This window comes from Leucopleurus acutus (genome assembly GCF_964270905.1).
Source record: "Leucopleurus acutus genome assembly, chromosome: 2".
Lineage (NCBI taxonomy): Eukaryota > Metazoa > Chordata > Mammalia > Artiodactyla > Delphinidae > Leucopleurus > Leucopleurus acutus.
The window spans coordinates 173,121,085-173,183,392 of NC_139143.1; the positions used below are offsets into that span (position 1 = coordinate 173,121,085).

General features: G+C 49.5%; 3 protein-coding genes across 4 annotated transcripts; 1 reads left to right on the forward strand and 2 right to left on the reverse strand.

The window, feature by feature from the left end:
* Positions 1–2,216: 2,216 nt before the first annotated feature.
* Positions 2,217–24,390, forward strand: UBXN11 (UBX domain protein 11; the record flags this gene model as incomplete). Its single annotated transcript, XM_082859860.1, has 15 exons — positions 2,217–2,266; positions 6,429–6,534; positions 7,279–7,307; positions 7,881–7,979; positions 10,397–10,497; positions 10,945–10,999; positions 11,466–11,542; positions 13,445–13,553; positions 20,742–20,956; positions 21,241–21,318; positions 22,278–22,395; positions 22,520–22,623; positions 23,865–23,938; positions 24,013–24,153; positions 24,234–24,390. The coding sequence occupies exons 2-15, from the start codon at positions 6,464–6,466 to the stop codon at positions 24,388–24,390; spliced, it is 1,428 nt and encodes a 475-aa protein (XP_082715986.1). The 5' UTR covers positions 2,217–2,266; positions 6,429–6,463.
* Positions 24,391–25,068: 678 nt separating this feature from the next.
* Positions 25,069–26,507, reverse strand: SH3BGRL3 (SH3 domain binding glutamate rich protein like 3). Its single transcript, XM_082834139.1, has 3 exons — positions 26,363–26,507; positions 25,617–25,784; positions 25,069–25,503 (listed from the first exon to the last, which is right to left on the reverse strand). Exons 1-3 carry the CDS (start codon positions 26,408–26,410, stop codon positions 25,438–25,440), a joined length of 282 nt encoding a protein of 93 aa, XP_082690265.1. The 5' UTR covers positions 26,411–26,507; the 3' UTR covers positions 25,069–25,437.
* Positions 26,508–29,306: 2,799 nt separating this feature from the next.
* On the reverse strand, positions 29,307–59,842 carry CEP85 (centrosomal protein 85; the record flags this gene model as incomplete). Of its 2 annotated transcripts, XM_082833453.1 has the most annotated exons (14): positions 59,747–59,842; positions 53,364–53,437; positions 49,616–49,768; positions 43,033–43,724; positions 42,074–42,207; positions 41,545–41,662; positions 40,282–40,467; positions 36,592–36,744; positions 36,214–36,368; positions 34,961–35,075; positions 33,980–34,030; positions 31,224–31,331; positions 29,858–30,083; positions 29,307–29,467 (listed from the first exon to the last, which is right to left on the reverse strand). In XM_082833453.1, the coding sequence occupies exons 2-14, from the start codon at positions 53,416–53,418 to the stop codon at positions 29,307–29,309; spliced, it is 2,307 nt and encodes a 768-aa protein (XP_082689579.1). In that variant the 5' UTR covers positions 53,419–53,437; positions 59,747–59,842. The 2 variants fall into 2 exon arrangements, with proteins under 2 accessions (XP_082689579.1, XP_082689580.1); XM_082833454.1 differs by lacking the exons at positions 40,282–40,467; positions 41,545–41,662; positions 42,074–42,207; ... (1 more) ...; positions 53,364–53,437; positions 59,747–59,842 and having other exon boundaries at positions 43,237–43,265.
* Between the last annotated feature and the right edge of the window lie 2,466 nt (positions 59,843–62,308).

The following is a 62,308-nucleotide window of genomic DNA, read 5'->3' on the forward strand; positions in this document are numbered from 1 at the left end:
GGGTAGGAGGGAGGTATGTTGTAAACTCTGATGCTTGGGTAAATGCCAGTTCACTCCCCAGTCTTGCTGAGGTGGGAGGCAGCGGGCACACCAGGACCCATGAGGCCAGAGCCCCCTGCCTCCCATTGCTGTTGGTCCTTGCTTATCTTTTTTTTACATTCGTTTTTTTTTTTTTAACATCTTTATTGGAGTATAATTGCTTTACAATGGTATGTTAGTTTCAGCTTCACAACAAAATGAATCAGTTATATATATACATATATTCCCATATCTCTTCCCGCTTGCGTCTCCCTCCCTCCCACCCTCCCTATCCCACCCCTCCAGGCGGTCACAAAGCACCGAGCTGATCTCCCTGTGCTATGTGGCTGCTTCCCACTAGCTATCTACCTTACGTTTGGTAGTGTATATATGTCCATGCCTCTTTATCGCTTTGTCACCGTTTACCCTTCCCCCTCCCCATAGCCTCAAGTCCATGCTTATCTTTAAGAGCAGAAGGAACATGAGCAAGGTGACAGTAAAAGGTTGCTAGTCCCCTGACTATGGCTCCAACCCCCCAAAACACTTGGCCCCAGCATGACCTCGAACTTTCTCATCTATCTCAAGCCTCTGAGAACTTTCTGGGAGCAGCTTAGTGGCAAGAGAGCTCTCCCACCTCCAACTTCCAGTCACACTTTCCACCTGAACCCTTCGCTTGGCCATAGACCTGTACCACCTGCACCTTGGCTTACCTTTGCTTGCCTGTTTTACTAAAGTGGGAGCTTCTGGAAAGAGCACAGATTCTGGAGGCAGACAGTTCTGGGTTTGAATCCACTTTTCTGCTTTCTACCTGCATAGTCTTGAGTAAGTCACTTTACTTCTCTGAGCTTCAGTTTTCTCATCTGTAAAGCTCATAATTTTGGCATCTGGCACTTGCAAGACACTCATTAATTGGTAGCTTCCTTCAGTCTTCAATTGGTGCGTAAAGAATGCCTCAAGGAGCCTGCCCTCCCCTAAATGCAGGGGAGAAGGTCAAATGGAAAATATTAGTAAGTGCAGTTTGAGACACGCAGAGAAAGTGCTTTGGTGGTTAAGCCAAGGCATAAGGAAGTGGGTGCCAGAAATCATAGACACCCAGATCACAGCTGGAAGACTGAGATAATGATAATGCTAGTTAAAAGCAGGAAATATTTTGAAAACTTATTCTGTATGGGTATTGTGACAGGTACTCTGTATGCATTATCTCATTTAATTCTCATGGCAACTCTGTGGGGGTGGGTATTATCCCCATTTTACAGAAGAAGAAATTAAGGTGAGGAACTTGCCCAAGGACGTACAAGTCAGGATCCACGACTTCAGAGGCCTAAGTCCATGCTCTTAACTAAACTATCTCTAGTTTTGTTTTGTTTTTTTTTTTGGTACGCGGGCCTCTCACTGTTGTGGCTTCTCCCGTTGCGGAGCAGAGGCTCGGAACGCACAGGCTCAGCGGCCATGGCTCACGGGCCCAGCCGTTCCTTGATATGTGGGATCTTCCCAGACCGGGGCATGAACCCGTGTCCCCTGCATCGGCAGGCGGACTCTCAACCACTGCGCCACCAGGGAAGCCCTCTCTAGTTGCTTTAATCCAACACCTTATTTTTTCATGTGAGGCTCAGGAGGGGAAATGTTTCACCCAAAATCACACAAAGTGTCTTATCCAAAGGCAGGGGGAGTCTCACCCAAATTTTCACACAAAGGAAATAGAATATGAGCGTCCTTTCAGGGCGCCGTTTGGTCAAGAAGTTAGCAGAGAAATTCAGATTTAAGAAACATTTATTAAGTACTTGCATCATTTCCATTCATGCTTAAAAGAACTGCCCCCTTAGTACTGTACTGATCAGATGAAAAAACAGGCTCAGAAGGATAAATGTAATTTCTCCCAAAATCATTGGGAGGATTGGCATTGTCGGGATTACACATTCAGGTCCAGAGGCTTCCAGCAGCTTCGTGAATCTTATCCCAGGTTCTCCGCTTTCTGTGCCTTGGGTTGACATGAACGGGCCCTCCATTTCTCCAGACCCCGAGTCCGCTCAGAGCGGTGGATTCTGGGACTTGCAGTATCCAGTGATGAATTGAGACTCTGTGGGCCAATAGAATTCGAGCACAGACGGCTGTACCCGCCTCCGCTGCCTGCTGGTTGCTCAGGTACACCCCTCGAATTAGCCAATGAGAAGCGCACGGGTCCTGGTCGCCTGGGAAACCGTGTAACAACAAGATGGCGGCGCCGCGGGCGGCTCTGCAACCCTGCGTGGTGAGTCACGGCCCTAGACCTTTCTGCCCATGGAGCCACACACACAGGCTGGGGCCCTCACCCCGAGAACCTCGAGGACATGCGAGACCCGCAGCCCGGCTCCCCCAGCAGACACCCCCGCGCCCTGGGAGCAGATTCGGGCACCCGCCTACCATGGCTACGCGTGGAGGCAGGGGGGCGGTGACGCGGCTCCTAGGGCGGGACTGGTGGTAGAAGTCACGTGGTGAGCGCTTCCAGCTGGGGATTTAGGGGTAGAAGGTGTACAGCCTGCTGGTCCTTGTCGGCGCTGGAGAGCACTGGGAACTGTGGGGGGATAAATCTGACTCCCAAAGATGTAGAGGCATAAGACAGAACTTTCCTCTCAAAACTTGAGTCTGAAGGGGCAGACAGCCTAACTTTTAGCCGCCTCCGGCTTGAGGCGGAAGACACAGTCCTCCCAGGAGGACCCCAAAGTGAAGGGAGTAGACGTGGCTTTGTCCTCAGGGTCCCCGGTCTGAGGGAGGAGACACAGCCCTGCGCTCAGGAGTCCCCAGGCTGATAGGAAGATACAATCGTCGTCCTCACGGACGACGATAATCCTATAATCCATGGGAAAATGGATCTGGAGACAGTGTGTTGGATTGGCCTGGAGTGAGACTGGAATGGGGAAGTCGGTTTGGGGCCATTGTGACAGCCCCAAAGAAGGGCAGTGAGAGTCCCACTAGGATGGCCAACAATGGTCATGGAGAGGAGGAGCTATGTGTGAGAGACTTGCAGAGTTTAACCTGCAGGATTTAGTAACTGATGGGATTAAGAGGGAAAGAAGGAGGGAAAATTTTTGTGTTTGGATGATGGGGTCCCATTAAGAAGGGGGAAGTGGGAGGAGCTTATTTTGAGGGAAGATGTTGGTTTTGGTTTGGAGACCAGGTCCTTTTCTTTCCTGTGATAGCTTTATTGAGATAAAATTCATATACTATATACTTCACCCCTTTAAAATGTAAATTTCAATTGTTTTTAGTATTCATAGAGTTGTGCAGCCCTCACCACAATCAGTTTTAGAATATTTTCATCAGCCCAAAAGGAAACGCTATACCCTTTAGCAGTCCACCCACACCCTCTCCGTCTCCCTTTAGCACCTCCTACCCTAGGCAACCACTAACCTACTTTGTCTCTATGGATTTGACCATTCTGGACATTTCATATAAATGGAATCATAACAATTGGTGGTCTTTTGTGACTGACTTCTTTCCCTTGGCATAATGTTTTCAAGGTCCATTCACATTGTAGTATGTATTTCATTCCTTTTTTGTTGCCAAATAATATTCCATTGTAAGGATATACCACATTCGTTTATCCATTCACTGGTTGATGAACACTTGGGTTGTTTACATTTTTTGGCTATTACAAGTAATGCTGCTTATGAACAGATATACAAACTTTTGTGTGGATGTAAGTTTTCATTTCTCTTGGGTATATAACTAGGCATGGAGGCCATAAGATAACTCTGTTTAACCTTTAGAGGTACTGCTAGACTGTTTTCTACAGCAGCTGCACCATTTTACATTCCAACAAAGGTTCCAGTTTCCCCTCATCCTTGCCAATGCTTATTAATTTCTGTCTTTTTGACCAGTTTCTTTTGAGGGGTCATTATGGTGATGAGAATTTGGAGAAAGGAGGGATAATCAGGTCTGGTGGGAGTTCATGCAGGGTAGTTTTCACTACTAAAGGCACAGTGCCTGGGGCTTTTTAGTGTGATGAAAATGTTCCAAAACTGATTGTGATGGTGGTTTCATAACTCTGAATTTATGAATATACTAAGAACCAGTGAATTGTATACTTTAAAAGAGTTAAGTGTGTGAATTATACTTCAATAAAGCTGTATTTTTTTTTAAAAAAGTTCACATGCTATTTGATTCCATTTATATAACATTCTTGAAGTAAGAAAATTATAGAGATGGGAAACAGAGTAGTGGTTGCCAGGGGTTAGGGACAGTGGTGAGGAAGAGGATGAGTGTGATGCTAAAGGAGTAGCACAAGGGAGATCTTTGTGGTGATGGAATAGTTCTGTACATATCGTTTTTTAATATAAATTTATTTATTTTTGGCTGCGTTGGGTCTTTGTTGCTGTGTGCGGGCTTTCTCTAGTTGCGGCGAGTGGGGGCTACTCTTTGTTGCGGCACGTGGGCTTCTCATTGCCGTGGCTTCTCTTTGTTGCGGAGCATGGGCTCTAGGCACGCAGGCTTCAGTAGTTGTGGCACGTGGGCTCAGTAGTTGTGGCTCACGGGCTCTAGAGCACAGGCTCAGTAGTTGTGGCGCATGGGCTTATTTGTTTCACAGCATGTGGGATCTTCCCGGACCAGGGCTTGAACCTGTGTCCCCTGTATTGGCAGGCAGATTCTTAACCACTGCACCACCAGGGAAGTCCTCTGTACATATATTGATTGCAGTGGTGGTTACACAGAGTCTGTACAGGGGATGAAATGGCATAGAATGACACACACAGATTATACAATGTCAATTTCCTGATTTTGATACTGTGTACAATAGTCATGTAAAATGTGACTATTGGGGAAAACTGTGAAGGATACACCAGACCTCTCTACTATTGTCCTAATTTCCTGTGAATCTATAATAATTTTAAAGTAAAAAGTTAAAATATAACTAAATAAAAGCAAAAAAAAAAAAAAAAGAAAAAGAAAAGGAGTTAGCCAGCCAAGGGAAGGGTGTGGGTAGGAGTAGGGAGACCATTTTGGGGGATCGGGTTCCAGGCCTGAGGAGCCATGTGTGCAAAGAAAGCCCTGGTGCATTTCAGGGCCGACAGTTCAGAGTGGCTCAAGTGGAGGGTGGGATGCGGGGGGACCGTGGGTGATGATGGGTGAGGTCCAGAGACACAGGCAGCGACCAGATCATCCATGATTTTTTTTTCTGTGGGTGAGAAGGAGCCACTGGGAGTATTGAGCAGGGAAGTGACATGTCAGCTTTGGGTTTAAGAAGATTCCTCTGGCAGTGTGTGGAGACTGGTGAAGGGAGCCACAGGGGCCGTCACACTTGGCCACACATACCCTGAGGATGCCCGGACAAGACGGCAGGAACCAGGCAGGCTGGGGGCAGGTTTGGGAGGCTGGATGCCGGATGATGGAGATCAGGAAACTCTGGACCTTGTCCTTGGAGGGCACCTCTGAGAAAGGGGCGGGGCATGAGTCCCAAACTCCAGAATTAAGACCAAGGGAGCTGCCTCCTGGTGATGCAGGTCCCCTTGCTGGGCAGATTCAGGGGCTGGTGGAGGCCAGTGCCACACATCTCCAAAGTGGAACGGAAGACTTGATTCAGGCCCTGATGGAGGTCATTTGATTCTTCGATTTCTAGACATTAGCCACGTGATATTTAATTCACTGAATAGTGACCGTTAATTGCATCCCTGATGTTCATTCATCTTTCCAGAAGGAAGAGGAAAGGAAGGGAAATAAGCATTTATGAGGGCCTTCCGTGTGCCAATAACAGCGGTAGCCACAATTCACATTTTTGAGTAATTCCTTCGAGCGTTTCACTGGGCTAGGTGCTTTACGTGTGTTACCCCTACCTGGCTGGTACTATTACCATCCCCACTTCACGCTAAAGGAAACTGAGGCACAGGCTATACTGGAATGGCAGAACCTATCCAGGGTCTGGGCTCTTGACCTCCCTGCCATGCAGGTGGTGTCTTGGTAGAATCCTGCCTTGGGGTTGCCCCTCTCTGGCTCTGAGAAGTTGGAGGTGGCCCCTGGTTCTGGTAGGAGGGGAGGGGACACCTGGGCATGATGACCAGCTCCTTGGTAGATAGACAGAAGCCCCAGGCCTGCTGGGTAGTCTTGTGCCAGGCTTGAAGTCTGGGGAAGTCCCAGGCTTCCGGCCCACCTCTGCACCCCATCCTACCCCCATCGCCCTTTCCCAAGCACTGCTAGGCCAGAGACCTCCAAGAGCAGAGCAGAGAGCTGGATATCCAGCGGAGCAGGTGGACATCAAGCATAGGGATCCTGAGGCCAGGCCGCCTCCAGAAACTTCTGCAGAGGCAGTAGGAAGAAGTGAGGGGTGCCACTCCCTGGACAGTGCTCCCTCCTGGGAAAAGTAGCCAGGGCAGAGGAAGTTTCAGGCCGCTCCCTGGTCCTGAGTGACTGTCCCCAAGGGCTGACTTCTTTCTTCTCAGGAAGTTCCTGACAGCTAGAGACTAGAAGTAGAATTATGAGCTCACCTTTGGCGTCCCTTGGCAAGACCCGGCGAGTGCCTCTGCATTCGGAGCCTGTGAATCCGGGGTAAGGAGCTGACCTCGTGGGATCTTTGTTTCCATGCCCCTACCTCCTCCCGCTCCTCCCGTGGACTAGGAGATTGACTCCTAGTGTCCTGAGGAAAACGGTAAGAAGTTATGTATCTCTCTCTGATCACCTTATCTTTCTCGAACCTTCGTCTGGGAGGCTCTCCATGTGTCTAAGCACACACTGGGCTGTGCCATTTAGCGAGGTGGCGGCATCCGTCTGTTTATTCACTGGTCATGAATTAGTTCTTCAAACACTGCTGGCCCACCTGTTCCAGGCTCGGCCACATGCTGGGCTCTCAGTGAAGAGAATCCTGTTTGTTCATCTATCAGTTTCATCTTTTCAAAGCATTTTTTTACCTCTCTCCTTGCTCTTCTGAAGCCCACTTTGAGTCATTTGCATCATGGCCAAGGAAGTCCAGAGAGGTTAAGTGACAGGCCTGGGGTCCTGCAGCCATTTCAGAGCAGAGCTGGGGCTGGGCTCCTGGGCTTGGGGACTCTTGTAATCTTCTCTCCAAGGCTCTGCCCTTCAGCTCTTCACCATCCTTCTTTGTTGGGAGGAGTCGGACACCCTGAAGCCTGCCCCTTGGCTCACCCCTGGGCCGGGATGGGATTTGGGGGTGGATGTCCTCAGGAGACACCTTCTTTAGGATTGATGGGGGACCTGGTGCCAGAGCCTCCCCCGAGGGCAATCCAGGGGGTCCTAACTTGTCTGTCTTCCTTCTCCTTCCTGCCCCATTCCCAGGAGGCGAGATATAAAAATGTACGGAAATGGTAAGTGTGGGCTCTGCCCTCGTGTCCTCCTCATGTCCTTGCAGTTGGGTAGATGGAGAGAAAGAGCGTGATGAGCTCCCGTCAGCCAGAGTAGCTGGCCAACTGCAGTGCTATCTGCAGCTCTCGGATTTGGACACCCCACACCCTTAGTGGAGATGTCATCACTAACATTTGAACCCCTCCCCTCACCGTGGGGTGGGCCATGAGGGGAGCAGACCCCAGCCCTCCTTCTCCGACAGCCACCTGCAGCCCATTACAGCCTTTTCTCCCTGAAGTCCAGTCCTCACGTTGCTGCCCTGCCTCCCGCAGGCTCAGACCTTTGCATCCCAGCCCTCCTTTAGCCCCCACCGTGGTGCTGGCATTGGCCACCCAGGTCCCCCCAGGGAGCCGGGTTGGGAGAACTCCAAGAAGAGGCCTGTTCTGGTTGGATCCTTGCTCTCCAGCGTCCCAAGTTTTCTATCCTCATATGCTGGGGGACAGAGAACAGGCTGCTTCATCTTGACCAGGGCCCAGGGCCCCCATTTCGCCTGGGCTTCAGCCCCAGAGCAGTGACCTGGGCATCCCTGTCTGCAGAAGATGAGGTGGACGTGCTGAATGACGCGCACGGCTCAGAAGAAAGGATCTCTGTTCCTTCCTGCTATGGTGGCATAGGTGCCCCTGTGAGTAGGCAAGGTGAGTGCAGAGGCCCGAAGGGGGTCTGTGTCCCTGGCAGCAGGAGAGGCCCCGGGGAAAGGGAGGCCCTGAGAGGCATGGCACCTTCTCCCACCTGCTGGGTCAGAGGAGCTGCTTCTACTCCTGGCTGACTGTGGCCCTGGGCCTGCACCCCAGACCTGTGCAGAGCCTGGCTTGGCGTGAAGCCACACGCAGGTCCGGCCGTTAGCTCAGGAGGTCTGGCAAAGCCCCAGGGCGGGCTGTGGCTGGCATCTCTGGAGTACACCTGGCTGGAATCCCCATCAAGAGTGATGTCAGTGGCTCTAGGATTCAGGGTCCAAGAGGAATGAAGGGCCTGAGGGGGAAGCTCAGCCTCCGGGCATCTGCTTCCTCCTTCCGCAGGGCTCTGGACAAGGCCCAAGTCCCCTAGACAGTCCCCCTAGCCTGACGCACACCATCCGCCAAGGGCTGTGGCAACACTGCAATCGTGGAGGTGCGCAAAGTAGGATGGGGCTCACTGGGGCGGCTTCCCAGAGGAGGTAGGACTGAGCAGTCCTGCGCACAGGGGACTCATGGGCTGGCAGGGTGAGCTGTGTGGTGCACTGGGCAGGGGCAGGGTCTGAGCTGGGAGTCTGGGGGAGCTGGGGATGAGGTGAGAGTTTTCCACTAGCTGTGATATCTTGGGTAAGCAGCTTCCTGTCTCTCTGTCTCCGTTTCTGTCTCTGATCCTCCACCGAATGCCCCCTCCCCTGTACAGGTAGGGAGGGGTTGAGGTGGAAAAGGAGACCGGAAGAGCCCGGCCCCACAGCCATTCGGTCACAAAGCCAGGATCTCCATCACCCCAGGGGGGATGCTTTCAACAGCAACCACAGAAACTGGCTGTTTCCCAGGTCTCTCTGCCTCTCCCCCGCCACCACCCCTCAGCCCGCTCTCAGCCAGGGGTTGCCCCTGCCAAGCTCACAGTCAAGGGCTTGCCTGTCCTGTCTCACTTCTCTGCAGGGAAACATTCCACACAGTTCCCTGATCCCTCTTCTCAGGACACCCCGGGCTCTTGGCCTCCATAACACGGCCTCCCTGCCATCCTCCTGCCTCCTAGGCTCTTCCCTCTCGGCTCCCTGCCAGCTCCAGCTTTTCCATGTGATGTTCCTCCTGCCTGGGATCTCCTCTCTCTCTCCACTCTGCCTCAAACATGTGCCGTCATCCGTGTGCTGACAGTTCCCAAATGTCTATATATCAGTTAAGAAGCTTTTGACTAAAGTCAACGAAAACCCTGATTCAACCAAGGAACATCAGGGGGCTTTATTATCCCACATACTAAGAAGTCCTAGGGAGACAACAGCTCAAAGACATTGTCAGAAGTTCAGGTTTCTCCAGCTTTGCACTGAACCATCCTTGGGCCTGTCAGCTCCACATGGTCACGTGGTTACAGCTACACTTCCGGCTTCACACAGAGAGAGACAACATCCAGGGGAAGAAGGGGGCCTGTTTCTTCCCATGTGTCTCTCTTGTTTTCTTTCACAAATGTTTTAATTTGAAAATTTGTCAGCAAACAGAAAAGTTGAAATAATAGTACAGCAAACACCCATACGTCCTCAGCCTAGGTTCAACAGTTAGTGACATCTTGCCATATTTGCTTTCTATCCATGTACACATATGTTATGAACACAAGTGTATTTTTTGGATGAGCCATTTAGAAATCAGTTGCAGATATCATGACATTTCAGCTCTAAATACTTCCCTTTGCATCTTCTAGGAGTAAGGAAGTACATAACCACGATGCTGTGATCTCACCTAAGAATATGAACAATCCAGTAACCCTCTCTAACATCCCAGTGTTCCAAAATATCTCTCATAGCTTCCCCCCCCCGCCACGATTTAGGTTCTGATTGAGGGTCATGCACTGCATTTGATTGTTATACTTCTTTAGAGCAGAATCCCTGCCTCTTTAAAAAAATGACACTTTTTTGAAGCGTCTGGGCTACTTGTCCCGCAGGATGTCCCCCATAGTGATTTGTCCGGTGCTGTTTAACTTGCTCCTCTATCCACCGTATTTCCTGTGAATTAGGGGCGAGATTAGAGGAGTGATTCAACTGAGAGTGAACATTTTTTTTTTTAATATTTATTGGAGTATAGTTGCTCTAAGGGTGAACTTTTTGACAGCGTTTCAAGGTGATGTAACCCGTATGTTGTACCACTCCCTCGTATATACATCTTCGGTGCATTACAGAATCTCTGTGCCTCAGTTTCCCCAAACAGTTCATTTCCTCAGAAAAGCTGACATATGAAAAGTGTAGAACTGTCCCCATTATCTCGGTGGCAGCAGTTGTTACCACCCTTATTTCTGCTGCTGGGGAGCCCGCTACCTCTCCCCTCCCCTGGACCCCCATACCTCAGCCTCAGCTCAAGGCCCAGGCTCTAGGACTTTGTCTGGTTGGCAGTCCCTGTGTACCACGACTCGGAGTTGATGGCCACCATGGCAAGGAAAGTGCAGGATCTGGAGCGGCAGGTGAAGGCCCAGGCGGATGAGATGCTCTCCAAGGTGGGGCCCCAGGGGGGAGAGGGCCAGGGTCTGGTCTGAGGGGTGGAAGGGCCTGGGCTGGGGAGGCCAGTGAGGCTACTATTGCAATAGACCATGGTGGATGCGTTCTAGAACCATCTCCCTGAGCAAACCGCCCAACTCGAGGGCCAGGTCTGGCCCGGGACTGACCTGGGTCCCTGTGACCTGAGCAGAGAGGCTAGGGGTCTTCTCCACACCTGAGCAAGGCCCGTAGACCTCAGATTGGGTGGCAGCGGTGGCTGCTGAGTGCTGGGCACTTGGGGGTGCCCACCCCCTGCCCCCACCTCAGTGGGACCACAAGGGCCATCTGAGCACCGGAGCAGTGCCAGAGCGGGGCAGGGGCTTTAAGCCGGGTCTTCCCATCTGGAAGGGGCTCCCTTGGGCTCTGGGAACCACCAGGTCTGCTCCCCTCCTGTCTCGTTGCTGCAGGATCAGAAGATACGGGCCTTAGAGGAGCTGGTGGAGACCCTCCAGGAGCACCAGGGTAAGAGGCCCTCTGTGGGCTGGTCAGCCCCCCTTTGTACCCCCTGGGCCGGCGACCTCTGGGTATCAGGGCTTCGAGAGCATCAAGCTGAGTCCTGTGGTGGAGTCTGGGCAATGGAGCCCAGAGAGGAGCAGTGACACCCAGGGCAGTGCCCTTCTGTGTGGGACTGAGTCCCCCGAGCGCAGCCCTAGCCCAGCCCTGAGCACAGGGCCTGCCAGCCAAAGCCTGGAGGAAAGGCAGCCCCGTCAGGAGCCTTGCTCGGTGGGCTGGTGGCCTCCCGAGAGTCAGGGCCTCCCCTCTCAAGGTCAGGGCGAGAGGCCAAGAGGTGCTTCTCCGGGGATCCCTCGAGTTCTCGTGGAGCAGCTTCTCCAGATGACCCTCAGGCCAAAGCTCTTGTCATGACCAGAAGTGGCCTGGCAGCCTCCATGCGGGGGGCACAGGAACCCCTCCCCGTCTTTTCCTGAAGGCACGGTGACCCTGCAGCGGCAGGAGGAGCTGGAGACCACGTGCGCGCAGCTGCAGCGGCAGGTCGGGGAGATGGAGGTGAGGGAGGTGCCGGCCCAGGGCTGTCTGCCCCCAGGGACTGGGTCAGAGCCCACCTCTCTGGGGTCTCCTCTCCGCACATCCCACACAGGGGCCCGGGGCACCCCCCATCCCATTTCAGGCTTGGGCTAGCCCCTCCCCCTTCCTCAGTGTCGGCTTGAACTACTCTCCCCTCCAGCCACGGGGACCTGCCTCTGCTTCTTTGACCACGTCAAGCTCTTTCCCACCTCAGGACCTTGGTCCGTGTTGTTCCTTCCACCTGAAATTTCTTTTTCTACCTTCCCCTGGCGAGTTTTCACTGATCCTCAGTCTCAAGTCAAGGTGGGAGCCCTTTCCCAGGGGACCCCCTTCACCTGTGACCAGGGCAGGTGCTCCACTCTCTCTTCCTCTGGGGACCGTGGACCCCACGAGGGAGGGAGCACTTTTCTCCTGCTCGTTGCTGCGCGCCCAGGACCTGGCAGGGGCCTGGCTGTGCGTGTTTACTGCGTTGGTCATGGCCATTCCCTGCCTCTGGACGTGGCATCTCACTCACCCAGTGTCACCTTTGTTGCCATCGTTCACACAGCAAGGCTTGAGCTGGAGGGACCCCAGGCTCAAGGGAGGGTCCTAGGCATGCATACATCCTCAGGGCCCCCCACTGCCTCACCGGCCCCACCAGGGGTTCTAGCCTCCTGGGGTTCTAGCCTCTCCCTCTCCACACCGAGTTGCTTTCCAAAGCCCCAACCTAATTTAAGACCACAGACGCAAACCCCCAAGCAGCAGCTGCAGCTGAGGGCCCTTCCCACCCAGGCCTGTGCATACCCCAGGGCTGTGGGTAAACAGCTGCTCCCTGAGCGGCCTGCTAGGACTGCCGGCAGCCCGTGGGGCCTCTCTGAGCAGCTGCCACAGGAGTCAGGGCTGCCCCCTCAGGGCAGAGGGCATTGGGGCTCCCACGTTCACGTTGTTCACACGTTTATTGCTTCGTTAATTTAGCAAACTCAGACAAAGTACCTCCTGTGCGCCCGGCACCCTGCCAGACACTGGGATGCAGAGAGGGTCCCTGCCCTCATGGCACTGACAGTCTAGAGGGGACACACATAAACAAGTACACAGGAAGACACACAAGTACGGAATGTGGTGAAATATTTAAAAGGGTAACACATTAGAGACTAGCTGGGACGTGGGCCACTCCCCGCCTTGGGAGGTGGGAACAGGGAGGCATGACTGTTTGGGCCAAGTTCATTTTGAGGTGCCTGTTGGACATCTAAGTGTAGATGGCTAGAAATTTGAAACTGGAAAAGAACATATGTTGCAAGAGATGAAGGCAGAAGTGTGCCCGCTGGGTTAGGCAACAGGCAGGTTGCGGTGGCTGCTTGTTAGCCGTTGCAGTCAGTTGTGGAGATGGAAGCCGGGCTGGAGTGGGTTGAGGGAAGGAGTGGAGGTGAGGAAGCAGCAACAGGAAGCATAGACAACTCAGAAGTTTTCCTGTGGCAAAGGCGCTGGGCGGCCAGCCCTAGAGAGGCCACGTGTGGGACATGTGGGGGGACATGTCCTCTCAGACCTGCAGAGCAGGTGTCCCTTCCTCTCCTCCCACTCGGGCCAGACCCACATGGCTCCCCGCCGCCATAATGGCTGACTTACGCGAGTTCCTACTTGTGCCAGGCCCTGTGCTAAGGACATGACGTGAATTACCTTAGTGAGTCCTCACGAGCTTCATTTTACAAGGAGAAGCCTGAGGCTCTGGGAGGTGAGGTGGCTTCCCAAGGCCACAGCCAGGAAGTGGCCAAGACCCCCGGGCCCATCGCCCCATCCAGTGGGCTGGGAGCGGAGGCCTGAGGCTGGGGGCTGGGCTGATGCCGCCTTTTCCCCTGGTAGGGGCTGAGCTGACAGTGCCCCCGACATCTCCCTCTTCTCTCCCCACAGCGGTTCCTCGGTGACTACGGCCTGCAGTGGGTGGGTGAGCCCATGCATGAGGAGGACTCGGAGGATGGCGAGAGGGACTGGATGACAGCCAAGAAGTTCTGGAAGCCAGGTAAAGTCGGGGTCCACCCTGGACCCTCCTGCAAAGGGAATTCCCCTACAGCTCCCGATGGCCCACAGCTGTCCAGAGGCCAGCTCATTCATGCCCCTTCTCCCAGCACAAGGTGCCCCAAGGCCTCCCACAGCTTGCCACTGACACGGGAGCAGGAGGGAAAGGCCTCAGCCTCCATCCCTGACCACCTAACCCTAGACTCTGCCTGCTCATCTTTCTAAGGCTCCAGGGACCCAGGGATACAAAACGTAACAAGACCTCATTTGTCTCAGGCACCATAGTTTACAAAATGTCACCCATTTAAAAGCTGTGGCCTTTAGAAGCAATCCCCCTGCTTTGGAAGCTGGCCCTCAGGCCAGGGGCTTGGTCCCCTCTGTGGACTCCCTTTCCAGGTTCATTTGTAGCAAACTATTGAAATCTACCTGCATCTCTGGGCCTCCACCACGTTTTATTTTTAACTCAACTGCTAATATCCCGAGAGATGCACTCCAGAGATTTGGGGCCATAGAACTGGCTACTTCCTTTATATATATATATATATATATATATATATATATATATACTTTTTTTTTTTTGGCTGCATTGGGTCTTCGTTGCTGTGTGCGGGCTTTCTCTAGTTGCGTTGCGGCGAGTGGGGGCTACTCTTCGATGCGGTGCGTGGGCTTCTGATTGTGGTGGCTTCTCTTGTTGCAGAGCACGGGCTCTGTGGCGGGCGGGCTTCAGTAGTGGCTCGCGGGCTCAGTAGTTGTGGCTCGCAGATTTTAGAGCACAGGCTCAGTTGTGGCACATGGGCTTAGTTGCTCCGCGGCACGTGGGATCTTCCCAGACCAGGGATCGAACCCATGTCCTCTGCATTGGCAGGCAGATTCTTAACCACTGCGCCACCAGGGAAGTCCCAGAACTGGCCACTTCTGAAAGCTGGGTCCATTCCCTTCAAAGAATGGAGGTCATTGCCTGGAAGGTAGTTCTCCAGGCTCTGTTGGTCACACCTGGGTCCTCATCACCACCGCCTAACCCAGGTGTGACTTGGGTACTCGAGTTCCGTTCTCTGAGCCTTCAGTTCCTCATCAGTAGATCAGTAGTTCCTCATCAGTGTATTCTTTCCCATGGAGTTACTACGAGTCAGTGGGTTGGACGCAACACCTAGCACTCACCTCGCATGTCATCAGCCCCGCAAGTGGGAGCTCTCATTGTTTTCCACGGTCAGAAGGCAGTGGCAGTCTCATGGGAACATGAGCTTGGCTCCCAGGGGACTGTTTGGAAGACAACTGTACTTTCTTAATTTCATAAGTTTCCTGCTGGGTAAAAACCCAGACTGGAAACATGAGAGTCCCACCTGCTGCACATTGGCTAGCTCCCCCTAAATCTCAGGGGAAAACCCCCTCACCCTTGTTTCAAAAACATCACTTCCCATTTGCACCATATTTGCCACTTTTAAAGCATTTTCACAAGTAGCCTTGGCACAGGCCAGGGGTTATTCCATTTTACAGATGGGGAAACTGAGGCACTTAAGCAGTCTGTTGAGTGAAGGGGGCAAGACTTAAGGCTGGGAGCCCACTGGGAGATGGTTACAGTCATCCAGGCCAAAAATGAGATGATGCCCAGCATAAGGGTGATACTGGTGGGGCTGGCGAGAAGGGGCAGAGCAGAGAGATTTAGGAGGGGAATCCATGGCCTTGGCGATTGCTTAAACATTGGGGGGGCGGTGGGAGGAACCTGGGATGACCCTGGGGAGCACAGCTGTCGGGGAAGATGTCCCATTTAGGACACGGCAAAGCTGGGGAGCTGTATGGCACCTGGGCCATGCCAGGAGCTGAACCCTGGGCTGAGTGCTATGGGAAGTTCTTCCTGGGTGAGAGGCGAGACCCTGCTAGGCAACTGCCAGAAGCTGCAAGGATGTCCCTTCCTGGGGTCCAGGGCCAGAGGCCTGCCAGCACTACGGACACACGCACGCACGCACGCACTCACACACACACACACACGCTGCCCCTGTGCGGTGAGCTGGGCTCAGGCCTCATGTGGCCTTGCTGACTAGTTGGAGGGCAGACTTCCTTGCGGCCAGTGGGGCCCTCCCTGCTCCTTTGGGGAAGGGGTGAGACCAGACAGCTGGCTTCTGGACCTGGTTCTGTGGATTCCACCCTCTCCTCCCAAAAAGAGAGCAGCCCCCAGCTGCTCTGTGTCGTTTGTTTTTGCTCAGAGTACGGCTGTTCTCAAGCCCCTTGTTCTAAAGCCTGGCCACAAGTTCCTGATTTGTGTCTTTTTCTTCTTTTGCCTTTTGATTCTTCAACATGGAGGGGGCTCAGTTTAGCTCTTCTGACAGATGAACAACATGTTTTTCATTTCTAGCAGCTTTTCCTCCTGGGACTGCCCGCCCCCCTTTCCTGGCTTTTTCCCTTCCTCTCCCTATGGCCTTGTCCCCACGTGCCAACCTGCCCCTGCCCCAAGGGCCCTTGGGTCCATGAAGCCAGCCTCTGGCTGACCCTGATGCTCTGGCTTGTTTCTCTGGATCTCCCTCTGTTGGGTACCACTCCCCACAGGCCCTGGGGCAGCAGGCCAGTGGGTTGGTGAGCTGGGGCATTTGTATTAGGCAGACTGGGGCTGATTCAAACATTCTAGAGCCTGGGACTCTTAGGGAGGAGGGTCAGTTGGGCCCATGAAGGGGCTCAGGGGAGAGGAAGCCTTGCAAGGGCTTGGCCTCAGGCCAGATCATTCACCCCTTCCCACCAGTATGTTGAGTAGCAAACAGGATGCCGTGCCAGGTGCTTCAGGGTATGCGGAGACATGAAAAGGACAGTTCCGGCTCTGGTCCTACCACCTTCGGGTCAGATGTTGAGCCTCAGGGCTGAGAGCTCCAGCCAACTCTGAGCTCCCCCCACCCTTCACCTCTGAGCTCCTCACCCCCCCCCACCCCTCATCAAGTCCCTGCCCTCTCTCTACATCTCCCCTTCCCACTCCCAGCGCCCACCTCCCCAACCCTTTTCCCCAAGCCCAGGCTCCGGCATCTGTGTGGGAGCCTCTTCCCTCCCCTGCTCAGGAAGCCAGGCTGACTCCTCCATGGGCTGTCCCTGGGCTGCCCTTGGGCCCCTGGAACTGGCCTGGCCTAGACCCCAGGCAGGCTGGACTCCTGCCACCCACCCTCCCACTAGCTCGGTCCTGTGCTGTGTCCCCCAGGCGCCTTGCCCCCTTTTCTCCCCTCCTGTGGAGCTCAGCTCAAACCCCACCTGCTCTAGCACATGTGCGTGGAGTGCCTGCTCGGCGCCAGGCGCCGTGCCGCCCTGCAGCTGCCCCGGGCGCGTAGTTAGGGGCTCTGCGTTGCAGTGAAAGCCTTAAAGGCTCTGGCTGAAGAGGGGGGCCTGGGTCAGATCGTACCCTGTGTGGGGAACCTGCCTCACCTCCGAGTCCACATCCTCATCTGTGAGGTGAGGAGATGGTACGATTGACCCCTAGGCCCTGAGCTGAGAGCACTGAATACCACAGTGTGGAGTACGTGGAGTGTTCTCTCAGGCGGACATGCGGTCGGTGAATGACGACCATGTCCATTTACTGCTCTGCCCCTGCTGTGCTCCAGAGAGCCAGCACAGGGCGCGACCCGAAGGCCAGGGCACGTGCACATGCAGGCGATTCGCAGGCATTGCCTGGGTGCCCTTGGCCTGGATGGTCAGAGCCCGCTGGGACGATCCTCTGTACAGGATGAGGTAGGGAAAAGCAGCGTGATGATGAAAGCAAGGGCCAGAGAAGTCAGCTCCTGCCGAGTCACAGGCTGGCTGTGGCCCTGGCGGTGACCACACTCTCGGAGCCCGTTTTCTCCCTGCCGGCTCCTCTGAAGAGCAGAGTGAATGTAGGTGAAGTCCCCAGAGCAGGGCCCGGCGTGCAGGTGGGTGGAAATAGCAGGCCTGTTTCCTTTCAACAGGCTTCGCCTGCGGTGCTGGGACGGGCCAGCTGGGGCACGTCGGACACTGCCGGGATTTCATGGCAGCAGGTTGTCCTCCCGGTGAGGGTGCGAGGGGCCAGCCCAGGGCAGGCTCACCACTCAGCTGCGCTAGGGGCAGGGTCTGGCCCTCCTCTGGGCCCTGCAACCCCACAGTAGCACTTAACACATGCCACTGTCACTCTTTGTCACCCTGTCTCCTTCATTCAAGTATGAGCCTGAGGAGGGCAGGACTCTGGGCATGGGCGTGGCCATGCTGCTCAGAGCCTGGCAGGGCACGGGCGCTGTGGACGTGCTTGCTGGATGGCAGGGTGGTGGGGGGGAGGGACGGATCCAGTGCGTCTTGAGCACCCACTGTGGGCCAGGCCCAGGGCTGGCTGCTCTTGCCTGTGTTCAAGGAGTGACCGGTGTAGCTGGAAAGACCAATAGGCGAACAAAATGACAGCAGCCTGTGATGAGGGCCAGGAGTGGGCCCAAGGGCTCCAGAAACCCAGGAGGAACAGAGGCCCAGGCTCAGGGGCAGGGGCTCCGGGCAAGGCTTCTCCACGGAGGTGGTGAGAGGGCACCTGAGCCCTGTGATGATCAAGAGGGTGGGGTGTTAGTGACAACAACAGCTCTGTCTGCCAGGCACTTCCTGTGAGCCTCACAGCAACCCTGTAAAGTGGGGCTGTTATTGTCTTCATTTTATAGAAGAGGAAGCTGAGGCCCAGAGATGTTGGCCCATGTGCCCGGGGTCACACAGCTTGGAAGTGGTAGCCCGGGCTGTATGGCTTCAGAGTGTGAGTGGGGGAGCTTGTTGAGGGCAGGCTGGGGAGCCAGGGCTCTGAGGGTCTTGGGAGTTGGGCCAAGGAGCTTGGACTTGATCTCCATGCCTGTTCACTCCCCTTTTAAATAAAATCATGGGCTCTCAAAAGTTGGATGAGGCCTCAGAGATGATCTCCCTGCACTGTACTCCTCCTTGGAAAGGAACCCCAGTGAGCAGTATCTGAAGAACCAACACTGAGAGGCAAGCCTGCGTGGTCACTGAGGAGAGAGGCTTAGAGTCACCTGGGCCCTGCAAGCTGCGTGACCCGGGGCATGTCACCTTACAAGGCCCAGTTTCCTCATCTGTAAAATGGGAGAAGAAGACCTGCCTCTTGGTGCTTGGCATAGTAAGTGCTGAGTCATCATCACAGTCAGTTCACCCCTGGATCTTGCGGGCAGGATGAAGATTTCTGTTATCTACCCATTCCCTGGAAAAGAAAGCTGCGGCTCAGAGAGGAAATGCCTCACTTGACCTCTGACCTGCCTCATCCCATGTGACGTGGCTGCACGGGGCCAGGCTTCTGTTGAGCACTCCTGGCTGTGAGGTGGCGATGCCAGGCTCTTCCTGCCTTATTCTCTTAGCCCTGGTTTGTCCAGAGCGGCGGTTCCTTCTCCCGGGCCCCTTGTGTCACCTCCATTCTGCTGCATCTGATACCTGCCAGGCCCACCCTGCTTTCACTTCTCCACCCCTGAGCCCTGGCTGAGAGCCTTCCGGGCTGATTTTCTCCGCCAACTTTCCTTTTCTCTTTCATTGCTTCTTGGCATCCTCCCCTGGGTTTCCACCTGCCCCTTCCCCTGTCGACACCTCAGCTCCCTGAAAAAGCCCAGTCCCCAGGAGGCAGCTGGATTAGCAGTCCGCGCGCCTCTGAGTCGTCCTGTTGGCCGTGCTGTGTGGCCTGCCTTGGCCGAGTCATGTGACTTTCTAGGCCTCACTTTCCCATCTGTAAGAATATAGGGATGGGGGCAGATGTTGACAGTGATGAGCTTTTCTGCTGTTGTTTTCAGGTTTACCTGGGTGTTCTGAAAGTACTTAGTTAGCTGTTAAAGGAAAATAGTGTCTCGATATTGTTCTGGCTCATATCAGGGATATCCAGGATGTTCTGTGAGGTTTTCTTGGGACTCTCAGGGACTCCAGGGGACCCCAGGAAGAGGGGGGCGCAGGTGCAGCCCCTGCAGCAGTAGGAGATATAGGGGAGAAGGGAAGGCCAGCTGGGGCCTACCGTTTCAGCAGCCACAAAGGCAACAGGAAACAGGGCCGCCCACATCTGTACTTCCCCGGTACAGCCACTGCACCACTGTGGGGAAAGGAATTGGGTCCCCAGAGTCCTGACCCACATCCTGCCTCAGCCTGGCTGTCCTGGTGAAAAACAGCTTCCAAGAAGGCCCAGAAAGTCACCAGTGTTTTATAGGGTTACACCCTAGTAGATGACTTAGTTCGGGGCAAGATCCCTTCAGGACTGAGAACAAGCTCCTGGCCTGTCCCCCAGCAGCACCCCACCTGCCCTGTATCCTTTTTGCTCTGGCATCTGTCTTGGCTGCCTCATCACCCCACCTGCACCCCGTGAACCTTATGAACAGCTCTATGGACAACACATTTGTCAGAAGAGGAGGCCAAATACATGTGCAACCCAAGGTCTCCCATGTCCTGTCCAGCAGGTGTCCCGACCCTCACCTCTGTCTCCTGATGGTGCAGATGGGTGGAAAGAACAGACTCCAGGGTCAATCCCCTCTTCTAACTTGCCAAGTGGCCTGAGGCAAATCATTTTTCATCTCTGTGGGCCTGTTTCCTCATGTATAAAATGGAGATAAATAACCCCTGCTGCGTGGCCTCTGGGTTGGCCTGAGGTCCATTTGTGCACGGTAGAGCTGGCAACAATAACTAAGACAGATGCTTGTTGGAATTCTTACGTGGTCATCTTGGACCCTCACAGCCATCCTGGTCCTATCATCGTCACCTTCTAGAAGAGAATGCTGTGGTGCGGAGCGTTAAATGACGTGACCAAAGTCACACAGGTAGAAGTGGAGGAGCTGGAATTTGAGCCCAGACCACTGGGAACTCTGCACTGTGCCTTTCAGCTGCTAACACAGTGCCTGGCACATCTGATCTGGGATCTGATCCCGCTCTTGCCACTTACTGTGTGTGTCCCTAGGCCAGCCATTAACCTCTAACCCTTAGTTTCCTAATATGGAAAATGGGGATGTTTATAGTCCCTACAGCATAGGGTTGGTATGAAGAAATGGGATAATAGATGTTAAACCCCTAGCACAAAGTAAATGCTCACTAAAAGACAGCTATTATTATTATCTAGTGTTAGCAGTCCTTCCTCCTCCCCAGGTGGTCACTTAAAGAGATGCTAAGGCCCCTGCCCAGCACAGGAGGGGGCTGTGGAAGCCAGGGATCTGGAGCACACAGCAGCCATGAAGAGAGGCTCATGGGTGTCAATCCTCTTTGCCAGGAGACGCACTGGTACCCCCCGAGGTAGACTTTGACAGGCTGCTGGCTAGCCTGAAGGATCTCAGTGAGCTGGCGGTAGACAGTGACACCCAGCTGACACCAATGCCCAGCAGAGTGCCACACTGTGTCCTTGAGCCCATCCCACTGAAGCTTTACCGGAATGGCATCGTGATGTTCGATGGGCCCTTCCGGCCCTTCCACGATCCCTCCACACAGGTAGGAGTGACGGGGAGGGGAGACAGGCCTGTGCACCCTCAAGCCACTGTGGTGGCCCATTAGTTGGAGATGATGGGCCCAGCTCACCCCCAGCACCCAGGCTCATGCAGAACCTCCCGAACCACCACCCCCCAACCATGTCCTGGGACTCTGTTTCCAGAGCCTGATCCAGAGAGTAATTGGCCCCACGATCCCGGGGCCCAGAGCCTGCCATCTAGACAGGAAGCAGGGTGTAGGGCACTGCACAGGTCCAGCCAGGCCTCACCCTACCTCTCCCCCTGCAGCGCTGCCTCCGAGACATATTGGATGGCTTCTTCCCGTCAGAGCTCCAGCGGCTGTACCCTGACGGGGTCCCCTTTAAGGTGATGGGCTCTCCTCAAACCACTCACTCCCAGTGTAGGGATTTTGGAGGGGGTGGGAATGCTTCCTCAGGCATCACCTAGGGGCACTGCCCCACCTCAGAGACCCCAGTCTGATGACCTCCAGAAGGAGGGTGAGCCTGAAACGGGGCTGGGAAGGGAGCGGGAAGGCTGCCGTAGCCATACTTGCCGCATCAGCAGTGGGGAAGGCATGTGGCTGAACAGCAGGCAGCGCCCCCTTCTGGCATCCTGAAAGCAGAGCCCTCAGCTGCGTGGCACCACTGCCCCTCCTCCCCAGCATTCAGGACACCTGGACAGCCTGGGGAACGTGAGGAGTCCACGCAAAACTGTCCTGGCTCCCCCCAGAGGCTCCTGGAGCCTCCTGGTTGGGGTGGAAGGTAGTGCCATTGGGGGGCAAACGTTGGGACTAAAGGACTTGAGATGGAGCCGGCCCCCTGCTGTGGGGGCAGTCGGCAGTGAGATGAGGGTGCTGTGATGGGAGCACATGAAGCTGTGTCCCAGAGGGTGGTGCGTTAGTTCCACAGTGAGAGCGTGTGAGGGGGTGTGTGCCACCATGGCTTGGAAAATAGCGTGAGTCACGACCAGGGGTGTTTGAGGTAGTTCATGCCAAGCAGGGCTTTGCCCTCTCCTAACATCCTCATCCCTCCCCTCCTGGTCTGCTCCCGAGAGGGATTCTGTGAGGAGGATGTCAGTACTGTGGCTCCAGCTGGAGTGATGAGGGGAGCTTGCAGGAAGAGCAGGGCTCGGGTGGGTGGGAGCAGCATGAACTGCAGCTCTCCTGCTCTTTCCCAGGGCCTCGGTTTCCTCATCTGTAAAATGGGGATTGCATCAGACCATCCCTTGGGCCTATTCCTGGGGCCTCTGTTTGGGCAAGTAGGGGTGGGCATGGAGCTCAGGGCTGAAGAGCTGTGCCAGCCGCTGTTTCCCTTCCTTCTTGACAGGTGAGTGACCTGCGCAATCAGGTCTACCCAGAGAATGGGCTGGACCCGTTCCCAGGCGAGGGCCGAGTGGTAGGCTGGCAGAGGATTCGAAAGCCCTTGGACAGGATGGAGCACCCAGGTGAGCTCGGCCCTGAGGCTGAGCCAGGTGGTGGGGGCACTGTGCAGGACAAGCTCCAGGTAGCCTCCTCCACCATCACACACAGTCTCTGCCCCGGCCAAGGCTCCCAATGCCCTCTCTGCAGGCTCCAGGATGACCGCCGAGAAGTTTCTGAACAGGCTGCCCAAATTAGTGATCCGACAAGGCGAGGTGATTGACATTCGAGGCCCCATCCGGGACACCCTGAAGGTGAGGCCAGCCCTGGCTCCCCCAGCCTTATTGGCGGGGTAGGGGGGCGGGGGGGGGCGGCTTTACCATCAACCCTGGCCCAGCCTACCGGAGCAGCGGCTTACCTGGAGGCTCAGGCTTTAGGGCCCCTGAGGATGGCCTGGATGGAGAGATGAGTTCCTCAGAGCTGTTCCCCTGTCTCCTGGAAACGATGGAGCTGGTGAGCTCTCAAGACTGTCTCCTGGTCTCTCTGAGCTGGGACCAGAGAGCAACTGGCCAACGCAGGAGTGTGGCTGTAAGAGTGGGAAAGTCAGGGGAGTCTAGGTTGGAGGTGAGCCCAAGTTCAGGCCACCCTCTTGAGGTCCAGACCGAAATACACCTTCCTGGCCTTCACAGGTCTCATCATCCTCTCTCCTCACTCACTATCCTGCTACTCCTCCCTCATCTCTACCTGTGAAAGATACCAAACCCCTTTCCCAGGACTCTGCCTTCACCACAAGTGGCCAAGTCCTGTCAGATCTGTCTATCCCCAGAACTGCTCCCGAATCCATCTCTTCTCTCCTTTCCCCCCGCCCACCATCCTAGCCTAGGCCCCAGAGTGTGTCCCAGACAACTGCAGTGGCCCCTCACTGGCCTCCCACTTCCACTCCCGCCCTGCCAGCCATCCTCCCCCAGCAGCCTCTGTGCTCTTTTAAAAATGCAAATTGGATCCTGGCTCTTCCCTGTTGAAACCCTCCAGTGGTTCTTAGGTAAGGCCTGTCATTCCTTTCTGGTCCTCTTCCCACCTCTAACCTTTTCTTTTTTCCAGTCCAACCTGGTTCCCAGCTTCAGCCACATGAATGCTGACACTTTCTCAAATATATCACCTCTTCTCAGAAGTCTTCCCTGACCTATGCTCTCTGGAATATCCTTGCCCCCCATCCCATTTCTAAGGACTCCTCTTCATCCTTCAGTCACAGCTCAGGTGTCATTTCCCCAGGGAAGCCTTCCCTGGGGAAGCCTTCCTAGGTTAGGCACCCAGCCTGGTCACTGTGTGGGGTTCAGTCTCCCCCACTAGAATGAGGGAAGGGAACGATGGGGCTACCTCCCAAAGCTTCCCTTCTATTTCCTCTCCTTGGGCCCCCATTTACACAGAATACCCCCTCCCGCTTTGGCTCACTGGTCTCATCCATCCCTGGTCAGGAGAAGTCCCCTGTAGGGGTTGGGGGGAGAGTGTGACCGGCAGGGCCCAGGGCTCTGTCCACTCCATCGATGCCTTCGAGAACTGCTGCCCATTGCGTGTCCAGATCCAGGAGATTGTGGTGGAGACGCCTGCCTTGGCTGCTGAGCGTGAGAGGTGAGGGCAGAGTGGAGAGGTGAGGACCCTGGGACTGGGCTACCAGGGGGTATTGACGGCCTCTGGGTCCACAGGAGCCAGGAGTCTCCGGAGTCACCCGTGCCCGCGCTCTCCACGCTGCGCATCAAGTCTGAGAATGGCGAGCAGGCCTTCCTGCTGCTGATGCGGCCGGAGGACACAGTCGGTGATGTGCGCACCCTGCTTGCACAGGCCAGGTGGGCGCGGGGCTCAGCTGGCGGCCGCAGCGGGGCTCTGGCCCCACGACCCGGCCTGATTCGTTCTTCCCTGTCCCCAGGGCCGTGGAGGCCACCACCTTCGAGATCTTCAGTACGTTCCCGCCCACAGTCTACCACAATGACGCTCTCACGCTGCAGGCCGCGGGCCTGGTGCCCAACGCCACGCTGCTGCTTCGGGCGCGCCGGGCTCCGCTGCCCGCCCCCGGCCCCGAATAAAGCGCCCACCCCAACGCCGGCTGCTCTGCGAGGCTCTCTTGGCAGGGCAGCCCAGCAGCACTAGCTCCGCCGAGGAGGGGGCGGCGCCGCCCCTCTGTAACTCGAGCCCCAGCTGGCGGGCCTGGCCGCTGGGTCTTTGTCCTCTAGGTTCCTCTTTCTGCCCAGAAGGGCTAAGCTGCTCCAGGGGAGAGAGGGCCCGCCCCAGCCCAGCGCCTCTTGTGCCAGTGTGCAGATCCCTGCGCACAGACACGCGCAGGGCCACAAGCACGTGGGGACACTTCAACACTATGCATCAAAGCCACTGCCCCAACGCTGACAGAACTGCATCTGGGCACCCACTTCCATGACACACCCACACCTAGCCGAGCTGTTGGGACACAGGCAGGTGGCCATGAGGCACAGCCGCGTTACTGACTGGCATGCAAACGTGCAGTATACACCAAGGTAATGGACACCATCACGTGCATGTGCACTGGAGGGTGACCCACCCACACTCTCTAGAAACCGTTGGTCCACACAGGTGTGTGTGTGCTGGACATATAGCCAAACACACGCACTGTCAATCGCACACAGAAGTGCCACACGGGAGCACAGCCTCAGCACAATCACATCTACCAGACTTGCTCAGAGCAGGGACCCAGGATTTCCACGCCACACCAGACAAAGACACGATGCCAATGGAATGGAACATTTAATTGTTTCTGCGGTGCTCCCGGATGGGGATTGCGGGGCCTTTGGCAGAGCCCTGGCTAGTGGAACCAAGAAAGGTGCCTATCAGCCAGTGCCAGGCAGGGTGGCAGCCTCAGGGCCAGGCTGAGGACAACCAGCACTTGGGCTGTTGCTTAAGACAATTTCTGAGACTAGTGGGTAAGGAATGTTGCCTTTGAATAAAGAGGGAGCTACAGTTAGAGAGGGGAGGCGGTAGGTCTTGGGTTGGGGGGAGGGGCTCCAAGGTCGGAAGGTTAGGAATAACGGAGTCGTCACAAGGTCCTTCATGGGTGATGGCTGGGGGGAACGTGGTGACGGAGTCCAGGGGGCTGACTCGGCTCAGGCCAGTTTCAGGAACTCCTGCAGTGTGTTTTGCTCCACAGCCTCCACGAAGAGCTCATAGTCCTGGGGGAGGGGACAAGAGGTGGTCACCTGAGTACTGGTGCTTTGTCTCAGGTCTGACTCTGGCTGGTATCCTCCTACAACACTCCCTCCATCCCCAACCCCCAGGCCCATACCCCACAGTACTGGTCCCCGTTGACAATCTGGGGTGGGGTGGCCTTGGGGTTGCCCGCCAGGGCTCGCATCTCATCCCGCAGGGCGTTGTCTTGGGAGATGTCCACTAGCTGGTACTGGATGCGCTTCCCATCCAGGATGCGGGTCACCTCGCTCTGCTGGGACTTGATCTGGGGGCAAAGGGCGGGCAGGGGTTAGTGAGCAGACTAGAGGGTTTATGGGGGGAACCCTGGGCAGAAAAAAAGGGAGTGTGGCCAGGAGCTTTTGTCCCCCTGTCGCGCTCCACGCCCTAGGGGAGGGTTCTGGCCACTAGGAGTTGGGAGGAGGAGTCAGGATTGTGGTGGTGTGGAAGGAGAGAGGGACCACCAACCATGAGGAGGGGAGTCAGAGTGAACATAAGTGAGATAAATTAAGGGTGGGGAGAGCCAGGAGCTCGGCAAAGAGAAAGCAGGGCAGGCCTGGGTGGAGACGGGTAAGGCGCCACCTCCGCCCCCAGGTACACACACACACAGTGGAGGAGAGGAAGGGCAAGATAAGGACATGGTCAAGGCTCAGCCTGGTAGTGGGTGTGCAGACGACCCAGGAGGCCCGAAGGTGGTGTTCAGGATGGCGCCGCGGAGCCTGCCCCCACCCAACTCAGGAGGCCGTGTCCAGCACCTCGCCGCCCCCGCCCTGGGGGCGGGTCCCAGGCGCCGGGTCCAGAGCAACAGGACCACCACCAGCGCTCTACCCCAGGGCGCGCACTCACTTCGCGGGAGCCGGTGACCGACGTGCTGTAAATGCGCAGGCCGCTCATGCTGCGGATGGGCCGACGGGCCGACAGGCAGACGGGGTAGCGGTGGCAGCAGCTGCACGGCCTGGAGACGAGGCCGCCGCGCTCGGGAGCGGTTTCCTTCCTGCTCAGCCCGCGAGTCATAGCTCTCGGGACCAATGGGCGGCACGGATAGGCGCGCGGCCGGGGCGGGGCCTGCGCGACCCCGCCCCACGCAGCGCCGGGCCCCCTCCCGCCCCCCTTGGGGACCGGGCGCACCGAGGACCCCTGTCCCACGCAGGGCCGCCCTTTTCAGCCCTCCGAGCTGGGGCTGACAGTGTGAGGCTGGGGAGCGAGCTGACGGCAGGAAGGGCCGGGGAGGGCGTGGGTGAGGGTTTGGCAGAGGCCTCCCCTTCAGCCTCGCGCGGGTTTGCTGCACCCAACTAACTACCCACCCCCGGTGCCACGACAGCGCTGCTCCGCTCCGGGCTTTGAAGTCTTGGGCTGTTTTCAAACCTAAAGTTACCCCGCTAGGGAGCTTCGCTTCACGGGATGCCCCCCGACCCCAACACGCACACACTGCCCCAGGGGCCACCCACACGTAGCTAACCCCGCGGCACACCACAGCACGGAGGGCCTCTGATTAGAGATTTCCCCAGAGTTCATCTCCGCTCAGATCGGCAGGTTTAGACAAGTGAGGGTGGTGGCAGGAGACGGGGCCACACCCTCACAGAGCCAGATGGAGGCCAAGGTATGAAAGAGGTTTCTAGTTCTGGACTGGGTGGAGGTAGAGGTTGGTGTCAGGACTCCTGAAAGTCTGGGCCCTTGTTAAAGATACACTGCTGGTCTTGGGGTGGCCCCAGCCCCACCCCAACTCCTCGCAGAAGATGGCACAGGGTGCAGAGGAAGCAACCAGCCCAACATTGGACCCCCAGCCATCTGTCTGGGGTTGGACATGACACCCCTCATTAGTCCTCCCAGGTCCAGGGCTCCGAGAACAGCCCAGGAAGACAACCCTAGCTCCTGGAGGCAAACACAGAGTCCTGCCTTGCCCTGGGGAAGCCACTTCCTTACAGCAACCCACAGGCAAAGACTTCCTCCTCAGAGGATTACTGAAACTCAATGACAAGCTTGCTCTGTGACTCAGGGCAGCTTCACCCAACGGAAAGTGCTGTGGGAAGAGATCTTATCTGTCCCCACAGAAAGACAGAGGAGCAGAAGTGGTAGAAATAGACTTGAGGCTGGACCTGCCAAAGTTCCCTCCTTGCTGCTGTTTGGAGAACTTGGCTAAACACCCAGGCTTTGGCTCCAACAAGCCAAAGTGAGGGGTGGAGTACGAGCTGATGGTGATGGAAAGCAATGGGAAACCGAGGAGTCTGTTAAATTTTTATTTTGTAATCAAAATAGGCAATACAAACCAGTTGACATAACAAGGATTCATATAAATAACTGCTTATAAACTTTATGAGGAAAAATACCCGTGAGCATGGTGGCTGGGCTGCCAATACAGGGTGGAGACCAACCAGGCAGCTCTGCCTTTAGGAGGCAGGAGCCCAGAGGCTGAGGGGATGGCTGGGTGGGGCTGCTCTGAATGGAAGGGATAAGTCACTCCATAAATAAAACACAAACTAGTAAAAACACTTATGAAGGAGTCTCATTCAGGCCAGGAGTGAGGTCCAGGATGCTGCCCTGCCAGCCCGAAGCTTAGCAAGAATCTCCCAATGGCTGGCTCTGGACTCCTGAACTACTCAGTGCTCCCCCTTCCCCACACACAGCCTGGCTTGGCCTGGCTCCGCCTGGCTCCAGATCTAGAGGAGGCCCGGGGCTGGCCCAACAACCAGATACAAACAACTACCAGATGCTCCCTCAACGAGGAGGCAAGAGAAACCAGAAAGCAGAGGGTCCAAAGGCCCCGGAGAAACAACGAAAAACACTGAAAGTTGTACCTTAAAGCTGACCTGTACTGGGTACTCTGAACTCTCAAGGAGCCCAGAGCAGGAAAGGGAAAGGACCCCCAATCCCAAACACAAGAGAGGCACAAATCAGAAGGCCAGGCACTGGCCCCAGCCCCGGGGGGAAGGGGGTGAGCAGCTTGAAAGTTGCCCTGCGGTATCCTGGGGGAAAATCCTGCCCAAACCCAGAACCATAGAGGAGTGAGTTTGCACTCAAGGGGGCTACCTGGCCAGCCTGAGAACAAAGGAGAAAGGGCTGTGCTAACCACACGACCAGGGCCCCAAGGGCACAGGGCAACTAGAGTGGGGTCTCCTGTAAACGGGCATGGTAGCACAGATGAAGAAGCCCTGGTTATAATCCCTGGGCTCCCAATTCTAGTTAGTACTTTGCTAAGGAATAGATCACCCTGAGGCATCTATGAGAACAAGAGCCCTGAGGAAGAAGCAGTGGGACTGGGCCTAGGAAAACCCAGAGCCAGCTCAGGTCCCAGGAAGGCTGGCACATGGGGCCTGAGAATTCTCAAATGGCCATTGTTACTGGTACTCAGCCTTTCCTGGCCCCTCTAAGGAACTCTGGGCATCAGCACGACCAAGGTATGGAGTGGGAATGAATGTGGAGCCATCCCAAAGGATGGAGAAAGGAGGTAAGAGGCCTGCTTGCCTTTGACGTCAGCCGGCAACTGGGAACAGTCTGTGAGGACTTCCCAGTCTACCTGCAAAAGTTAATTATTAACTCACCCTCAAAGGGTAAATGAGGATGACAGGACAAATGCAATCCAACAAGGCAAAGCCAGAGTGGGGCAGGGCAAACAAAATTCTCTAATCAGCCCTTGGCCCCAGGTGCAGCTCATACCTCCCCTCCATCCTTCTCTCTGGGAATAGCAGCAGACAGGAGGCAAGAGATTGTCAGGGCAGGACCTGCTGGACCGGGCTCTCAGCAGACCAGATTCTCCCTTGGGGAATACAGCCTGTCCCACCCCCAGCATTCCTCACTGTGTGACACAGTTTTCTCCCATGTCCTGGGCGTATCTGTCTGACATGGTGGTCCTTAAGTCCTCGATGTCACGGCGTAGCTGTTGAACCTCTTCTAGTTTCCTCCTGATCACATCCGGCTTCTGAAAATCTAGCTGAGTCCCTGCGTGCTGTGTAGCTGGGGAGGAGAGCATTTCGAGAGATTATTAGTAAATCACTCAGGAGACACTTTCCTGTGGAAAGCGCAGTATGGATATGCAGTGCCATAAGGCCTGTGGTCTTGGAACATGGCACTTTTTAAAAAGCACCTAGGAACAATGGGCTGAAATCTTGCTGCCTAAGGGCCACGTTTGTGTTTGTCCTTCACCCAGGTACCCCATAAGGATGCCTGTTTCCAAAACAGATTTACTGAACGTCTACTTTGCAAAACACATAACTCCCAGAGGGTGGTGACCAGGTCTACGGAGCCCAGTTCACAAATTACCAGTAATGATGGGAAAGGTAGATAGGGGTGAGAGGAGAATGAAAGCCACTCTCTCCTGGGTCCCAGACTGGCCTGAGGACTCACAGTGAATGCCCAGGAGCAGGGAGAGACTGGGGTCATGCCCCTGGGCCCTCTGGGTCACAATGCTACAGACAGCCTGCAGATCTTGAAGGCAACGGGCCAACTCCTGATGCAGCTCAAATGCCAGCTGGGCCGTGTCTGATGAAGATGGGGACCCTGATTGGGCCTGGCGCAGGTGTTCTTGGAGCGTCAGATTCTTCTCAATGAGGTCCTGGTTCTGTACTGAAAGCTGAGCAGACAGAGAGGCGAGCACATTAACCCAGGCCCAGGGAAAAGCAGAGTATCTGTGCATGAGTGTGGATATATGTATATATGTGCGTGGAGGGGAAGCTATGAGTCAAAGGCGATGTCCCCCCTCCTTGCACTCCCCTCTTCCCCCTCAATATCAGGCCTAGTTTCTCCTGCAGGTAGGTTGGGCCCACAGGGCTGCAGCATTGGAGGGGAAACTGCACCCCAGCAGACTGAGTCAGCAGCCTCCAGGTTTCTGTTCAGGAACCAGAGAAGATACTCCCGCCCCTCGGAACTCTATCTGAAGCCAGTCCCTCAGCCAACTCTGTTAGCCAGGCTATCAGAGAAGGTTTAACGTGAACTGTGAAATCTGAGGAGACACTGGTTTCAATCTCTCCCTGCCACCCTGACAAAAGTGGCCACCAGCCAGCCGGATCAGAGTGTGTCAGAGGAATAAAGCAGGCAAGAAAGACAACAAGACAGCTAGTGGCCACTGGGTGGGTAGGGACGAGGCAGGGCTGAAGCAGCTGGGGACCTGGAGGACATAGTGCTGAAACGTGTCCTGCCTTTTCAATCCTTCACCTCAGTGGAGTCAGGCTTCACTACAGAGACCAGCTATTCACGTCCATCTGTGTCTCTTTCCCTCCCTTTCCCAGAACAGCTTAATGCACACTCCTTCCCTTCCTACCTCTATTCTGTTTTAAAGACACTGAATAGACTTTCTCCTCCAGTCCACCCTTCACCCACACTGGGCCATGTGACAATCCTAGTTCTGGGAGACTCCTTCCTCAGCACTCGGGCAGTGACCTTGGCCGCCCCCTGCCGACAACTCTGTTTACTCCATGAGGATCACCAAACCTTCAATCTTCTTGATCCCTTCATCCCCAACCCCACAAACCTGTGGCTGTGGGAATACAAAATAAGAGAGAGTGATCGTCCATATCCAAAAAGCATTCCTGGGTAATTATGGCCACTCAAAGGCTTAGGACCTCTAATATAAAGGATGATGCAATGTCCCTTCTTACTCCTCTGCCAAAAAAGCTTAGCAGGGACCTCCCAAACGTGGGGGCTCCTGTGGGAGAAGGGATCGGGAGGATACAGAGAAAAGACAGTACCAAGAGGCCTAGCTGTTGCTGCTCACCTCTTTCACAGCTGTGCGCAGCTGCTGCAGGGCTGTCTCCCTCCTTTGGGCCTCCTCTTTCAGGGCCTGGCTTGTTCCTTCTTCTTGAGCCACTTCCTGCTCTAGGCTCTGCATCCCATGGCAAGGAGGGTGGGAGAACATGTCAGGGGTAACAAGTCTACTTCAGACCATATCGCCTCTGGTCTGGACTATATACATAGTAAAGCTCCACCCTGCCCACACACTGCTGCTAAGAGATTCTTTTACAACAGCCCTGATCTGTGACTTCGCATCAAAACCCTTCTCTAGCCCTTGACCATGTAGCAATAGAGGCCAGCTCCTCAGCAGGGCATTCTAGGCCAGTCTGGCCCTTACTTACTTTTCTATCCTTATCTCTTTCTACCCTCCACACAGCCTCTACTCCAGTCACACTGAACGACTAACTGGCCTTCATCCCCAAAGGTTACAGTTCCAATACTGTTGCTCACTCCTCTTTCCCCTTTGCCCAGAATGCCCCTCTGCTCTGCCAGAACCTTCCTTAATCTGCAAATTAGATCCAATTAATCCTAATATTGCCCTGCTACTCATACCTCCATCATGGCTCATGAGTACATTTGCTGGCTGTGCACATGATTCCTCCCTCCACTAGACCATAACTTTCTTGAGGGCAAGGAACGTCCATTGAGTTGAGTTCAATTATTTATCGAGCAATTACTGTTGACAGGCACTGGGGATACTAAAAAGAATACCAAACAATCCCTGTCTTTGAGGAGCTCACAGCCAAATGCCCTTGACAATACTGTATATTAAATGTTTTTGACAGAGATGAGAAGGGGTAGAGAGAGCACTCTCTCGGGCACCTAATCTAGTTATAATGCGTGCGTGCGTGCATTTATGTGTAGGGGTAGTCAGGGTCAAGAGAGGGAGGTATTTATATTTGTTATCTTCTGCCTCTCATTCTGGTTCATTCCAATTTCCCCCCAGTTTTGAAACTGACTTGAACAAATAAAGTATAAATAATATTTCTGAACTTTTCCATTTTGTATTAATAAAAAATTTAGCAGCCAAGGAAAACGTCTCACCACTATGAAACACCCAAGGTGACCATTTTGAATCCACCTAATTCCACCAAAGTCTCATCATGGGTAAATATACTATTTTACATGCTGTGGAACCTCAGAGTTCCAAGAAACATACTGTTGAGATCCACTAAAAACTACTAAAATCCTGGGATTTTAAATGGATGTAGGGAATTCCCCAGCAGTCCAGTGGTTAGGACTCTTCACTTTCCCTGCCGAGGGCCTGGGTTCAATCCCTGATCGGGGAACTAAGACCCCGCAAGCCGAGCAGCGCAGCTAATCATCATCATCATAATAATAAATGGATGTAAACACTCACTAGGCTTGACTATCTCCTTACAGGACTTGAAATATGTGAACTAAATAGACCCACATAATGGCAAGGGTAGGACTGCAGCTTTCAGTTCTTCCTCAGTGGACGTGCATCTCTCCTGTTTGGTGTGAAAACCTCTATTAGAGTCCAAAGAGAATCTGTACCTAGGATTTCTTGGAGAACCCAATTAAGGACACTCCTACTCTGGCCCAAAATAGAAACCAGGAGTTGTCTTTGATTTTTCCTTATTCTTCAACCTCCTACATTCTATCAGTCACTGATTCCTCTCTATTTTACCTCCTAAAATTCATTTAAATTTGTCCCCTCACAACTCCTTCTTGCAATGCTGCCTTATGCATCATCCTTCATCATCTCTCACTAGGATCTCTGCTACAGTCCACTGGCCTCCAGCCTTGTAACTCTCCAAGTGCCAATATTCTTCCACCCTCAAGCCTGAGTTGCAAACCTGACCACATCACGCCCCAATTAAATACTATAGTAGATTCCCATCACCTACCTAAAGAATAAAAGCTAACTTGGTTGAACAGTCCCAGCCCTCCCATAGCCCAGTTCTCCATTTACCACCTTACTTCAACAATATCAAACTGCTTGCAGCTCCATGTGCAAACCCTGCTGTTTCATGCCTTCATGTTCCTACCCATGCTGTTCCTTCTATCAGGAAATACCATCCTATCCTGTGCCTCCTCATCGACTGGCTAACCCTTCCTCCTCCTTCAAGAAGGCTCATGAGGGCTTCCCTGGTGGCGCAGTGGTTAAGAATCCACCTGCCAATGCAGGGGACATGGGTTCAAGCCCTGGGCCGGGAAGATCCCACATGCCGCTGAGCAACTAAGTCCGTGCGCCACAACTACTGAGCCTGCGCTCCAGAGCCCACGAGCCACAACGACTGTGCCCACGTACCACAATTACTAAGCCCGTGTGCTGCAACTACTGAAGCCCGCGTGCCTAGAGCCTGTGCTCCGCAACAAGAGAAGTCACTGCAATGAGAAGCCTGCACACTGCAATGAAGAGTAGCCCCCGCTCACCCCAAGTAGAGAAAGCCCGTGTGCAGCAACGAAGACCCAATGCAACCAAAAATTAATTAATTAATTAAAAAAAAAAAGAAGGCTCATGATCTCCAGAAACCCTTCCTTGACCTCCCTACTTCCACTGACTCTTCTATGCTCCCCCAGGATAACATGGATGCTCTAACAGTACTGTGCTAAAACCCCTTCCCAACAAGAATGTAGGCTAAAAGAACTGACTGGGTCTCATTCTTGTGCTCCTAACACCGAGTAAATTGCATGGCAGAGAATAGTGTTGGTTGAATTCTAGAAATTCCATCATTAAGTCCTGCCCACCATGCCCCAAGGACTCCAGCTCACCTGTACTTGTGAACGCAACTGATCAATCTTCTGCTGTTGCTTCTCCACAATCTGAAAGGCAAAGTTATCAAGGAAGGCTGTAAGCACATGCTGATAGTGAGGTCAGAGGGCAAGAGGCTGTACTAGGATCTGTGGTCTGGCTCTTAGCCCAATTGGCTACAGCCAGTCAATAGTGAGAACAGAGTGAAGACAAGTTAGCTCTACCTACAGAAAAATAACCCAGACTCCCTATCCTGGCTAACTAGCTTCACACTCCTGTGCTCTAGTCACAAAGAGATTTAAACAAAGAGGAATGTAGTGTGGACCTATGACCACCATGGGGAAGTCGGGTGGAGAGAGACACCCTCACCCTGATGATTGTAGGCCAGTAGAATCAACTTCATATACAGCCAGTGTATATTCTGGTTCTTTGGTAAAGGACATGACTGAAAATTCAGTTTAATGAAGCTTGTCCTATCCAGGGCTATGACAGTTATCATTACTTATAGCTTTGGTCACACTGACTGTTCGAGGAGAGAACCTGAACAGGCCTAGTTTCCTGTCCTTTAAGACCTCAGGTACTCTCTGAACCATTTCTGGGTCTTCTTTTTTGCTGACCTTCAACCAGTCTCACTGCTAGGCCCCGAGCTCCTTCTTCTCTGCTGAATTAGAGCCCCCTCACTGGGTAGAACTTTGCCCAATGCAAGAGGTTCTGAATAGGGCCTGAGCCATGAATGAAGTGCACCAAGCTTCAGTGTACCATTTTGGAGCATATAAATTTGGATGTTCAGAGGCATGTCCTTCCCTAATGTTGCTTGCCAGTCATAAGGATGAATATCTAAAATGCAAATTTATTATGCAGGGATGACTTCTCAGAAGGAGAGAAAAACTCTGGGCAGCAGATCCTAGAGGGTTCAGGGTCATAAATTCATGGTTCCCTACCAATACCCCATCTTTTCTTTCCTAAGCCTACCCCGTTACAGCCTGGACACCCTCAGTCACCTTTCGAAGGGAATCACATTCCTTCTGCCAGGACTCCATTTCCACTTGGGGACCTTCTCCCCATTGAGCTGTATCTTCTCCACTGGCCGCCTCCACACACTGCTTATCTTGCAGGCTGAAAAACAGTGGCCTCTTAAAGAACTCTGAAGTTAGAGGGATGTGGCTTTGATTCCTGATTCCGCTATTTACTGTATGTTTTGGGGCAAGACATTTACACCCTTCCAAGCCATAGGTGGGGATAATGTCTTAGGTCTGTATAACGTAGGGAGTGCCACACAGAAGCTGCTTGCTCAGTCTATGCTAGTTCCATTCCCTAGAGGTCAGCATCTATACAATGTGCTACCAATTCTCTACCTGCCCAAGGTTTTTTTATTCTTTGTTTTGATATTTAAAAGTAAACATTCATCACATGTATTTAAATTATAAAAGTCACACGTATAGAATGCAGAAATTTTAGAAAATACCAAAAAAATCTTTTTTCTTTGCACATACAGTCTGGGGCAGACCCAGCTATGTCCCCTAACCTCGCTTCTGACTCCAACCAGTGGTCTCCTCCCATGGATCCCCACAATCACTTTCATCATGGCCCATCTGCTGAAATAAACAACAGGGTCACTGTGGTTGAATATGGGATGAGAAATCCAATCCATCCCATTAGCAGCTGGATTTGGTCCAAGAGGCTGCTGAAACACAGCCACTACATTTTCAGAAACTTCTATTAACATGGAGGAGGCTCCCAAGACACCCTGAGAGTACATTATGGCATCCTGTTTTGTTCTCAGAACCTGCTGTGGCAATCGAGAGCAATCCCTAGGGCTGAGGAGAAGAAACAGATGCTCCTGGTAGGCTTTGCCTTGCAAGATTCAAAATGTGGATAACCTCCAGTCCTCAGCACCAGGATCTACTTTTGCAAATATAGAGATACTCATTTTCCAGTTTATGAAGTGCTCCCATTCATTCAACACATACATATTCAAGGATTATTATCTAGTATTATTATGCCAGGTACTGGATTGGAGCCTTCCAAAGGATACAGTGACAAATCCCACCCCAATGCACCACTATACCCCCCACATTCCATCTCAAAGACATAGTCCTTATCCATAAACAGCTTTCTTATTACTTACAATCCAAAGAAAATGAAGCTCAGAGAAGTGAAGTGATTTGCCCAAAGTCACACAGGTAATGAGTGGGGTAGCCAGGACCAGAATATAGCTCTCCACTCCTTTCCTCAACCCCACAGGGGTATTTACCTATGTCTAGTGGAGGAGAATTCTGCTTCCCTCTGTCTCAGGCTTTCCAGTTGAACCTCCTTCTCTCTGCAGGCTGCCTGGGTCTCCTCCAGCAAACTCTCCAGCTCAGTCACTCTCTCCTGCAGCTCTGTGCTCTTCAACTCAGAATCCTTAAGCTGAAAGACAGGATTCCATGCTTAGGTCAACAGGCCAAGGAAGACTCTGTCTGGGTATCTCAAAAAATTTGCAGTTCAGTTGTGATATGAGTGTGTGGACATGACTCCTTTAGGATCTTCCTTTCAGAAAGCCACAAGGTAACTGCATGCAGCAGAGGCTGAGAAAGCCCCCCTGCTTGGCCACTCCCTTCTTGCCCCAGGTATGCCCAGACATTGCTGCTACCTGCTGGCTCTGCTTCTGATGGTCTTCCAAGGTGGGCAGGTCAGCCAGGTAGCGTTCCAAGGTCTCAATACGCTGCTGCTTCTCCCGGTTCTGCTCTGATTCCTTCTGACATTTCTTTTTCAAATTATTGATATGTTTATCACGACCCTTGACCTATTGGGAAGAAATGTCGAGAATCTGTCTTCATTGACTCCTCTACAACCCTGAACATCAACTTTTTTTGAAGTGATGTCTTTGCCCTTAGGGCTATAAATGTTTTCCACTACAATGAATGCAGGAAGCTGATAAAATTTTGCCATTTGAGATTAGGGCATAAAATGCAGAGTTAACACACAAGAACTTTCTAATCAAGGGCAAGGAAGGGGGGCTCCTTTGGCAGTTTTCAAAAATTGGTAGCTCTACCGTATAATAAGGAATCTGGGACTTCCCTGATAGGCCAGTGGTTAAGACTCCGTACTTCCACTGCAGGGGGCTTGGGTTCAATCCCTGGATCCCTGGTTGGGAAAATTCCACATGCTGCACAGTGCAGCCAAAAAAAATTTGTCTGGTCTTTGTCCAGCTTCCTGGGAGGTAACTTCTAAACTCTTAGAATATCCCAAATAATAGAAAAGGAGTATCTTTGTTTTTCTTAGTGGACCAGAGCCCACCATAAATGCATTTATGCTAATGAGATGACCCAGAATGCAGACTGGTCACTATAAAGACCGATGGAGTTGAGCCCAACTCCCTGTGAAGAGGGGACAAAGACAGGAGATTGAGTTCAATCATGCCTACATAATAAAACCCCAATTAAAAATTCTGGACACCGAAGCTCAGTGGAGCTTCCTGGTTGGTGAACACATGGATGTGCTAGGAGGATGACATGCTCTGATTCCAAGGGAGAAAAGGTATAGAAGCCCTGCTTTGAGGACTTTCCCAGACCTCATCCTATTTGTCTCTTTATTTGGCTTGTCCTGATTTGTATTTTTATAATAAAACTGTAATCCTAAGTAATCCTGAGTTCTGAGTTGCTCTGGTGAATTACTGAACCTGAAGGGGTCATGGGAACCCCTGGATTTATAGCCAGTTGGTCAGAAGTATATAGGCAGTCTAGGGAACCCAAAACTTGCAGCTGGCATCGGAAGTAACAAATAAGCATAGTCTTTTGGGGGACCATGCCCTTAAACCTGTGGAATCTGATGCTAACTCTAAGTGGTCTGCATCAGAACTGAATTGCAAAAGTAAATATAACTGTATATACAGTAGACATACAGCCGGTCTGGTCTGGTCTGTTGAGATAGGTAACGCATTATTCCCTAAGCACCACATAGGATATAAAGCTAAGCAATCATCTGGAAGGGCTAATGAGACTCTAAACTCCTTGAGAGGAGGGGCTGTGTCCATTTTGCTTACTATCATATCCCCAACACACAGCACAATGCTTGGCACTGAGCAGGCAATCAATTAAGATTTGTTGAATGGGGCTTCCCTCGTGGCGCAGTAGTTAAGAATCCGCCTGCCAATGCAGGGGACACGGGTTCGAGCCCTGGTCTGGGAAGATCTCACATGCCGTGGAGCAACTAAGCCCATATGCCACAACTACTGAGCCCGCATGCCACAACTACTGAAGCCCACACGCCTAGAGCCCATGCTCTGCAACAAAAGAAGCCACTGCAATGAGAAGCCCGTGTACTGCAACGAAGAGTAGCCCCCCTTTCACCGCAACTAGAGAAAGCCCGCACGCAGCAATGAAGACCCAACACAGCCAAAAATTAATAAATTAAACAAATAAATTTTAAAAAAAAGATTTGTTGAATGGAAACTTTTTCTTCACTATTATGGCTTTTTCTTTGGCTCATGAAAAAGGAAGCTGGAGGAAGTAAGAGAAAGCAGAGAAAAGGTAAGGCAGATCTACTGATGCCAAAGAGGCACAGGCCTAATTTAATCCAAAGATAACACAGTACTAAGAGGGATCCCTGAAAATCAGTCAAAACCTTTACCCCAGGTACAATCTTTAAGCTCCATGTGATTCTCCAGATTCTCACATTTTAATATGCATCAGAATCACCTGGGAAGCTTATTAAAAATGCTGATAACCAACTGTGAATTGAGAGAGAGAGAGAGAGCGAGCGAGCGAGCATCCCACAGGGAAGCCCACCGGGCAACTACCATGAACCCAGAGCTTCCACGCAGCTTTAAAATACTACTGATACGTTGTGGGTTTTTTTTTGTTTTTTTTCTTTTCTGGCTGCAGCGCACGGCATGTGAGATCTTAGTTCCCCAACCAGGGATTGAACCTGTACCCCCTGTAGTGGAAGCGTGGAGTCTTAAGCACTGGACCGCCAGGGAAGTCCCTAAAATACTACATTCTTCAATATGAGCACTCTTTCATTCAAGGATCACCAAGCCTCTAACATGAAAGACACCAAAATAAAAAGACCTGAAGGAAACAAGAAACAACACTATGAGCAGATGCAGATATCCCAAAAGGTATAATCAATATCATCAGAGAAAAGATATTGCATTCATGAAACAAAAACAGCAAAAAATTCAATAGAAGAATACTATTCAGGGCTTCCCTGGTGGCACAGTGGTTGAGAGTCCTCCTGCCGATGCAGGGGACACGGGTTCGTGCCCCGGTCCAAGAAGATCCCACATGCCGTGGAGCGGCTGGGCCTGTGAGCCATGGCCGCTGAGCCTGCGTGCCGCAACGGGAGAGGCCACAACAGTGAGAGGCAGTGAGAGGCCCGCGTACCTCAAAAAAAAAAAAAAAAAAAAAAAAGAATACTATTCAGAAATATAGAGGTATATATCAGGAGAAAGAAAGAAAAGAGTTGAGGACAGATAATTCTGTGGAGTGGGGCTGGGCACAGAACCACTAATTTTTACTATAAATATGTTGATATTTGATAACATGTTGGTTATTTAACTTAGATACATGTATTATTTTGATTAAAAGTTTCTTTTTTAACAAGCCTCTAAGTCTATGCTGTACCAATGGCACCAACATCACCTGGGAGCTTATTAGAAATGCAGGATCTCAGGGCCCCCTTCCCTCCCACAACTACTGAATCCGTATCTGTATTTTTATCATTATCTCCAAATGATTCTTAAGCACATTAAAGTTTACGAAACACTGCTTTAGCTGACTTTGATGCAAGTGGTCCAGAACTAAACATTATTAAACTGGTCCCCCAAGAATGTCTGCATTAGTGCAACCTGTGAACAGAACCAAAAGATTTAGCTCCTTCTATGATAACCAATCTCACCCTAAGCAATTCTAAGAGCACTGGCAAAAATGTTAAAACTCCCAAAATATCTGCATATATGGGATTCTTCACCTACTTTTTAGGTAGAGTGAGGAGAAACCAGGCTGAATGATGTACCACAGGTACATCTTGCCACAGCACAATCTCGTATGACTGCCCAGGCTGATTTTCCACCCAGGCCAGCTGGTAGCCCATCACAACCTGGGACAGTGAGGGATTATACGGCTTTCCCTCTCTGTGGTAGTTTTGTGCAGATGAAGCAGAAAGGAGGGGTTCCATTTCTAACAGATCAATCCTGCATAAGAAGTCAATGTAGGGGGTTTCACCCAGTTGACTCCTCCAGGTTCCAAGAATAGGGGCCAGAAACAGCTTAGGGTCTGGCAGGAGAGGGCTGACTGCCAACTCCTTTGTGAATTAGAAAGCTATCAGCTCCTTAGCTCACCCTTTCTTCCTGTTTCTTCCCCTCCTCTGAATGCTTCTGCAATGCCACTTTGAGTGACTCTCTGATGAGCTGGACTTCAACTTCTGAAGCAGAGAGTTTCTTTTCAAGCTCCATCTTTTCTTTGCTCAAGGCTTCTGTCTTCTGTGCAAACTGTGCACGTAAGAAAGTGTTCTCTCGCTGCAATTCCTGCAGAGAGATTCTCAATATATAACTGTTCATTACCCTGACAGTCCCATACACGTTACTTATACCTAGTATACTTTGTGGTCAAATATCACCTTTCTCTAAGAATTTCTTTAAGCAATGCTTCTCAAAGTGTGGTCCTAGAACTAACAGCTTCAGCATCACCTGGGAATTTGTTAGAAATGCAAATTCTTAAGCCCAACTCCCAGGCCCAGTGAATCAGAAACTCTGGGGATGGGTCTCAATAATCTGTGTTTTAACAAGCCCTCCAGGTGATTCAGATGCATACTCAAATTTCAGAACCACTGGCTTAAAGCAATACTTGATGAGTTGTAGTATAACAAAGGAATACAGGACACTGTATCAGAAGACCTGGGCTCAAGGCCTGGTTCTCCTCCACTCATTCTCTGTATGACTTCAGGCAAATTCTTCCTCCTTCTCGGGCCTCAATTTTCTCATCAGTAAATTAGAGGACCGAACTAGATTTTATCTAACGGCCCTTCTCACACTAACATTCTGATTCTACAAGATGGAACACTATCTTAACAGGCCCACTAGGTGGCAAAGCCAGTACAGTACTATAATCTGTCTAACAGACATCACTCAAAAGCCCAAACTACAGAAGAAGCTTGGCCAACTTCTTTTAGGGCTACTGACCTAAGTGAGAGCATGGTTTCCTTCAGTTGCTCCTAGACATGGAAGAATAAAAGTGGGAATGGCTCTAAATCCTGCATTACCTCTGCTTCCCCCTCCATTTGGCCAGGGCTGGTATATTAAGACTTCTCAAAGCATCACTCAGTTCTAGGGTCTTACTACGTACCTTGCTCTGCCTTCCTTTTCTCCCAAGTATGTCCTGATACCAAGGCACCTGGACTTCCACTTGATCTACCCTCAAGCCTTTTCTGCCCCCACAAGGGCAGAAAAGGAGATACTTTATAATTAAGATGTTTACTCTTTGAGGGCAGGGACACCTTATATCACTTGGTTCATTTTCTATCTCCTGGATGCCTAACAGTGCCAAGCACAGGGAAGATACTGGGTTATGACAAGCAGAATGCCATCCTGGCTGCCAAGGCTTACCTGCAGCCTCAGCAAGCAGACATCCCCAAAGGGGGCAGGGCGGCCCAAAAGAGCACTGTGGACTTGTAGTTCGCTCTCTCGCACTTTCTGCTCCAGCTGAGAGATATGTTTCCTCTGCCTGCAAAAGCCGGAATAGAATGAGGTCCAGGGTCCTGACACAAATGACTTGCAATATGAGCCCCCACTTTCCTTAGGTACAAACCACACTTTGTAAGCAAAGACCTTGGATTCTGGTCAGTGTTGTTTCCTGAAGGAGGAAGAGCAAATGAGAAAACTGACAGGGGAAATGAAGAAAGATCAGCTGCGAAGAGTCAGCTGCCTCCTTTAGGCACTCCCCACAGCCCCTGCAGAGATATGCAACTGGCCTATCACATTACTCACATACTGGACTAGGCTGCTTACTGATCTAGCTCTACCATGAGGCAAGGCAGGGTCCTAAACAGAGGAAGATGCACTGCCCTTGGGAAGACCTCCTTAGTGGGGGCTGGGACAGCAGAGGCTAGCCCTATGACACCCCTTGCCCCCTTACTTGTCAATAAGGAGCTCCTTTTCCTTCAGAAGGTTTTCATTACTGTTCAAGATGCTGATCCACTGTGCTGGGTCTAATGTGGGCAATGAAGGAGAAAAAGCAGCAGGATGGTGGCAGATGGCTCCATTCTGAAGCTGAAAGACAAGCAGGCCCAGAGCAGCTTAATCTTGACCTATAGGCACCTGAAAACACCTGAACTACAGCTGGGTCTGCAGTCAAGGCTTACTTTGGCTCAGTCTGAGAAGGCCCACTGTTTATGAAATAATTTTAGCTCTGATGTATGACTGGAAAGAACCTGCTAGGGAGACTTCTGCCAGCTGGACACTCCCTGCTCAGAAAAGCTCCAGTTTCTAAGAAAAGGTCAGTTGTCTTTCATTATCTGGCAACAAAAGCTAAACAGGAGCTAAGATGTCCTCACCAACCAGGAAAGGAGAATGTGTCCTGCTTCCTTTCTTCCCATTCTTAAGCAGCACAAGAACTTTTTTTTTTTTTTAAACCCAAAAGTGTTATAGTGGAAAGAACCTGGGATTCAAAGATAGTTTTTGAACCCTAGAACTCTGCCACTCACCAGCTCTGTGACCCTGGACACATTACTTATTCTAAGAAACTGGTAAATTTCTACATTTACCTCATCAGAGTGCTATAAGGATTAAATAAGATTCTGTACGTTAAAGTACCTAGCCTACTGACTGGTACATAAATACATACACACACAGTCAGTGTTGGTGTCCTAACTCTGGTGGTGTCCTTTATAACCCTCTGCTTTGGAGAAACTATCTGGTGTTTAATTAGACCACCAACAGATTTGATGACATTCACAAGACTTCATTTCCTATCTACAAACATCTTTCCTCCTTTTTACAAATGCTTTCTTTGGAGTCAAAACTTATAGGACAAAACCTATACAGTTCTATGATCAGCACAGAAACTGCAAAATCCAAGGGAAGAAGGGTCTCTACCTGCATTTGTTCCATCTGTAAACGGATCAAATCCAGCTGCTGCTGACAAGTGCTGAGCTCACAAGATCGCTCACGGGGATGCCAAGGGTCAGGATTCAGTTGCCACACCTGAGAAGGTAGAGGCTTGGAGAGCCCAGGAGCAGGCTGGAGTCCCAAAGGAAGAACCCCGCTGCCACTAGGGTGTGGTCCATTCCGCTCACATACCGCCCCACTGCCTGGTGCCTTCTTGGTCTCAGGCAACACTCTGTATAACTCCTTGTTTGTGTCGGTTCTTGGGTTGTGGAAGGAGGCTCGGTAGTGGGGATCTGAATAAAGTGTCTCCATCACTGCCGACTGATTGAGAGTAGACTCCATATTGGGAATATCAAACTTCCTTGCCTCTTCTTCTCTTTCATGGCCCACTGCTGGAAACCAGGACTGCTCAACTCCATTCTCTCCAGCAGCACCACAAAGATACATGAAATCTCTAGATAGGCCTGGAGAACGTTTCATTGCACCGAGGTCTCCATTTCTTGTCATCCCCACACTTTCAGTCAACCCTGACAAAGGAAGTTTGGAAGAAGAGGGTCCGGCAGGAGAATTTGGCTTGGCAGGAGAGGTCCCCAAAGTAGAAGGCATCACATGGGCTGTTGGAATGGTTACGTGGCTTTTGATGGGCTGGAAAGAAGGACTGCTACTCGAGCTGCAAAAATCTGCGGAGAGAACAGTCTTCCGTAAGTCAAAATAGAGGCAGCAAGCTTTCTTGACTTTGGCTGCTATGCCAGACATTCTCTGCTTGTCCTAAGACCACGCAGAAAGGGCACTGTCATCACAAGTATCAGGCAAAAAACACAGCAGCCTAAACAGGAGATGTGTGTTCTAGGACCTCAAATGCCATTCACAAGGCAAACCAACAAAAGGCAACACTGGCTTCACTTTTAACTTATACTCTGTCCTTTGTATTTGAATAAAAAATCCTGCCAGTCAACAAAGCTGAAAATGGAACTTAAAAAAAAAATCACTTACTTAAGGGAAATGGATTAGATCCTACTCCTCTAAGAGCTGAGTAACTCTAAGCTATAATCCAATCTAATAAAAATGTCTTTTCCAAGGGCTGCCAGAATCCTCTGTGATCTCCAAAAGCTCCCCTGTGAAGGTGAGCAATGAATCTAAACTATCCGAAAAATAAGGCGAACTGGATAGTGCTGCTTTGTATCTAGGGCAGGGAGCACAGCATCTGAATCAGGATTCTGTTCTCTCTCCCACACACCAGACCTGACTGCCGGGATATGTGAAGTTATTCTTAGTAACTCTCAGGTTTCATTCTAGCACAGTGAGCACTCTCAAGTGGTAAACAGTGAAATCCTCTTTTTTATATTTTGCCTTTTATTTACCCACTTGTTTGTATACAACTGTGATTTTTCACTTTCCTTCAGACTGGACTTATGTTTCCTTTAGCTCCTGCCTAGTCTTGGGAGACAACTCGCTGATTGGCCCTGCTGTAGAAGGTTCATATTTCTACATATTTCCAACTTTCAAGTGCTACTCTGAAGAGGACTACAAGGTCACAGAATTAACACAGGACAGTGGGCTGCAAGCGAAGAACAATACAGGAATATGAGGAAACACACACGTTACCTTCAGCAGGCAGAAAACTGAGTGAGGGGGACAAGGAATATAAACGTCTTCCTTTTTCAATTATGTCTAGTATTCTTTTCCAAACTAAGCATGTCTACCACGGAGAAGAGTAGACCTCCGATTTGTTTCTTTTCATTTTCCATCAACCAACACAGAACACACTCAGCTAATGAGGACAGACACTAACCTTTTCCAGAATTATATGAGTATAGATCAGCTATCATCTTCTCATATGGGTTTGTAAGCAGCTCTTTAAAAACACAGGCAAGAGCTTCCCTGGTGGCGCAGTGGCTGAGAGTCCGCCTGCCGATGCAGGGGACACAGATTCGTGCCCCGGTCCGGGAGGATCCCACATGCCGCGGAGCGGGTGGGCCCGTGAGCCATGGCCGCTGAGTCTGTGCGTTCGGAGCCTGTGCTCCGCGACGGGAGAGGCCCGCGTACCGCAAAAAAAAAAAAAAAAAAAACCACAGGCAAGCCAAATTATCCCTTATAATATATGCATAGTCTCTAATTTCCTCTACTCAGATGATCGTGGGATATATAAAATGCCATACTAAGAACAAACAAGAAACAAAACAACCAGTAATTTTTGATGACATGCATCAGTTTCTCAGGACCAAGAAAGGACATTTCAGAGTCAAAGGACACAGTTTTTGATGTCCCAAAACTTAAATACAGAACTAGTCAACAGGGTTAAGGTAGACTGGTGGTGATGAAGACTTCTAAGACTAGTAAGGTCTCTATTTGAAATCTTCCATAATGGCACCATAATATCCACTCTCACCAAGTGTCCCCACTCCCAAAATATAATTATGGAACAAAGGACAGTAAGACTGTGGTTATGAGGGCTGCTACTATGCTGAACTCAGCAACACCTCCTTCCATTCTCCATCCACAGCCCCACTCTCTCTAAAGACTCACCAAATTGTTTTGAGCCCATAATGCCTAGCAGTAATGGCAAAAACAAAGCCAAGAAGAAAGGTACCAGCTGCCCAAGAGAATATGGTTTTTCTAATTTTCTGGTGAGTGTGGTCCACCTACGGATGATGAAGTGAGGTCTTTGGCAGCATTTGTCACTTATCTACTGGGTTTATCTATTTATATTAAGGAAACTGTAATCCTCAGAAAGTGCTATAAAATGTCAAGTTACATCACACTTGCTAAGTCTGGTTTGTGTTTTAGAGCATTCTGAAACGAAATAGCAACACATTTTCAAAAGGGTCCCTATCATCTACAATTTTCAAAGGCTTTCCAAATTTAGTGTATGGGATACGTGATTTTTATGAGAAGTTTACAATTCCCCAAATCACTGGGTTTTTGCCACTTCAAGGATATATTTCTAAATCTCTCCTTTCCTCAAACACACTCCCTGCCCCTCAACCCCCATCCCCGCCTAAAGCAATTTGTTCTTTCTAGCAACCTCCCTTTCTTGGTAAGGGGTAGACTTAGCTATTGCTAAATTTTGATCACTTCTGCCTACATCACTTACTGGTTTATGAAGTATGGTAGTCTGAATTAAGCCAGTGACAATTTCAGTCTTTATCAAAAAACTGAAAGCCTTCTGAGCTCTCCAGTACCCACCTCTATCCTGTCCCTTGAGAATCTTCAAGGTAAAACACCTTAGAGAAGGGTAGAATCAAAAGCCTAAATGGGGAATTCCCTGGTGGTCCAGTGGCTAGGACTTTGCACTCTCACTACCATGGACTGGGTTCAATTCCTGGTCAGGGAACTAAGATCCCACAAGCTGCACAGTGAAGCCAGAAAAAAAAAAACCCTAAATGTCCACTGACAAAAGAAGATGTGGTACATATACACAATGGATTATTACTCACCCATAAAAAGAATGCAATAATGCCATTTGCAGCAACATGGTTGGACCTAGAGATTATAATACTAAGCGAAGTAAGTCAGACAGAGAAAGACAAATATCATGTGATATCACTTATATGTGGAATCTAAAAAAATGTTACAAGTGAACTTATTTACGAAACAGAAAACAGACTCACAGACTTAGAAAACAAACTTATGGTTACCAAAAGGGAAAGGTGTGATGGGGAAGGGATAAATTAGGAGTTTGGCATTAACATATACACACTACTATAGATAATTAATGGGCTTCCCTGGTGGCGCAGTGGTTGAGAGTCCACCTGCCGATGCAGGGGACGCGGGTTCGTGTCCCGGTCCGGGAGGATCCCACATGCCGCGGAGCAGCTGGGCCCGTGAGCCATGGCCGCTGAACCTGCGCGTCCGGAGCCTGTGCTCCGCAGCGCGAGAGGCCACAGCAGTGAGAGGCCCGCGTACCGCAAAAAAAAAAAAAAAAAAAAAAGAATGTACTATGCAATTAATATATATATTTCCCCAAAGGAATAAAAAGCACACATCGAGTCACACACAATCTGTGTAACAATTTGACTGAATGAGATATAGCTAGTCAATTCAATGGGGGGAAAAATCTAGACCATTGTTTGATTTTTGTAAGTCCTATTATTTAGTCAGAATGAAAAAGGTCCCATGACTGCACATGTAGACAAAACCTTAACAAGTCACAACTACCTTGACAGTTAACACTTTTGATTACACAAGTGATGGAAAGAACAATACAGGTGGGAGATCTGAATCTGATAACTAGCTGTGTGACATCAGGCAAGTTACTTAACCCCTCAGGGAATTTTTGCTACTCACCTGCAAAAAACTGGATTAAGTGATTTTTAAAGTTCTGTCTACCTTAAAGTCTATGATTCCATTAACTCAATATTTATTGACACTGGGCCCATATACACACAGCTGTCAAACTATTAAAATTAAATCCCAGGGACTTCCCTGGTAGTCCAGTGGTTAAGACTCCCCACTTCCACGGCAGGGGGCGTGGGTTCCATCCCTGGTCGGGGAACTAAGATCCCGCATGCCACGTGGTGTGGCAAAAAAAAAAAAAAAAAATTAAATGCCAGGTGTCCAGGAGTCAGTACTAGTAGTAGATGTAGTTGATGTGTTTGTTTTTCTCCTTTTCATTCTTCTATTTTTTCCAAACATTTCTTTTTTTTTAAATGCTTTACTGAGATACAGTTCACATACTGTACAACTTTCACCCACTTGAAACATACAATTCAATGGTTTTTAGGACATTCACAGAATTATGTACCCATCACTACGATCAATTTTAGAACATTTTCATCACCCCCCAAAGAAACCTTTTTACCCTTTAGCAGTCATGCTGCATTTACTCTAACTTCCCTAGCCTTAGGCAACCACTAAATCTATTTTCTATCTCCCTACAGATTGGCCTATTATGGATATTTCACACAATATGTGGTCTTCCGCGCCTGGCTTTTTTACTTAGCATAGATGTTTTTAAAGTTAATCCAGTTTGTGGGGGGTATTGGTACTTCATTTCTTTTTACGGCTGAATAATATTCTATCATATGGATATACCACATTTTACTCATCTGTTTGTCAACTGATAGACATGAGGTTGTTTCCAATTTTTGGCTATGAAGAATAACACTGCTATGAACATTTGTGTACAAGTTTTTTTTTTTTTATAAATTTATTTATTTTATTTTATTTATTTTTGGCTATGTTGGGTCTTTGTTGCAGTGCACATGCTTCTCATTGTGGTGGCTTCTCTTGTTGCAGAGCATGGGCTCTAGGCAAGCAGGCTTCAGCAGTTGTGGCACGCAGGCTCAGTTACTGTGGCACACGGGCTTAGTTGCTCCGCGGCATGTGGGATCTTCCCGGACCAGGGATCGAACTCGTGTCCCTTGTATTGGCAGGCGAATTCTTAACCCCTGCGCCACCAGGTTAAGTCCCTGTGTACAAGTTTTTGTGTGGATGTATGCTTTCATCAATTCTCTTGCGTATATATACCTAGATTTGCTGAGTCATAAGGCAACTCCATGTTTAACCTTTTAAGGAACTGCCAAACTGCTTTCCAAAGCAGCTACAACATTTTACATTCTCACCAGCAATGTACAAAGGTTCCAGTTTCTCTACATTCTCACCAACGATTGTTATTATCTTTTTGATTATAGTCATCCTAGTGGGTGTGACATCTTATCAGATGCACCAAGTACCAAGGTAATTAGTTTTGTGACTTTAATCAGCTCATTTAATCATTCTGAAATTCAGCTCTCTCATTTGTAGATTGGAAATAAAATATTTCAGAGTTCTTAAAGGTATTAATGAAAAAATGTAGAAAAAAATTTAGCACAGTATGCATCACAAAGTATTTGATAAACAGTAATTAATTATTATCATTAGGTTTTCTGCCCTCCTAGGAACCCACCATCTAAATGAAGAAACAAAATACTCTTGTAAAGTACAGCCTGACAGTTAATACTTAAGTGCAAAAACAAGTGACAGAAAAAAATAAAGATATAAAATTGCAAAAAGGAAGATCAGTAATGGGAGGAAGAAATTGGAAAAGCTTTTTCATACGTGTCATTAAATCATAAGATAAGATAAGCATAGCTGGGAGGGGCAAGAGGAGATGAGAACAGCATAAAGGGGCCCAGATTAAAGAAGGAAAGAGCTCAAGTAACAACAACAAAAAAAGGTTCTGCACGTAGCATAGTTAAGACAACATACCTGGTGACAGTGAGAAATATGTTTGAATGGGATAGGGCCATATCACAGAATTGGGACTCTGACCTTTATCCTCCAAGTAAAAGAAACAACTGAGGATTTGCAGGAAAGGGAAACTATGAAATCAGGCTTTTAGAAAGATTAATCTGGTAGGAGAGGGAAAGACCTGATGCCAAGAAACCTATTAGAAAGTTGTTTCAGACAGGACAAACAGTAGAAGTTGAGAGGAAAGGACCGGCTGTGAGGAGCATAGGATAAGAAGAATCAAGAAGACTCCTTGACTGAATGGATTGGCTTATGAATACTCTGGAAATGACAATGTACGTGGAATACAATTTGAAATTGACAACACATTTTGGTAATCAAATCATTAATCCAAACTTACCCTCCGCAATGTCTGAGCATGATGTGCCAATGGCTGTGTCCCCACTGTCGGCTATACTTGAACAGCGGCTGAAGCGGCTCCGAAAGGCCTCCGAGATAACTGGGGTCTGCCATTCAGTCCCCAGGGAACCACCCCTCTGAATCACATTGGAACCTGAAACAAGTGGCATTTCCCACCTTTAGTGTGAACCTGCTCAGGTAACCCCACAAGACTTTTTAAAAAATCGCTTAAACCTATTAGAGAATAGTGGCACCCCACACCTTTCTTTCTCCTGTGCCTATTTCAGCTACTCTGAATTAGTTAATTTTAGGGAGTTTTTTTTTTTTAAATAAATTTATTTATTTATGGCTGCATTGAGTCTTCGCTGCTGCGCACAGGCTTTTCTCTAGTTGCGGCGAGCAGGGACTACTCTTCACTGCAGTGCATGGGCTTCTCATTGCAGCGGCTTCTCTTGTTGCAGAGCACGGGCTCTAGGCGCACGGGCTTCCGTAGTTGTGGCAGGCAGGCTCAGTAGTTGTGGCTTGTGGCCTCTAGAGCGCAGGCTCAGTAGTTGTGGCGCACAGCCTTAATTGCTCTGCGGCATATGAGATCTTCCTGGACCAAGGCTCGAACCCGTGTCCCCTGCATTGGCAGGCAGATTCTTAACTACTGTGCCACCAGGGAAGCTCAGTTAATTTTAAATGGAAATAGCATAAGAGGTGAGAATGTTCAAAGACAGAAATAAAAACTACCAAGAATCCAGGGGTACTGGGACAGTAATAGTTAATAGCAGCTCCATTCTTTGCAATCTAGAAGCCACAGCACTTTACAAACATGATCTCATCTACCTACTCACTGAAAAGTATTATAACCCCTATTTTGCAGAGGACAGAGCTGAGATTCGAACCCAGGTTGTTCTGATTCCAATACCCACATTCTTTCCTACAGGATTTCCTACAGGTGCTTTTGGCATTCTGGGCCTGACAATTCTTCAATGTATAGTCTACATATTACAGGATGGTTAAGCATTCCTAGTCCCTGCCCGTCAACTAAATGCCAGCAGCAGCCCTCACTCCATCCCACCATCACTATAAAACCTGAAAACATCCCATATGTTCCCAAATGCTCTGCAAGGTAACAGGCAATCCAGTCCCCTGCTGAAAACCACTGCTTTGACTGCATCAGGGTACCCTTGTGGTTAAGGTAAATCCAGATCAAGATGAGTCTTATAAGTTAATCTGAAGAGTTTGTGGGGCGGGGGCAATGCAAAGAAACTACTAAAGTTTCTGAGCAGGTAAGATGAAACAAGACTGATGAGATTTATTTGACTTTATCAGCTTGCTGTTTGAGGGCTGGTAGATACGAAGTGTTCAATAAATACTTGATTTACTAATATACTAGCAAAGAATTAAATTCAAATTATTTTTTAAAAACCACTGTAAGTTTTCTAAACTTTATCTGATGATCCATGTAAACAAACAAACAGGTAATGGTAGCTACTTATCCATTTAAAGCATCAGAGTTTGAGCTGAAATCAGAAAATGTGGTTCTACAGACTCTATGATTTAGCGGGAAGCAAATGATATTTGAATTTAGTGCTTCTCTCGTCTTTTTTTTTTTTTTTTTTTTTTTTTTGTGGTACGCGAGCCTCTCACTGTTGTGGCCTCTCCCATTGCGGAGCACAGGCTCCGGATGCGCAGGCTCAGCGGCCACGGCTCACGGGCCCAGCCGCTCCGCGGCATGTGGGATCTTCCCAGACCGGGGCACGAACCCGCATCCCCTGTATCGGCAGGCGGACTCTCAACCACTGCGCCACCAGGGAAGCCCTTCTCTCATCTTTTGAACCTACTTTCTTCTACAGTTGCTCCTTTTTTTTGCTACCCTTACTTCTGCTTTCTACTGAAGACAACCTCACTTTCCCCAAGAACTCCTTTTATTCTTTGGGTCTCAGTGGACTGCCTGATTTGAAAGAATCTATATACACACAGTAATTGGTAACAATTTCTTTTTTTTATTAAATTTTTTGGCTGTGCTGCGTGACATGTGGGATCACAGTTTCCCCACCAGGGATCGAACCCGCATCCCCAGCATTGGAAACCCAGAGTCTTAACAGGTGGACTGCCACGGAAGTCCCTGTAACAATCTTTAATAGAAAACACAGCCAAAAATCAGATCATCTGATCAGCATAAGATTAGCCAGTGTTACTATACTAAATTAACATAATTCTAGCGAGAAGCAAAGAAATTTGACCTCCTGGTGAGTCTATATGGCATTATCTCTCTAGTCAGTGTACAATTTGTCAGGTCTTTTGAAATAATGAAAATCAATGGAGGGTCTCGACTACCATGTTCCTGGCCTCCTACTGGAAATCACTCCCTGTTACTACTAATAATCTTCTTCACCACTACCACTTCTCTGTTCACCCACCCCATACATCAATTCTAAAAGTGATATTTGCTAAAATAAAAATATGTTTTGGTGTAGTTATAGAGACTATGATTATTTCAAAATTCAAGTCTGAAAGCTGGTATCACGTCCTATCAGCAGCATTTTATCAAATATTAAGACCATTATCAATCAAATGAGAGACTGCTGGGCTTCCCTGGTGGTGCAGTGGTTGAGAGTCCGCCTGCCGATGCAGAGGACATGAGTTCGTGCCCGGTCCAGGAAGATCCCACATGCCGTGGAGCGGCTCGGCCCCTGAGCCATGGCCGCTGAGCCTGCGCGTCTGGAGCCTGTGCTCCGCAATGGGAGAGTCCACAACAGTCAGAGGCCCGCGTACCGCAAAAAAAAAAAGTAGGAAATGAGAGACTACTGAAAACAAAGCCATCAGAAAAGCAGTGAGCTTTGTTAGGAATTTCTACATTCCAAGAAGGTGCACTATACACATAAGTGTCATAAGAAATTGTATAATTCAATCCTAAGACAGTGCGTGGCACATAGCAATGTTCAATAAATATTTGCTGAATGAACCTTGAATTGATTCAACAAATGCTTTTACAAGTGCTTATTATATGCAAGGCAGTATGCCTAGGAGAACATATCTACCAAATGTCTGCTATAAGGCACTGTGGGATTTTCCAAGTTAAAGAAAACATACCATTAGTTCCATCAAATGTACTCTTTCTTCATAAATCCCCCCAAATTCGAAAGTTATTTTTCTAAAATGCTACTTCCTATTTGAATATACCACATCTACTTAATATTGTCTATTGAGTATATATATATATTTACATGTTTTAATATATATATTAAATACATACACAAACTTTTAACATATCAACTTAGGATATCTACTGAGCTTTCAAAACCCTGTAAATCCATTCTAGAGATAAATTCCTGAGTCTCTAGTGACAACACAAGTGAGACTGTTGGCATCCAAGAAGAATTCCAATCTTTGTGGGCTAACAGATGACTGACCCACCCACAGGACTACAAAGACAACATAGAACACAGTAATTTATGCTGTGTTTTTCTGATTTCAAATGGAACTATCTTCCAAAGTCACTTTGTTCCAATCCTTTATGTGTCCTCCTCTCCCAGTCAATCACGTGGTCTTGTTGGAAGCTACACAGGACCAGAGATAAATAGTTGTTCTCTCAGAGAGACCTATTTTTCTATTCAATGTAGCCCCATGTCATTTTTGTTCTTTAAGCGCCAGCCTTTCAGTGAATGCTTGTTTGTTCAGTATTTCCTTTTAAGGAAATTTCTGTTATAAAATAATAGAGCAAAGGTCATAATTTAACCCAGAAAACTTTGACTACTCACCTGGTGATGTGGCATGAGAGAACCGCTCACTTGGGTATTTCTCCTGCATGGCCATCAACAGTTATTTGAGCCAGCTGTAGAATGAAGGAACCAGTCAGATCTCGCCACTATCTTTTAATTCCCTGTAACTTGTTCTCATTCAGCTGAAACTGTCAAAAACACACAGAGTATTCAAGTATTCTTCCACATGTTTTACTCCTGAGGATGTTTTTTTAAGGCAAAGCAACTCCCAATGTTCCACTCTACTTCTCCTGAAGCAAGAAGAAAAAACCTAGAACCAAACAGAGATTCCCAATACTGATCCTATTAGGTCTAGAGCCCATCCAATCGTTGCAAAAATTTAAAATAATGTTACTTTTAATTAACAAACATTGCCATGGATCTACTTACGCATGGGAACAGGATGGAAGAGTGAGGTGGGAAAAAAACTAAATAACCAAACCAACAGTGAAGTATTATAACTTCAATTATGATTAACGTAAAATGAATTCCCCAATTCCTTCCAGTATTGAAAGTTAGTCATATGATGTACAAAGATAGATTTTTTGGTCATAAGCAGAACCTCAATACTCAGCTGGGAATATGAGGTTTTCTTCCCATTACCTCATTCCTTAAAACATTTATATTTATTCTAATGGTAGGTTCTGAGAATTCAGCATAAGTCTGATTACTATCTATGTAAACAAAAGCTTTAATTAACTGTAACTAATAATAGCAAATATTAATAATATCTTGTAAATGCACAGTAACTGAGAGGCAGTACAGAGTAAGAGAAGTGGTTCAGAGTATTGACTTTTTTTTTATTATAAATTTATTTATTTATTTATTGGCTGCTTTGGGTCTTCATTGCCGTGTGCGGGCTTTCTCTAGTTGCGGCGAGCAGGGGCTACTCTTTGTTGCAGTGTGTAGTCTTCTCATTGTGGTGGCTTCTCTTTGTTGTGGAGCACAGGCTGTAGGCATGCAGGCTGCAGTAGCTGTGGCATGCGGTCTCAGAAGTTGTGGCTCGCGGGCTGTAGAGCGCAGGCTCAGTAGTTGTGGCACAAGGGCTTAGTTCCTCCGCGGCATGTGGGATCTTCCCGGACCAGGGCTTGAGCCCGTGTCCCCTGCGTTGGCAGGAGGATTCTTAACCACTGTGCCACCAGGGAAGTCCCCAGAGTATCGACTCTTGATCAGACAGTTCGGGTTTGAAGCCCGACACGAGCAACGTATTAGCTGTGTAACCTTGGGCAAATTTCTTAATATCTTTGTGCCTCAGTTCCTTCATATAAAAATGAGGATAAAGCCAGGACCTAATTCATTCTAATTCATTTATAATTAACTTACAATGGTGCCTGACACATATTAAGTGCTTAATTAATGTTTTTGTTATACTTGGCATATTAACAGTTTATGTTAATAAAAAGTGACACAGTACAGTCCTCAGAAGATAAAGTACGAATTTAGAAACTCTGAATTTATAAGAGCCCCAGAAGAGTTTGGGATAAACCCTGTCAACAGAACACAATTCTGAGAGGTGAAATTTAACTTTGGAGAGGGGGGAGGGGCGGAAAAAAAAGCTATATGGTACTATTTCTCTGATGTGCTTTACTGACCTCTATAGTCTCCTCTTAGTAACAACAACACAAACCCTCACTAATTCACTGTATCTACAACAGAAATTGTACCATCCCCTGAAATCCCAGGTCTCTACATACTGGGTAAGAGAAACTTTGTTCAGTTAAAAAAAGATTCCAGGGGCTTCCCTGGTGGCGCAGTGGTTGAGAGTCCGCCTGCCGATGCAGGGGACACGGGTTCGTGCCCCGGTCCGGAAAGATCCCACATGCCGCGGAGGGGCTAGGCCCCTGAGCTATGGCCGCTGAGCCTGCGCGTCCGGAGCCTCTGCTCCACAACAGGAGAGGCCACAACAGTGAGAGGCCCGCGTACCGCAAAAAAAAAAAAAAAAAAAAATTCCATTTATGGCTAGTATTATTCAGTGTTTTACTCGTGACGCAGAAGGATATCCTACCTGCTAGTCATACCGAATCGTCAATATCAAAATGCTTTTTTTAATCCCTTTCTGTTTTTTCTAAAGGGTTTTTTCCTCCAGATGTGATTAAATTAAGGATCTTTTATTTTATTTTGGTCTGGCTGCACCGTGCAGCATGTGGGATCTTAGTTCCCCCACCAGGGATCGAACCTATGCCCCCTGCATTGGGAGCGCGGAGTCTTAACCACTGGACTACCAGGGAAGTCCCCCTTTCTTTAAAATATAACAAAATGGTAGGCCCATTGGATTCTGAGACCTTTCCAAGTTCAGAGGGGTTGAAAATGGGATGACAAAAGAACTCTCAGTTAAAGATGGAGTTATCCTATGACTCTAGTTCCACTCCTGGGTATATATTCAAGAGAAATAAAAACATATGTCAACACAAAATCTTGTACATGAATCTTCATAGTAGCATTATTTATAACAGCCAAAAAATAGAAAGAACTCAAATGTCCATTAGCTGATGGATAAATAAAATGTGGTACATCCACACAATGGAATATTATTAGGCAACAAAAAGGAACGAAGTACTTAGGCAACAAAAAGGAATGAAGCACTGATACCTGCTACTGAAAACATTATAGTAAGTGAAGGAGGACAAACACCAAAGGCTACATGTTGTATAATTCCATTTATATGAAATGTCCAGAATTGGCATATTCATAGTGACAGCAGATTAGTGGTTCTCAGGGACTAAGAGGAGGGCAGGGAGAGGGGGAAATGGGGAGCAATTGCTAATGGTATGGGGTTTCTTACTAGGGTGATCAAAATGTTCTGAGATTAGATAGTGATGATGGCTTGTGAATATACTAAAACCTCTTAATTGGACATACATAAAATTGAATTTTATGGTATGTGAATTATACCTTAATTTAAAAAAAAAGAACTCCAAGGAGTAAAACAGTACAGAATAAATAATTTTAAACTTCTTCCTCCTTAAGTTCAGAAGTAGATGGCCTACTGGTGGAAATTTTTAGGACCATTTGAAGGAGAGAGACTTCTGGAGATAAAAGTGAGAGAAATGAATGTATAAGAAGTAACACAGGGACTTCCCTGGAGGTCCAGTGGTTAACAATCCGCCTTGCAATGCAGGGGATGCAGGTTTGATCCCTGGGTGGGGGAACTAAGATTCCACATGCCGCGGGGCAACTAAGCCCACGTGCCACAACTAGAGAGCCCAAGTCACAACAAAATACCCCACAGGCCACAACGAAGATCCTGCATGCCCCAACTAATACCCGATGCAGCCACATAAATAAATTAATTAAAAATAAATAAATAAATAGCAGTAACACAAATAACCAATTATACAGCCAAGAAAGGTAAGAATGTATGGAGGCAGACAGAAGAAAAGCACCCAACATTGATAGTTTCCATTTTCAAAGCTGTTTAAACTACAGAACTATGCATTCAACAAATTTAACATGTATTAAGTCCAAGCATACATCTTTTTATTGAACTTCACTTTACTGAGCTTCACAGATTGCATTTTTTACAAACTGAAGATGTGCAGCAACCCTGTGTTAAGCAAGTCTATGGGTGCCATTTTTTCCTACAGCATTTGGTCGCTTCGTCTCTGTGTCACGTTTTGGTAATTCTCGCAGTATTCCAAGCTTTTTCAACATTATTACATCTGTCATGGTTATCTGTGATCTTTGATGTTACTACTGTAACTGCAGATGTGGTGGAAATAGCAAGAGGACTAAAATTAGAAGTGGAGCCTGAAGATGTGACTGAATGCTGCAATCTCATGATACAACTTTTAACAGATGAGGAGTTGCTTCTTATGGATGAGCAAGGGAAGTGGTTTCTTGAGATGGTACTACTTCCAGTGAAGATGCTGTCAAGACTGTCAAAATGACAACAGAGGATTTAGAATATTAAGTAACTCTGTTGATAAAGCAGCAGCAGGGTTTGAGAAGACTGACTCCAATTTTGAAAGAAGTTCCACTGTGGGGAAAATAGTATCAAACAGCATTGCATGTTATAGAAAAATCGTCTGTGAAAAGAAAAGTCAATCAGGGCTTCCCTGGTGGCGCAGTGGTTGGCAGTCCGCCTGCCGATGCAGGGGACATGGGTTCATGCCCTGGTCCGGGAAGATCCCACATGCCGCAGAGCGGCTGGGCCCGTGAGCCATGGCCGCTGGGCCTGCGCGTCCGGAGCCTGTGCTCCGCAACGGGGGAGGCTACAGCGGTGAGAGGCCCGCGTGCCGCAAAAAAAAAAAAAAAAAAAAAAAAGAAAAGTCAATCAATGCAGCACACTTCACTGCTGTCTTGTTTGAAGACATTGCCACAGCCACCCCAGCCTTCAGAGGCCACCACCCCATTCAGTCAGCAGCCGTCAGCATCGAGGCAGAATCCTCCACTAGCAAACTAGCAAAAAGATTACGAATCACTGAAGGCTCAGATGATGGTTAGCAATTTTTAGCAATAAAGTATTTTTTTAATAAAGTATTTTTTAATTAAGGTACGTAGATTTTTAAAAGACATAATGCTATTGTATACTTAACAAACTACAATATAGTGTAAACATAACTTACATATGCACTGGGAAACCAAAAAAATTTGTGTCTCACTTTATTACAGTGGTCTGGAATCCTATCCACAATATCTCTGAGGTATGCCTGTCCTTACTACCCATCAAGCATTGTGCTAAAGGCTCTAAAGTATCATGTGTTATGTTGAATGCTCGTATCAAACCTATGAGGTAGTTACTACTATTACCTCATTTTATGGATGAGAAAATAAAGGATTAGAAAGGTGAAGATTGTACAGTTAGGAAGAGGTTTCAAAGCCAGGACTGTGCTCTAATGCTACAGAAGTCTAGTCAGCATTCTGTCTGACAAAAAGAAATAAAGGAAGTTACCAAGGCACCACAAGTTGGAGTTTCTATGCCTCAGACATAGCCAGAGCTGCAAGCCCTAAAGCAGTTAGGAGCAGGGGCCGCTCATGTAATTTCTTCACTCTGTCCCTGGTCACCACCCAGGCTCTATTTCCCAAGCTGCTACCCGAGAATTAGATTTTGGCTGTTATTAGTTCTCCCCTTGAAGAATTATAATCTTAATGGTGTGGAACACACTTGGCAGCTGTTGACAGAACCACATCAAGACAGGAGAGGATTTGAAGGGAAACACAGACAGCTGACACAGACACACTAAGAACCTCACACCATCACACTATTTTCATCACCTCGATCATTCATTAAACCAAACCTAAAGAAAGAGAAGCCAAATCCTTGCCAAGATGCTGCCTTTACAAAGAACAGGTCCTGAACACCACCACATAATAAAACAGACAAGGCCTAAGGGCAAGTAATGAAACATGGTTCTCTTAATCGTCCTTGTATCACTACTCCTCCCTTCCTAGCACACAGTACTCAATTCATCAACCAAAATTTACTGAGTGCCTGCTTGCCTGGCTCTGTGCCATATCGTGGAAGAAGACTGGTGTAAAAGACAAACAGGGCTCCGATCCTCCCGGTTTAATGTGATGAAGTAAGTTCTGAACAGCTTCTATTGCATACATAAGCTCTAACACACTTTCTGTTCATCCAGAGAACCAGCTCCTCCCTGTCTATAGCAGGGTGCCTCATGCTCGGTACTAACGACATTGGAAGTCGGGTAAGTCTTTGATGTGCGGTTGTCCTGTACACTGCAGGCTGTATAGCAGCACCCCTGACTTCTGCCCAACAGATCCCAGGAGTAATCCCCGAGTTGTGAGAACCGAAAATGTCTCCAGACACTGTCAAATATCCCGTGGGGGGCAAAATCGCGCCGGCTGAGAAACTCCAGCCTAGCGCCTTCACACGGGCTCTCTGTCCCCCGACCTTCCTCTTCTATCTTTCTCCAAATCTCGGCTCAAACTTCACTTCCTCGGGGAGGGCTCCCCGCCCCCTCAGACTCCGTCGGCGCGTTGGGTTCCGCGTTCCCATACTTCCCCACCCTGCACTACTGAGTGCTGGCCGAGCAACCATCCGCGGGATGTCTACTCCTCTCCCGGGGCTGCGAGCTCCTGAAGGGCAAGAACTTCCCTCCCGCCGTGCCCTGGCGACCGGCACTGGGCCCGTCCATCGCAAAGGTCCCGCAACTGCTGCGGAGTGAGTGACGGGGAGAGAGCGAGGCGATGAGGACGGGAGGCCACTGAGACCCAAGGAGGCGAGTGGGGGGCATTATTTCAGAAAGCTGGGGCGTCAGAGACCCAAGGCGAACGGCTCAGTCGCTCTGCGCATGCTCTTCGCTCTCCCGCGGCCCTCCCCACCACGGAGGACGGTCGAGAGTGTCTAAGGCTCCGCCAAGGCTCTCTAGGCAGGGGACAGGGTCTGTCAGTCCGACGGGGGCCCCCGAGGGAGGAGGACTTACGTGAGCTTGAAAGCGGGCAGCGAAATCCCTCACTCAGGGACACCAACCACTGCGACCACGTCGGCTGCGGACGACGGTTCAGCGCCTCAGCTCCCCTAACGGCCGTTACACACCCGCCAGGCCGCGCGCCTCAGAGCGCGCACAGCCCTGGTCCCGCCCCTTTCTTCCCTCCTACGACCAATCAGAAGTCGGGCCGCGCGGGTGTCCCGCCCCTGCACGCCGCCCTCGGCGCAGAGAACCGACGGATCTCTCTGCGCATGAGCCCGCCGCCGCTCTCTGCCGTTGCCTCTACCCCTTGGCGGGTCTCGCCTCTGGGCGGAGCCCTGTTCACCCCGGCCTGAAGTGGCCTGCTTGGCCTGTGCAGATCGAGAAGCTGGCAGCCAGCGCAACTCATTCCGGGATCCCTCCTAACCTGCCCACCCTCCTCCCATTCCTCACCATCTATAGTACTCCCACTTGAAGCAGGGCGTGACGTTGTGACCAGGAGTTAGGGTGTGGCCAGAGTCACTGTCTTATCAGGGTCAGGGCTTGGTCTGGATTAGAGTCAGTGGTCAATCTGTGATCAGGACACAGGTTGAAGGGTAAGGGATCAATCTTGCCTCCCTGCTCAAACTCGCTCCCTAGGAAAAGGAACTAAGTTTATTTGCATTAATACATACTTGAAAAATCAGACTGAAATTGTTTAAAAGGAGGAACAAAGCCATCAGCCAAAGTACAGTAAAATTCCAGGTATCTGGAAACTCGACTTGGGAGGGAGAGAGGCATTAAAAAGTCGTGTGATACAACATGATAAATATAATTAACGGTGCTGTATTTTATATATGAAAGAGTAAATTCTGAGTTATCACAAGGAAAATATATTCTTTTTTATTTCTTTACTTTTGCATCTGTATGAGATGATGGATGTTCACTAAACTTAATGTGATAATCATTTCATGATGTATAAGTCGTCATTATGCTGTACACTTTAAGCTTATACAGTGCTGTATGCCAATTATAACTCAACAAAAGAAAAATAAAAGTTGTGTGATTTCTTAACTTTGAAGAACCAGACATAAAGAGTTAATTACCGGACCAAATTCACTCTAAAGGAAGGGCTCTGGGGTTCTATCACTTGCCCTCTCTTATAGTGTTTTAAGGTAAGAATACAGATGGCAGAAAATAAGATTTAATTGATAATGAATCTGGGTATGATATGATAGATGAATTTAGGGAGTATTCTCTGAAATTAAGACCAGAAGTCTTTTATTAAAATATAAATGGTAAGGATAGGTATGTAAATGAGTAAATTTGTGGGCTGGTGGGTGGTGGGAACACCCACTTGATGGCTTCTATTTCTTTGGTGAAAAGCAACTGTAAGGAGGGAGGGAACAGAGGCATGTAGAGGGCTGAGAAGAATGGGGAAGATTTGAAAAGCTGATGTGGAGAATGGAAGAGAAACCAGACTGGGAAGAGTGGAACTGCTGAGATTTAAATTTACAATTGGCAAACAGTACATTTGTACAGTTTTCTCCAATGGGTATCTATATTTTAAAAGTAACTCCAGGGCTTCCCTGGTGGCGCAGTGGTGGAGAGTCTTGCCTGCCGATACAGGGGACACAGGTTCGTGCCCCGGTCCGGGAAGATCCCACATGCCGCGGAGCGGCTAGGCCCGTGAGCCATGGCCGCTGAGCCTGTGCGTCCGGAGCCTGTGCTCCCCAACGGGAGGCCTCAACGATGAGAGGCCCACGTACCACAAAAAAAAAAAAAAAAGTAACTCCATTATTATAATACCAATTTTCAAATGTGAATGACTCCTCATTTATATTTTAACGAAAAATTTTGGCACTAATTTCAGAGAACATTCACAATTTTTAGTTATGACATAGTAAATCTTCAGTTACTTTATTATTTTAAAACACTTGCTGCACACTATTTACAGTAGCCAGGTCATGAAAGCAACCTAAATGCCCATCGACAGACGAATGGATAAAGAAGATGTGGTACATATATACAATGGAATATTAGCCATAAAAAGGAACGAAATTGGGTCATTTATAGAGACATGCATGGATCTAGAGACTGTCATACAGAGTGAAGTAAGTCAGAAAGAGAAAAACAAATATCGTATTTTAACACATATATGTGGAACCTAGAAAAATGGTACAGATGAACCAGTTTGCAGGGCAGAAATAGAGACACAGATGTAGAGAACAAACATATGGACACCAAGGGGGGAAAGTGGCAGCGGGGGGTGGGGGGTGATGAATTGGAAGATTGGGATTGACATATACACACTAATATGTATAAAATGGATAACTAATAAGAACCTGCTGTATAAAAAATAAATAAAATAAAATTCAAAAAAGAAAAAACACTTGCATATTTCAGTAAGATATATGAATGGAACTATCACCTGACATGACTGAAAAAAGACTAGAGTTGGCCAGTTATGTCCCACCCTAATTTAACCAAGAAAAGTGAGAAAATTAACTGCATCTTCGTAATCATGTAATTAGAGCTACTTTCACATGCATTAAGTGTTGTCTGGTGGATTATTTTATAAGCATCTATTGTTACACA

Excerpts from the sequence above, each read along its gene's own strand:
- SH3BGRL3 (XM_082834139.1), bottom strand. The coding sequence starts at position 26,410 with ATGAGCGGCCTGCGCATTTACAGCACGTCGGTCACCGGCTCCCGCGAA. Across the intron at positions 25,785-26,362 it reads CGGTCACCGGCTCCCGCGAA|ATCAAGTCCCAGCAGAGCGA; the intron begins GTGAGTGCGCGC and ends CTTTGCCCCCAG. Across the intron at positions 25,504-25,616 it reads ACGGGGACCAGTACTGTGGG|GACTATGAGCTCTTCGTGGA; the intron begins GTATGGGCCTGG and ends CCCCTCCCCCAG.